Here is a 70,092-nt window from a genome sequence, read left to right as displayed (position 1 = left end):
GTCAAAGGACTGTTTAATATACAGTTAAAATATGCATAAACATGCAATTAAGTCTGAAAACATTACATTCTTGCCCTTAAGTATATATTTTTTATAGGTTTATTTTCAAAAATATGTACTCTTCTTTTTTAAGCATGCTAAAGTGTACTTTTTCACAAGGACAGATAAAATAAAAGACAATATCTATACTTTTGCTTAAACTAACATTTTTTAGTTGCACTAAATCAAGTCAGTTGATGGAGAAAAAAACACAAGCCTAAAACAGCAAAGGTGCGTCACCGTATAGCTGGAAAGCTGTCCTCAATCCGTGTGGAGCCTGAATATTGCAGTCACAAAAATACTACAGCGCTTAATCCGTGTGCAGTCCTGACCTGGGGTTGAGAGAATGTTCCTTTGCAATCACACTTTTGGCTGCTCTTTTAGGAACTCATGTTGAGCTACAAGTTAACCATGATAGTCTGTTAGTCACTAATTAACTTCACCTGTGTTTCATTTAGCTCCCTTTGTTTGCCTGTTTCTATATAGCACTCAGTTTATTCAGTTCTTTGTCTTGCATTGCACAATGTGTTCTCCAGTGTAGATTATCTCCATTGTTTTGTGTTTATTAAAAGAAGTACTGCTATAGATTCCTCTTCTCTTCATTTGTGACTCATTAATTCTTAGTGTACAATTCCACTTGACACCACTTCTTATAGCAGATATTCATCTCACATAAAGTGAATAGCTGACAGTTCTTCTTTTTCAAGAAACCATTTCTACAGACTCTGATGTACCAAGCCTGACAAGCCTATATTACACATGCAATTGGACTGTTATTTAATTGTCTTTGAAGGCAGAAGTAAACATTTCTGAGGGAATGATTCTTCTATGGCATCGATGTTAAAATCCCCTTTTGGTAGATTGAATGCAGGTAAGGTGGGACACTTTTTGTTAAACGTGTCATTTAGATACAGTACCTAGATGTTTATTTCTTTTTATTACTTTTGTTAACTTTAAGGTCCAACTTTAATATTTCATTTTGAATACAGTTGATATGTGTTATTTGCATGGTAAATACCAATAAAAATTTTGAGATCATGCACTCCAGACAAATTTGTTTTTAGGTAATGTGACCCATCCCTAATTTATCAAAAATGATCCTGGATCTTAAAATCACATGATTTATTAACACATCACACAAACATATTCCACAGCATATTTATCAGACCCAAAAGCACATAGATAGGCTATGGTGAGTAATACTCATCAGTTCACTCAATGCATGTGTAAAGTTCAAAACAACTAGAACATGTTATGTTGACATGAAATTTTATGAAATTTGAATATCAGATATCTTAATGAACTCTACAACATATTACAAATGGAACTACGACACATGCAACAACAAATAGGCTAACAAAAATTCAATACGAGGAAAATTTAAAACGGTAACCATATTGTAAAACTTTTTTCTGTCTGTTTTCTCTGAACACTGTAAATGAACTTAAATTGTGTCCATATTTTAAAGCGTTAAATTCTGCATCTACATTTTAATAATAATAATAATAATAATTTGTTACACTTATATAGCGCTTTTCTGGGTACTCAAAGCGCTCTACATGGAAAGGGGAATATCCTCAACCACCACCAATGTGCAGCATCCACCTGGATGATGCGGCGGGCAGCCATATTGGGCCAGAACGCCCACCACACACCAGCTTAATGGTGGAGAGGAGACAGTGATGAAGCCAATCAGTATATGGGGATGATTAGGAGGCCATGATGGACAGAGGCCAAGGGCAAATTTGGCCAGGATGCCGGGGTTACACCTCTACTCTTTTTCGAAGAACATCCTGGGATTTTTAAAGAGAGTCAGGACCTCAGTTCAAAGTCTCATTGGAAGGATGGTGCTCTTTGACAGTATAGTGTCCCGATCACTACACTGGGGCGTTAGGTCCCACATAGACCAAGGGTGAGCACCCCCTGCTGGCCTCACTAACACCTCTTCCAGCAGCAACCTGGTTTTCTCAGGAGGTCTCCCATCCAGGTACTAACCAGGCTTGCTAACCTCTTACAATAACAAAGATTTAGGTTGATGACGCATAAGCGGAATTATGGAACTTGTCGTCATGCCGAAGGATCTAATAATGTTTATGGATGAGTGAATACATTGATGTTTTTAACATGACTGTGGTATGAAGCAGGTCGCGATTGCTAATGAGAGACAGATTGCTAGCGCCACATGCGAGTCCCGCGGATATAAAGGAATAAGGAAATTTCATTCTATCGATCTACCCGAAAGTGCTGAATTAATACTCACACATAGCCCTTTTCCACCAGCATGAACCGGGTGCCAGTTCAGAGCCAGAGCTATTGCCAGTCCGGAGTTGGTTCGACTGACGAGCTCTCTAAGATCCGGTTTGCCTTTCCACAAGGCCAGAGAGCCAGATCTTACGTCACTGTATACATCTCATGTTGCCCAGCAATGCTAGCGTGGCAGCGGCAAACACAAACACACCAGGCTTGTTCGAGATGGTTCGGCTTCTCGCAGACCGATCGGCTCATGACCTCAAAGCACTGCGAAAGCGATCCAAAAGCACAAGGAGTCGTATGCTCTCCAAACACTCCCGCAGCTCCGATCGGTCCGTGCTGCTCCGATGCATCTCGAACAAGCCTTCCATCAACAATGGAGGTCGTTGCGATACTATTGATGCTCATGGCTTTGCGAACCTACATCGGCATCCAAACACGGCGAATCCAACGTGTTCGTGCAGCTCGCCGTAACTTGCATAGACGGAGATTACAATCAAGCTGCTATTAGCTCGATTAGCTGCTATTTGAAAAATGGCGGTCACAAGTTTCTGTTCGTCTTGTTGGTCACGGTAACCCCGCCCCGAGCCCCGAGTGCAAGCGGTTCTTACTTCTAGACCAGCAATGTTTTGGTGCTACTCAAGAACCACTTTTCCTGGTTCAGGGCTGGTGCTTTGGGTGTGGAAAAACAAAGAACCGATTTGAAAGGCTCTAGCTCCGAACCAGCACCAGCACTGCCTTGGTGGAAGAGGGTTAACAAGTCAGTTTATTTGGCGAATTAAACTTGTGAGGTAACGCAGCGCTGTTTCACTTGGTCTACACTATCACACTAAACTGCATTTGAGTGTGTTGAAAGTTGTAATGTTATTCTATATGTTTGTTTGTCTGTATGAGACTAGCAGTAAGCTAGATGAACATTAGAATAACATACTGATCATATTCTAGCATTTCATCATGTTAAGCTGTATAACATTGATTAGTTTTATGCACATTTGCTCACCTGCCTAATAAAGTGCTCTTTGATACCAATCTTTCATTTGAAAGTCACGTGTCTAGTATCTGTAAAACCGCATTTTCCATCTTAAAAATATATCTAAATTATGTCATATGCTTTCATTGACAAATGCGGAACAATTAGTTCATGCGTTCATGACGTCAAGGCTAGATTATTGTAATGCTCTACTGGGTGGTTGCCCTGCACGCTTAGTAAACAAACTACAGCTGGTTCAAAACGCAGCAGCTCGAGTTCTTACTAGAACCAGGAAGTATGACCATATTAGCCCAGTTCTGTCAACACTGCACTGGCTCCCTATTAAACATCGCATCAATTTTAAAATATTGCTGATCACGTACAAAGCACTAAATGGTTTAGCTCTGCAGTACTTGAGCGAGCTCTTAACGCATTATAGTCCTTCATGTCTATTGCGATCTCAAAATTCCGGCCAGTTAATAATACCTAGAATATCAAAATCGACTGCTGGCGGTAGATCCTTCTCCTATTTAGCACCAAAACTTTGGAACAGTCTTCCTAACATTGTCCGGGAAGCAGACACACTCTGTCAGTTCAAAGCTAGACTAAAAACACATCTTTTTGAGCTAGCATTCACATAATACATTATAGACTTTTAAAATTTAATGTTAGGCTGCATAGATTAGGTCAGCCGGAACCGGGAACACTTCCCATAAATCCTGATTTTCCTCGTTACATCATAAGAAGAATGGCATCTATGCTAATTTTAGTGTCTTTGTTTATCCTGAGGTTTTCCCACAGCCGGCTGGATCCAGGCCGTATCCTGATCTGACGAAGGACCTTCGCCTGGACCCGATGACAACGCTGTGCTGAAGTGCCAACTAGTCTCTCCCTATGGAGGATCCCTTTCCCACTCTACAGATAAAGCGTCATCGGGAAAATTCAATTCGCAACCTACCCCGAAGAGACAAATAAAATAAATTCTGTATTAAAATTTATAAGGAAAGACCAGTACTTTGTTTAGGCTTGGTTTGTAGTGAATTCCAAACCTGCGCACATATAATCAAACGCACATAACTATAGAACCAATTCTTAATGCGCATGTGAACGCCATCAGCGTTTCTCACCGGTTCGCGTTTAAAGTCTGTGTAGAAAGAATGGTTTCGTCTTGGCGGCCCCTAATTTAATAACAAATTATCATTGCGATGGAAGCGAATCAATCAAACTAACTTTAGCTGTAAAATAACTTTATTAAAGAACCGCTGTAAAGCCATAACAATCTCTACCTTAAATTATACGTTTATCTCTGTAAAGCTGCTTTGAAACAATCTACATTGTTAAAAGCGCTATATAAATGAAGATGACTTGACTTAAGTTGAAGTTTGTCACGGACGTGGAGCTCTCGGCACCTCGAAAACACCACGACAATATTGATCCTCGTTTTAGTTCTCCTTTTGTCCCAAAGTCTGCTTGCCATGGTCCATAATGTTTGAACGAAACAACTCCAGGAGCGTGCAGCTAGACGTAACGTGTCTGTGGCAAAGGTTACTATGGCAGTACGAGCGGAAGTGAACATGGACGAGCCATTATTTAAAATTGGAATTTCTCTGAAATTAAAAATTTTTGGGAACTTTTGGGATACTGGAAGTACACAACTGCAGGAAATGCATCACACTTTGCAAGTGAGTTTTAGTTATTTTATTACAAAAATCTTACATATTGTCACTTTAAACACTTTACAAGAAAACCAACACATTTTAAAATAATTTTTGCACTTTGATTCCTTGTTAACTGTAGTAACAAACTGTCAGAATAATATACCCATTTGTTGACATTTAGCGAGAAACCTTATAATTTAGAAAATAAAATCTTATGTCAGAGGTTATGTCTACCTTCAACAATAAGGGTGTCTTCCCTTGAGATGTAGCCACACCCTCCAGTGTCATATTGCAGCAACCAAAACCATTTGATCATTTAAAGAAATAGTGTATCTTTAAAGGCCATTGTCATGCTCCTAAAGTGTTAACCCATTGAGCACAGTAAATCAAACTAAACGGCCCACTTTACCTGCATTCACCCTACATTTGTTTTTAAGAGTACATTTGTTTTTAAGAGTGCATTTACTATTGGAAGCTATGGCCAAAAAGCCTCTGAAAAGACCAAGAAAAAAAAACATGGGAATGTTCAGGTTATGAAATATACTTTAATGTAGGACACATACAAAGAATACACAAGGAAAACCATAATTATCCTATTTGAATCTGCCCTTCCACCATATCTGACTCCCTCATCTTTGACTCTCAGTGCCTTCCTCCACATTTTTTCTTGGGGAGCACTTCAGTCTTCTGCCACAGACTTGGAGTAGTAATACCAATCACACCCAAAGCAATTATCTGTCCAGCACACTCCTTATCTGAATCCATTCCCAGATCATCCTCCTTCTCATGAACCACCACCGCACGTCCCAGAATGGAATAAGGCCCAAAGAGCTTGGCGCCTGGAAGCGTCAGGAACTGCCTTATAACTCCTTGCTCGGAAGCGAAGTTGCCCAGGTCTCCAGGATGAGGGTGGTCAACGCCGTTTGGATTATAATGAGGACCAACAGTGATGCTGCCTTGACTGAGGTCTCCATACTGATGGATGTGCACGGCACGCTCTTGAGGATCGATGGCAGGCAAACCACGGAGGTTGATTTTCACTTCTAAATCTCCATTGGGGAAGAGCTGCTTGAAGAGGATTTGCCCAAAGATCTTTGGCTGGTTACGTGGCAAATTGGGGCTGGGAGTTACTTCACAAGTGGCATAGATTGTGTTGTCGAACTCCACGACTTCCGGCTGTGGAGCTTGGGCAGGCAAACAAACTGGATTTTTGGAGAACTCTCCTCCTTGTATATGCAGCACCAGCAATAGAGGGAATATTAGGATGATTTTCTCCATGTTGATCTTTAAAGCCTACAATGAAGAGTGGATTCAGTGAAATCATGCTGTTTGGTTTAAGAATGTAATAATTTTGATAAAAAGTCAAAGCTTTGAGAATAAAAAAAAAAAAAAGGGCGATTATTGGTATTGGATGTGTACCTGTAGTATCTTGAAAGTACAATAATGATTAAAAAAAAAAAAACCTGTAGGTCCACTTGCAGAGAATAACACTGATGAATTATAAAAAGCCACTTAAGTGTACACACCGTACACTTTCATAAGTGTCACACCTGCCAGCCAAAGTGCCTATGATAGCCACCAGGTGGATGTAATCACACTAAAATGAGTCCAGGCAAAGGTTTATGGAAATGGAAAAGGTATAGGGAGAAGTGCCCTCTGGTGGCTATCATAGCGCTTCTGCTGGCAGGAGTGACATTAAATACATGTACACTTTAAACAATTCAAGTAATTATGAAATGGATTACAAATAAATATGTACTTCAGTCAAACAAAGGACTGTTTAATATACAGTTAAAATATGCATAAACATGCAATTAAGTCTGAAAACATTACATTCTTGCCCTTAAGTATATATTTTTTATAGGTTTATTTTCAAAAATATGTACTCTTCTTTTTAAAGCATGCTAAAGTGTACTTTTTCACAAGGACAGGTAAAATAAAAGACAATATCTATACATTTGCTTAAACTAACGTTTTTTAGTTGCACTAAATCAAGTCAGTTGATGGAGAAAAAAACACAAGCCTAAAACAGCAAAGGTGCGTCACCGTATAGCTGGAAAGCTGTCCTCAATCCGTGTGGAGCCTGAATATTGCAGTCACAAAAATACTACAACGCTTAATCCGTGTGCAGTCCTGACCTGGGGTTGAGAGAATGTTCCTTTGCAATCACACTTTTGGCTGCTCTTTTAGGAACTCATGTTGAGCTACAAGTTAACCATGATAGTCTGTTAGTCACTAATTAATTTCACCTGTGTTTCATTTAGCTCCCTTTGTTTGCCTGTTTCTTTATAGCACTCAGTTTATTCAGTTCTTTGTCTTGCATTGCACAATGTGTTCTCCAGTGTAGATTATCTCCATTGTTTTGTGTTTATTAAAAGAAGTACTGCTATAGATTCCTCTTCTCTTCATTTGTGACTCATTAATTCTTAGTGTTCAATTCCACTTGACACCACTTCTTATAGCAGATATTCATCTCACATAAAGTGAATAGATGACAGTTCTTCTTTTTCAAGAAACCATTTCTACAGACTCTGATGTACCAAGCCTGACAAGCCTATATTACACATGCAATTGGACTGTTATTTAATTGTCTTTGAAGGCAGAAGTAAACATTTCTGAGGGAATGATTCTTCTATGGCATCGATGTTAAAATCCCCTTTTGGTAGATTGAATGCAAGTAAGGTGGGACACTTTTTGTTAAACGTGTCATTTAGATACAGTACCTAGATGTTTATTTCTTTTTATTACTTTTGTTAACTTTAAGGTCCGACTTTAATATTTCATTTTGAATACAGTTGATATGTGTTATTTGCATGGTATATACCAATAAAAATTTTGAGATCATGCACTCCAGACAAACTTCTTTTCAGGTAATGTGAGCCATCCCTAATTTATCAAAAATGATCCTGGATCTTAAAATCACATGATTTATTAACACATCACACAAACATATTCCACAGCATATTTAACAGACCCAAAAGCACATAGATAGGCTATGATGAGTAATACTCATCAGTTCACTCAATGCATGTGTAAAGTTCAAAACAACTAGAACATGTTATGTTGACATGAAACTTCATGAAATTTGAATATCAGATATTTTAATGAACTCTACAACATATTACAAATGGAACTACGACACATGCAACAACAAATAGGCTAACAAAAATTCAATAAGAGGACAATTTAAAACGGTAACCATATTGTAAAACTTTTTTTCTGTATTTTTCTCTGAACACTGTAAATGAACTTAAATTGTGTCCATATTTTAAAGCGTTATATTCTGCATCTACATTTTAATAATAATAATTCGTTATATTTATATAGCGCTTTTCTGGGTACTCAAAGCGCTTTACATGGAAAGGGGAATATCCTCAACCACCACCAATGTCAAGTCGAAGTGTGTCACGGACGCGGAGCTCTCGGCATCTCGAAAACACCACGCCGATACTGATCCTCGTTTTAGTTCTCCGTTTGTCCCAAAGTCTGCTTGCCATGGTCCATAATGTTTGAACGAAACAACTCCAGGAGCGTGCAGCTAGACGTAACGCAGTCTGTGGCAAAGGTTACTATGGCAGTACGAGCGGAAACCAGGGATAAAGCGGATATTACGTCATTGACAGGCGACAAGTGAACATGGACGAGCCATTTTTTAAAATTGGAATTTCTCTGAAATTAAAAATCTTTGGGAACTTTTAGGATACTGGAAGTACACAACTGCAGGAAATGCATCACATTTTGCAAGTGAGTTTTGGTTATTTTATTACAAAAATCTTACATATTGTCGCTTTAAACACTTTACAAGAAAACCAACACATTTTAAAAATAATTTTAGCATTTTGATTTCTGTTAACTGTAGTAACAAACTGTTAGAATAATATACCCATTTGTTGACATTTAGCGAGAAACCTTATAATTCGGAAAATAAAATCTTATGTCAGAGGTTATGTCTACCTTCAACAATAAGGGTGTCCTCCCTTGAGATGTAGCCACACCCTCCAGTGTCATATTGCAGCAACCAAAACCATTTGATCATTTAAAGAAATAGTGTATCTTTATTTAAAGGCCATTGTCATGCTCCTAAAGTGTTAACCCATTGAGCACAGTAAATCAAACTAAACGGCCCACTTTACCTGCATTCACCCTACATTTGTTTTTAAGAGTGCATTTACTATTGGAAGCTATGGCCAAAAAGCCTCTGAAAAGACCAAGAAAAAAAACATGGGAATGTTCAGGTTATGAAATATACTTTAATGTAGGACACATACAAAGAATACACAGGGAAAATCATGATTATCCTATTTGAATCTGCCCTTCCACCATATCGGACTCCCTCATCTTTGACTCTCAGTGCCTTCCTCCACATTTTTTCTTGGGGAGCACTTCAGTCTTCTGCCACAGACTTGGAGTAGTAATACCAATCACACCCAAAGCAATTATCTGTCCAGCACACTCCTTATCTGAATCCATTCCCAGATCATCCTCCTTCTCATGAACCACCACCGCACGTCCCAGAATGGAATAAGGCCCAAAGAGCTTGGCGCCTGGAAGCGTCAGGAACTGCCTTATAACTCCTTTCTCGGAAGCGAAGTTGCCCAGGTCTCCAGGATGAGGGTGGTCAACGCCGTTTGGATTATAATGAGGACCAACAGTGATGCTGCCTTGACTGAGGTCTCCATACTGATGGATGTGCACGGCACGCTCTTGAGGATCGATGGCAGGCAAACCACGGAGGTTGATTTTCACTTCTAAATCTCCATTGGGGAAGAGCTGCTTGAAGAGGATTTGCCCAAAGATCTTTGGCTGGTTACGTGGCAAATTGGGGCTGGGAGTTACTTCACAAGTGGCATAGATTGTGTTGTCGAACTCCACGACTTCCGGCTGTGGAGCTTGGGCAGGCAAACAAACTGGATTTTTGGAGAACTCTCCTCCTTGTATATGCAGCACCAGCAATATCAGAGGGAATATTAGGATGATTTTCTCCATGTTGATCTTTAAAGCCTACAATGAAGAGTGGATTCAGTGAAATCATGCCGTTTGGTTTAAGAATGTAATAATTTTGATAAAAAGTCAAAGCTTTGAGAATTAAAAAAAAAAAAAAAAAAGGCAGATTATTGGTATTGGATGTGTACCTGTAGTATCTTGAAAGTACAATAATGATAAAAAAAAAAAAAAAACCTGTAGGTCCACTTGCAGAGAATAACACTGATGAATTATAAAAAGCCACTTAAGTGTACACACCGTACACTTTCATAAGTGTCACACCTGCCAGCCAAAGTGCCTATGATAGCCACCAGGTGGATGTAATCACACTAAAATGAGTCCAGGCAAAGGTTTATGGAAATGGAAAAGGTCTAGGGAGAAGTGCCCTCTGGTGGCTATCATAGCGCTTCTGCTGGCAGGAGTGACATTAAATACATGTACACTTTAAACAATACAAGTAATTATGAAATGGATTACAAATGAAATGGATTACAAATAAAGATGTACTTCAGTCAAAGGACTGTTTAATATACAGTTAAAATATGCATAAACATGCAATTAAGTCTGAAAACATTACATTCTTGCCCTTAAGTATATATTTTTTATAGGTTTATTTTCAAAAATATGTACTCTTCTTTTTTAAGCATGCTAAAGTGTACTTTTTCACAAGGACAGATAAAATAAAAGACAATATCTATACTTTTGCTTAAACTAACATTTTTTAGTTGCACTAAATCAAGTCAGTTGATGGAGAAAAAAACACAAGCCTAAAACAGCAAAGGTGCGTCACCGTATAGCTGGAAAGCTGTCCTCAATCCGTGTGGAGCCTGAATATTGCAGTCACAAAAATACTACAGCGCTTAATCCGTGTGCAGTCCTGACCTGGGGTTGAGAGAATGTTCCTTTGCAATCACACTTTTGGCTGCTCTTTTAGGAACTCATGTTGAGCTACAAGTTAACCATGATAGTCTGTTAGTCACTAATTAACTTCACCTGTGTTTCATTTAGCTCCCTTTGTTTGCCTGTTTCTATATAGCACTCAGTTTATTCAGTTCTTTGTCTTGCATTGCACAATGTGTTCTCCAGTGTAGATTATCTCCATTGTTTTGTGTTTATTAAAAGAAGTACTGCTATAGATTCCTCTTCTCTTCATTTGTGACTCATTAATTCTTAGTGTACAATTCCACTTGACACCACTTCTTATAGCAGATATTCATCTCACATAAAGTGAATAGCTGACAGTTCTTCTTTTTCAAGAAACCATTTCTACAGACTCTGATGTACCAAGCCTGACAAGCCTATATTACACATGCAATTGGACTGTTATTTAATTGTCTTTGAAGGCAGAAGTAAACATTTCTGAGGGAATGATTCTTCTATGGCATCGATGTTAAAATCCCCTTTTGGTAGATTGAATGCAGGTAAGGTGGGACACTTTTTGTTAAACGTGTCATTTAGATACAGTACCTAGATGTTTATTTCTTTTTATTACTTTTGTTAACTTTAAGGTCCAACTTTAATATTTCATTTTGAATACAGTTGATATGTGTTATTTGCATGGTAAATACCAATAAAAATTTTGAGATCATGCACTCCAGACAAATTTGTTTTTAGGTAATGTGACCCATCCCTAATTTATCAAAAATGATCCTGGATCTTAAAATCACATGATTTATTAACACATCACACAAACATATTCCACAGCATATTTATCAGACCCAAAAGCACATAGATAGGCTATGGTGAGTAATACTCATCAGTTCACTCAATGCATGTGTAAAGTTCAAAACAACTAGAACATGTTATGTTGACATGAAATTTTATGAAATTTGAATATCAGATATCTTAATGAACTCTACAACATATTACAAATGGAACTACGACACATGCAACAACAAATAGGCTAACAAAAATTCAATACGAGGAAAATTTAAAACGGTAACCATATTGTAAAACTTTTTTCTGTCTGTTTTCTCTGAACACTGTAAATGAACTTAAATTGTGTCCATATTTTAAAGCGTTAAATTCTGCATCTACATTTTAATAATAATAATAATAATAATTTGTTACACTTATATAGCGCTTTTCTGGGTACTCAAAGCGCTCTACATGGAAAGGGGAATATCCTCAACCACCACCAATGTGCAGCATCCACCTGGATGATGCGGCGGGCAGCCATATTGGGCCAGAACGCCCACCACACACCAGCTTAATGGTGGAGAGGAGACAGTGATGAAGCCAATCAGTATATGGGGATGATTAGGAGGCCATGATGGACAGAGGCCAAGGGCAAATTTGGCCAGGATGCCGGGGTTACACCTCTACTCTTTTTCGAAGAACATCCTGGGATTTTTAAAGAGAGTCAGGACCTCAGTTCAAAGTCTCATTGGAAGGATGGTGCTCTTTGACAGTATAGTGTCCCGATCACTACACTGGGGCGTTAGGTCCCACATAGACCAAGGGTGAGCACCCCCTGCTGGCCTCACTAACACCTCTTCCAGCAGCAACCTGGTTTTCTCAGGAGGTCTCCCATCCAGGTACTAACCAGGCTTGCTAACCTCTTACAATAACAAAGATTTAGGTTGATGACGCATAAGCGGAATTATGGAACTTGTCGTCATGCCGAAGGATCTAATAATGTTTATGGATGAGTGAATACATTGATGTTTTTAACATGACTGTGGTATGAAGCAGGTCGCGATTGCTAATGAGAGACAGATTGCTAGCGCCACATGCGAGTCCCGCGGATATAAAGGAATAAGGAAATTTCATTCTATCGATCTACCCGAAAGTGCTGAATTAATACTCACACATAGCCCTTTTCCACCAGCATGAACCGGGTGCCAGTTCAGAGCCAGAGCTATTGCCAGTCCGGAGTTGGTTCGACTGACGAGCTCTCTAAGATCCGGTTTGCCTTTCCACAAGGCCAGAGAGCCAGATCTTACGTCACTGTATACATCTCATGTTGCCCAGCAATGCTAGCGTGGCAGCGGCAAACACAAACACACCAGGCTTGTTCGAGATGGTTCGGCTTCTCGCAGACCGATCGGCTCATGACCTCAAAGCACTGCGAAAGCGATCCAAAAGCACAAGGAGTCGTATGCTCTCCAAACACTCCCGCAGCTCCGATCGGTCCGTGCTGCTCCGATGCATCTCGAACAAGCCTTCCATCAACAATGGAGGTCGTTGCGATACTATTGATGCTCATGGCTTTGCGAACCTACATCGGCATCCAAACACGGCGAATCCAACGTGTTCGTGCAGCTCGCCGTAACTTGCATAGACGGAGATTACAATCAAGCTGCTATTAGCTCGATTAGCTGCTATTTGAAAAATGGCGGTCACAAGTTTCTGTTCGTCTTGTTGGTCACGGTAACCCCGCCCCGAGCCCCGAGTGCAAGCGGTTCTTACTTCTAGACCAGCAATGTTTTGGTGCTACTCAAGAACCACTTTTCCTGGTTCAGGGCTGGTGCTTTGGGTGTGGAAAAACAAAGAACCGATTTGAAACTAGGCTCTAGCTCCGAACCAGCACCAGCACTGCCTTGGTGGAAGAGGGTTAACAAGTCAGTTTATTTGGCGAATTAAACTTGTGAGGTAACGCAGCGCTGTTTCACTTGGTCTACACTATCACACTAAACTGCATTTGAGTGTGTTGAAAGTTGTAATGTTATTCTATATGTTTGTTTGTCTGTATGAGACTAGCAGTAAGCTAGATGAACATTAGAATAACATACTGATCATATTCTAGCATTTCATCATGTTAAGCTGTATAACATTGATTAGTTTTATGCACATTTGCTCACCTGTCTAATAAAGTGCTCTTTGATACCAATCTTTCATTTGAAAGTCACGTGTCTAGTATCTGTAAAACCGCATTTTCCATCTTAAAAATATATCTAAATTATGTCATATGCTTTCATTGACAAATGCGGAACAATTAGTTCATGCGTTCATGACGTCAAGGCTAGATTATTGTAATGCTCTACTGGGTGGTTGCCCTGCACGCTTAGTAAACAAACTACAGCTGGTTCAAAACGCAGCAGCTCGAGTTCTTACTAGAACCAGGAAGTATGACCATATTAGCCCAGTTCTGTCAACACTGCACTGGCTCCCTATTAAACATCGCATCAATTTTAAAATATTGCTGATCACGTACAAAGCACTAAATGGTTTAGCTCTGCAGTACTTGAGCGAGCTCTTAACGCATTATAGTCCTTCATGTCTATTGCGATCTCAAAATTCCGGCCAGTTAATAATACCTAGAATATCAAAATCGACTGCTGGCGGTAGATCCTTCTCCTATTTAGCACCAAAACTTTGGAACAGTCTTCCTAACATTGTCCGGGAAGCAGACACACTCTGTCAGTTCAAAGCTAGACTAAAAACACATCTTTTTGAGCTAGCATTCACATAATACATTATAGACTTTTAAAATTTAATGTTAGGCTGCATAGATTAGGTCAGCCGGAACCGGGAACACTTCCCATAAATCCTGATTTTCCTCGTTACATCATAAGAAGAATGGCATCTATGCTAATTTTAGTGTCTTTGTTTATCCTGAGGTTTTCCCACAGCCGGCTGGATCCAGGCCGTATCCTGATCTGACGAAGGACCTTCGCCTGGACCCGATGACAACGCTGTGCTGAAGTGCCAACTAGTCTCTCCCTATGGAGGATCCCTTTCCCACTCTACAGATAAAGCGTCATCGGGAAAATTCAATTCGCAACCTACCCCGAAGAGACAAATAAAATAAATTCTGTATTAAAATTTATAAGGAAAGACCAGTACTTTGTTTAGGCTTGGTTTGTAGTGAATTCCAAACCTGCGCACATATAATCAAACGCACATAACTATAGAACCAATTCTTAATGCGCATGTGAACGCCATCAGCGTTTCTCACAGGTTCGCGTTTAAAGTCTGTGTAGAAAGAATGGTTTCGTCTTGGCGGCCCCTAATTTAATAACAAATTATCATTGCGATGGAAGCGAATCAATCAAACTAACTTTAGCTGTAAAATAACTTTATTAAAGAACCGCTGTAAAGCCATAACAATCTCTACCTTAAATTATACGTTTATCTCTGTAAAGCTGCTTTGAAACAATCTACATTGTTAAAAGCGCTATATAGAAGATGACTTGACTTAAGTTGAAGTTTGTCACGGACGTGGAGCTCTCGGCACCTCGAAAACACCACGACAATATTGATCCTCGTTTTAGTTCTCCTTTTGTCCCAAAGTCTGCTTGCCATGGTCCATAATGTTTGAACGAAACAACTCCAGGAGCGTGCAGCTAGACGTAACGTGTCTGTGGCAAAGGTTACTATGGCAGTACGAGCGGAAGTGAACATGGACGAGCCATTATTTAAAATTGGAATTTCTCTGAAATTAAAAATTTTTGGGAACTTTTGGGATACTGGAAGTACACAACTGCAGGAAATGCATCACACTTTGCAAGTGAGTTTTAGTTATTTTATTACAAAAATCTTACATATTGTCACTTTAAACACTTTACAAGAAAACCAACACATTTTAAAATAATTTTTGCACTTTGATTCCTTGTTAACTGTAGTAACAAACTGTCAGAATAATATACCCATTTGTTGACATTTAGCGAGAAACCTTATAATTTAGAAAATAAAATCTTATGTCAGAGGTTATGTCTACCTTCAACAATAAGGGTGTCTTCCCTTGAGATGTAGCCACACCCTCCAGTGTCATATTGCAGCAACCAAAACCATTTGATCATTTAAAGAAATAGTGTATCTTTAAAGGCCATTGTCATGCTCCTAAAGTGTTAACCCATTGAGCACAGTAAATCAAACTAAACGGCCCACTTTACCTGCATTCACCCTACATTTGTTTTTAAGAGTACATTTGTTTTTAAGAGTGCATTTACTATTGGAAGCTATGGCCAAAAAGCCTCTGAAAAGACCAAGAAAAAAAAACATGGGAATGTTCAGGTTATGAAATATACTTTAATGTAGGACACATACAAAGAATACACAAGGAAAACCATAATTATCCTATTTGAATCTGCCCTTCCATCATATCTGACTCCCTCATCTTTGACTCTCAGTGCCTTCCTCCACATTTTTTCTTGGGGAGCACTTCAGTCTTCTGCCACAGACTTGGAGTAGTAATACCAATCACACCCAAAGCAATTATCTGTCCAGCACACTCCTTATCTGAATCCATTCCCAGATCATCCTCCTTCTCATGAACCACCACCGCACGTCCCAGAATGGAATAAGGCCCAAAGAGCTTGGCGCCTGGAAGCGTCAGGAACTGCCTTATAACTCCTTGCTCGGAAGCGAAGTTGCCCAGGTCTCCAGGATGAGGGTGGTCAACGCCGTTTGGATTATAATGAGGACCAACAGTGATGCTGTCTTGACTGAGGTCTCCATACTGATGGATGTGCACGGCACGCTCTTGAGGATCGATGGCAGGCAAACCACGGAGGTTGATTTTCACTTCTAAATCTCCATTGGGGAAGAGCTGCTTGAAGAGGATTTGCCCAAAGATCTTTGGCTGGTTACGTGGCAAATTGGGGCTGGGAGTTACTTCACAAGTGGCATAGATTGTGTTGTCGAACTCCACGACTTCCGGCTGTGGAGCTTGGGCAGGCAAACAAACTGGATTTTTGGAGAACTCTCCTCCTTGTATATGCAGCACCAGCAATAGAGGGAATATTAGGATGATTTTCTCCATGTTGATCTTTAAAGCCTACAATGAAGAGTGGATTCAGTGAAATCATGCTGTTTGGTTTAAGAATGTAATAATTTTGATAAAAAGTCAAAGCTTTGAGAATAAAAAAAAAAAAAGGGCGATTATTGGTATTGGATGTGTACCTGTAGTATCTTGAAAGTACAATGATGATAAAAAAAAAAAAAACCTGTAGGTCCACTTGCAGATAATAACACTGATGAATTATAAAAAGCCACTTAAGTGTACACACCGTACACTTTCATAAGTGTCACACCTGCCAGCCAAAGTGCCTATGATAGCCACCAGGTGGATGTAATCACACTAAAATGAGTCCAGGCAAAGGTTTATGGAAATGGAAAAGGTATAGGGAGAAGTGCCCTCTGGTGGCTATCATAGCGCTTCTGCTGGCAGGAGTGACATTAAATACATGTACACTTTAAACAATTCAAGTAATTATGAAATGGATTACAAATAAATATGTACTTCAGTCAAACAAAGGACTGTTTAATATACAGTTAAAATATGCATAAACATGCAATTAAGTCTGAAAACATTACATTCTTGCCCTTAAGTATATATTTTTTATAGGTTTATTTTCAAAAATATGTACTCTTCTTTTTAAAGCATGCTAAAGTGTACTTTTTCACAAGGACAGGTAAAATAAAAGACAATATCTATACATTTGCTTAAACTAACGTTTTTTAGTTGCACTAAATCAAGTCAGTTGATGGAGAAAAAAACACAAGCCTAAAACAGCAAAGGTGCGTCACCGTATAGCTGGAAAGCTGTCCTCAATCCGTGTGGAGCCTGAATATTGCAGTCACAAAAATACTACAGCGCTTAATCCGTGTGCAGTCCTGACCTGGGGTTGAGAGAATGTTCCTTTGCAATCACACTTTTGGCTGCTCTTTTAGGAACTCATGTTGAGCTACAAGTTAACCATGATAGTCTGTTAGTCACTAATTAACTTCACCTGTGTTTCATTTAGCTCCCTTTGTTTGCCTGTTTCTATATAGCACTCAGTTTATTCAGTTCTTTGTCTTGCATTGCACAATGTGTTCTCCAGTGTAGATTATCTCCATTGTTTTGTGTTTATTAAAAGAAGTACTGCTATAGATTCCTCTTCTCTTCATTTGTGACTCATTAATTCTTAGTGTTCAATTCCACTTGTCACCACTTCTTATAGCAGATATTCATCTCACATAAAGTGAATAGATGACAGTTCTTCTTTTTCAAGAAACCATTTCTATAGACTCTGATGTACCAAGCCTGACAAGCCTATATTACACATGCAATTGGACTGTTATTTAATTGTCTTTGAAGGCAGAAGTAAACATTTCTGAGGGAATGATTCTTCTATGGCATCGATGTTAAAATCCCCTTTTGGTAGATTGAATGCAAGTAAGGTGGGACACTTTTTGTTAAACGTGTCATTTAGATACAGTACCTAGATGTTTATTTCTTTTTATTACTTTTGTTAACTTTAAGGTCCGACTTTAATATTTCATTTTGAATACAGTTGATATGTGTTATTTGCATGGTATATACCAATAAAAATTTTGAGATCATGCACTCCAGACAAATTTCTTTTCAGGTAATGTGAGCCATCCCTAATTTATCAAAAATGATCCTGGATCTTAAAATCACATGATTTATTAACACATCACACAAACATATTCCACAGCATATTTAACAGACCCAAAAGCACATAGATAGGCTATGGTGAGTAATACTCATCAGTTCACTCAATGCATGTGTAAAGTTCAAAACAACTAGAACATGTTATGTTGACATGAAACTTCATGAAATTTGAATATCAGATATTTTAATGAACTCTACAACATATTACAAATGGAACTACGACACATGCAACAACAAATAGGCTAACAAAAATTCAATAAGAGGACAATTTAAAACGGTAACCATATTGTAAAACTTTTTTTCTGTATTTTTCTCTGAACACTGTAAATGAACTTAAATTGTGTCCATATTTTAAAGCGTTATATTCTGCATCTACATTTTAATAATAATAATTCGTTATATTTATATAGCGCTTTTCTGGGTACTCAAAGCGCTTTACATGGAAAGGGGAATATCCTCAACCACCACCAATGTCAAGTCGAAGTGTGTCACGGACGCGGAGCTCTCGGCATCTCGAAAACACCACGCCGATACTGATCCTCGTTTTAGTTCTCCGTTTGTCCCAAAGTCTGCTTGCCATGGTCCATAATGTTTGAACGAAACAACTCCAGGAGCGTGCAGCTAGACGTAACGCAGTCTGTGGCAAAGGTTACTATGGCAGTACGAGCGGAAACCAGGGATAAAGCGGATATTACGTCATTGACAGGCGACAAGTGAACATGGACGAGCCATTTTTTAAAATTGGAATTTCTCTGAAATTAAAAATCTTTGGGAACTTTTAGGATACTGGAAGTACACAACTGCAGGAAATGCATCACATTTTGCAAGTGAGTTTTGGTTATTTTATTACAAAAATCTTACATATTGTCGCTTTAAACACTTTACAAGAAAACCAACACATTTTAAAAATAATTTTAGCATTTTGATTTCTGTTAACTGTAGTAACAAACTGTTAGAATAATATACCCATTTGTTGACATTTAGCGAGAAACCTTATAATTCGGAAAATAAAATCTTATGTCAGAGGTTATGTCTACCTTCAACAATAAGGGTGTCCTCCCTTGAGATGTAGCCACACCCTCCAGTGTCATATTGCAGCAACCAAAACCATTTGATCATTTAAAGAAATAGTGTATCTTTATTTAAAGGCCATTGTCATGCTCCTAAAGTGTTAACCCATTGAGCACAGTAAATCAAACTAAACGGCCCACTTTACCTGCATTCACCCTACATTTGTTTTTAAGAGTGCATTTACTATTGGAAGCTATGGCCAAAAAGCCTCTGAAAAGACCAAGAAAAAAAACATGGGAATGTTCAGGTTATGAAATATACTTTAATGTAGGACACATACAAAGAATACACAGGGAAAATCATGATTATCCTATTTGAATCTGCCCTTCCACCATATCGGACTCCCTCATCTTTGACTCTCAGTGCCTTCCTCCACATTTTTTCTTGGGGAGCACTTCAGTCTTCTGCCACAGACTTGGAGTAGTAATACCAATCACACCCAAAGCAATTATCTGTCCAGCACACTCCTTATCTGAATCCATTCCCAGATCATCCTCCTTCTCATGAACCACCACCGCACGTCCCAGAATGGAATAAGGCCCAAAGAGCTTGGCGCCTGGAAGCGTCAGGAACTGCCTTATAACTCCTTTCTCGGAAGCGAAGTTGCCCAGGTCTCCAGGATGAGGGTGGTCAACGCCGTTTGGATTATAATGAGGACCAACAGTGATGCTGCCTTGACTGAGGTCTCCATACTGATGGATGTGCACGGCACGCTCTTGAGGATCGATGGCAGGCAAACCACGGAGGTTGGTTTTCACTTCTAAATCTCCATTGGGGAAGAGCTGCTTGAAGAGGATTTGCCCAAAGATCTTTGGCTGGTTACGTGGCAAATTGGGGCTGGGAGTTACTTCACAAGTGGCATAGATTGTGTTGTCGAACTCCACGACTTCCGGCTGTGGAGCTTGGGCAGGCAAACAAACTGGATTTTTGGAGAACTCTCCTCCTTGTATATGCAGCACCAGCAATATCAGAGGGAATATTAGGATGATTTTCTCCATGTTGATCTTTAAAGCCTACAATGAAGAGTGGATTCAGTGAAATCATGCCGTTTGGTTTAAGAATGTAATATTTTTGATAAAAGGTCAAAGCTTTGAAAAAAAAAAAAAAAAAAAAGGCAGATTATTGGTATTGGATGTGTACCTGTAGTATCTTGAAAGTAAAATAATGATTAAAAAAAAAAACCTGTAGGTCCACTTGCAGATAATAACACTGATGAATTATAAAAAGCCACTTAAGTGTACACACCGTACACTTTCATAAGTGTCACACCTGCCAGCCAAAGTGCCTATGATAGCCACCAGGTGGATGTAATCACACTAAAATGAGTCCAGGCAAAGGTTTATGGAAATGGTAAAGGTCTAGGGAGAAGTGCCCTCTGGTGGCTATCATAGCGCTTCTGCTGGCAGGAGTGACATTAAATACATGTACACTTTAAACAATTCAAGTAATTATGAAATGGATTACAAATAAAGATGTACTTCAGTCAAACAAAGGACTGTTTAATATACATTTAAAATATGCATAAACATGCAATTAAGTCTGAAAACATTACATTCTTGCACTCAAGTATATATTTTTTTATAGGTTTATTTTCAATAATATGTACTCTTCTTTTTAAAGCACAGGTAAAATAAAAGACAATATCTATACTTTTGCTTAAACTAACGTTTTTTTAGTTGCACTAAATCAAGTCAGTTGATGGAGAAAAAAACACAAGCCTAAAACTGCAAAGGTGCGTCACCGTATAGCTGGAAAGCTGTCCTCAATCCGTGTGGAGCCTGAATATTGCAGTCACAAAAATACTACAGCGCTTAATCCGTGTGCAGTCCTGACCTGGGGTTGAGAGAATGTTCCTTTGCAATCACACTTTTGGCTGCTCTTTTAGGAACTCATGTTGAGCTACAAGTTAACCATGATAGTCTGTTAGTCACTAATTAACTTCACCTGTGTTTCATTTAGCTCCCTTTGTTTGCCTGTTTCTATATAGGACTCAGTTTATTCAGTTCTTTGTCTTGCATTGCACAATGTGTTTTCCAGTGTAGATTATCTCCATTGTTTTGTGTTTATTAAAAGAAGTACTGCTATAGATTCCTCTTCTCTTCATTTGTGACTCATTCATTCTTAGTGTACAATTCCACTTGACACCACTTCTTATAGCAGATATTCATCTCACATAAAGTGAATAGCTGACAGTTCTTCTTTTTCAAGAAACCATTTCTACAGACTCTGATGTACCAAGCCTGACAAGCCTATATTACACATGCAATTGGACTGTTATTTAATTGTCTTTGAAGGCAGAAGTAAACATTTCTGAGGGAATGATTCTTCTATGGCATCGATGTTAAAATCCCCTTTTAGTAGATTGAATGCAAGTAAGGTGGGACACTTTTTGTTAAACGTGTCATTTAGATACAGTACCTAGATGTTTATTTCTTTTTATTACTTTTGTTAACTTTAAGGTCCGACTTTAATATTTCATTTTGAATACAGTTGATATGTGTTATTTGCATGGTATATACCAATAAACATTTTGAGATCATGCACTCCAGACAAATTTCTTTTCAGGTAATGTGACCCATCCCTAATTTATCAAAAATGATCCTGGATCTTAAAAACACATGATTTATTAACACATCACACAAACATATTCCACAGCATATTTAACAGACCCAAAAGCACATAGATAGGCTATGGTGAGTAATACTCATCAGTTCACTCAATGCATGTGTAAAGTTCAAAACAACTAGAACATGTTATGTTGACATGAAAGTTTATGAAATTTGAATATCAGATATCTTAATGAACTCTACAACATATTACAAATGGAACTACGACACATGCAACAACAAATAGGCTAACAAAAATTCTATACGAGGAAAATGTAAAACGGTAACCATATTGTAAAACTTTTTTTCTGTCTGTTTTCTCTGAACACTGTAAATGAACTTAAATTGTGTCCATATTTTAAAGCGTTAAATTCAGCATCTACATTTTAATAATAATAATAATTTGTTACACTTATATAGCGCTTTTCTGGGTACTCAAAGCGCTCTACATGGAAAGGGGAATATCCTCAACCACCACCAATGTGCAGCATCCACCGGGATGATGCGGCGGGCAGCCATATTGGGCCAGAACGCCCACCACACACCAGCTTAATGGTGGAGAGGAGACAGTGATGAAGCCAATCAGTATATGGGGATGATTAGGAGGCCATGATGGACAGAGGCCAAGGGCAAATTTGGCCAGGATGCCGGGGTTACACCTCTACTCTTTTTCGAAGAACATCCTGGGATTTTTAAAGAGAGTCAGGACCTCGGTTTAACGTCTCATTGGAAGGATGGTGCTCTTTGACATTATAGTGTCCCGATCACTACACTGGGGCGTTAGGTCCCACATAGACCAAGGGTGAGCACCCCCTGCTGGCCTCACTAACACCTCTTCCAGCAGCAACCTGGTTTTCTCAAGAGGTCTCCCATCCAGGTACTAACCAGGCTTGCTAACCTCTTACAATAACAAAGATTTAGGTTGATGACGCATAAGCGGAATTATGGAACTTGTCGTCATGCCGAAGGATCTAATAATGTTTATGGATGAGTGAATACATTGATGTTTTTAACATGACTGTGGTATGAAGCATGTCGCGATTGCTAATGAGAGACAGATTGCTAGCGCCACATGCGAGTCCCGCGGATATAAAGGAATAAGGAAATTTCATTCTGTCGATCTACCCGAAAGTGCTGAATTAATACTCACACATAGCCCTTTTCCACCAGCATGAACCGGGTGCCAGTTCAGAGCCAGAGCTATTGCCAGTCCGGAGTTGGTTCGACTGACGAGCTCTCTAAGATCCGGTTTGCCTTTCCACAAGGCCAGAGAGCCAGATCTTACGTCACTGTATACATCTCATGTTGCCCAGCAATGCTAGCGTGGCAGCGGCAAACACAAACACACCAGGCTTGTTCGAGATGGTTCGGCTTCTCGCAGACCGATCGGCTCATGACATCAAAGCACTGCGAAAGCGATCCAAAAGCACAAGGAGTCGTATGCTCTCCAAACACTCCCGCAGCTCCGATCGGTCCGTGCTGCTCCGATGCATCTCGAACAAGCCTTCCATCAACAATGGAGGTCGTTGCGATACTATTGATGCTCATGGCTTTGCGAACCTACATCGGCATCCAAACACGGCGAATCCAACGTGTTCGTGCAGCTCGCCGTAACTTGCATAGATGGAGATTACAATCAAGCTGCTATTAGCTCGATTAGCTGCTATTTGAAAAATGGCGGTCACAAGTTTCTGTTCATCTTGTTGGTCACGGTAACCCCGCCCCGAGCCCCCAGTGCAAGCGGTTCTTACTTCTAGACCAGCAATGTTTTGGTGCTACTCAAGAACCACTTTTCCTGGTTCAGAGCTGGTGCTTTGGGTGTGGAAAAACAAAGAACCGATTTGAAAGGCTCTAGCTCCGAACCAGCACCAGCACTGCCTTGGTGGAAGAGGGTTAACAAGTCAGTTTATTTGGCGAATTAAACTTGTGAGGTAATGCAGCGCTGTTTCACTTGTTCTACACTATCACACTAAACTGCATTTGAGTGTGTTGAAAGTTATAATGTTATTCTATATGTTTGTTTGTCTGTATGAGACTAGCAGTAAGCTAGATGAACGTTAGAATAACATACTGATCATATTCTAGCATTTCATCATGTTAAGCTGTATAACATTGATTAGTTTTATGCACATTTGCTCACCTGTCTAATAAAGTGCTCTTTGATACCAATCTTTCATTTGAAAGTCACGTGTCTAGTATCTGTAAAACCGCATTTTCCATCTTAAAAATATATCTAAATTACGTCATATGCTCTCATTGACAAATGCGGAACAATTAGTTCATGCGTTCATGACGTCAAGGCTAGATTATTGTAATGCTCTACTGGGTGGTTGCCCTGCACGCTTAATAAACAAACTACAGCTGGTTCAAAATGCAGCAGCTCGAGTTCTTACTAGAACCAGGAAGTATGACCATATTAGCCCAGTTCTGTCAACACTGCAGTGGCTCCCTATTAAACATCGCATCAATTTTAAAATATTGCTGATCACGTACAAAGCACTAAATGGTTTAGCTCTGCAGTACTTGAGCGAGCTCTTAACGCATTATAGTCCTTCACGTCTATTGCGATCTCAAAATTCCGGCCAGTTAATAATACCTAGAATATCAAAATCGACTGCTGGCGGTAGATCCTTTTCCTATTTAGCACCAAAACTTTGGAACAGTCTTCCTAACATTGTCCGGGAAGCAGACTCACTCTGTCAGTTCAAAGCTAGACTAAAAACACATCTTTTTGAGCTAGCATTCACATAATACATTATAGACTTTTAAAATTCAATGTTAGGCTGCATACATTAGGTCAGCCGGAACCGGGAACACTTCCCATAAATCCTGATTTTCCTCGTTACATCATAAGAAGAATGGCATCTATGCTAATTTTAGTGTCTTTGTTTATCCTGAGGTTTTCCCACAGCCGGCTGGATCCAGGCCGTATCCTGATCTGACGAAGGACCTTCGCCTGGACCCGATGACAACGCTGTGCTGAAGTGCCAACTAGTCTCTCCCTATGGAGGATCCCTTTCCCACTCTACAGATAAAGCGTCGTCGGGAAAATTCAATTCGCGACCTACCCCGAAGTGACAAATAAAATAAATTCTGTATCAAAATTTATAAGGAAAGACCAGTACTTTGTTTAGGCTTGGTTTGTAGTGAATTCCAAACCTGCGCACATGTAATCAAACGCACATAACTATAGAACCAATTCTTAATGCGCATGTGAACGCCATCAGCGTTTCTCACAGGTTTGCGTTTAAAGTCTGTGTAGAGAGAATGGTGTCGTCTTGGCGGCCCCTAATTTAATAACAAATTATCATTCCGATGGAAGCGAATCAAACTAACTTTAGCTGTAAAATAACTTTATTAAAGAACCGCTGTAAAGCCAAAACAATCTCTGTTACCATAAATTATACGTTTATCTCTGTAAAGCTGCTTTGAAACAATCTACATTGTTAAAAGCGCTATATAAATGATGACTTGACTTAAAGTACATGCAAGACGTCTCTGTCAAGTCGAAGTTTGTCACGGACGTGGAGCTCTCGGCATCTCGAAAACACCATGCCGATATTGATCCTCGTTTTAGTTCTCCTTTTGTCCCAAAGTCTGCTTGCCATGGTCCATAATGTTTGAACGAAACAACTCCAGGAGCGTGCAGCTAGACGTAACGCAGTCTGTGGCAAAGGTTACTATGGCAGTACGAGCGGAAACCAGGGATAACGTGGTTATTACGTCATTGACAGGCGACAAGTGAACATGGACGAGCCATTATTTAAAATTGGAATTAAAAATCTTTGGGAACTTTTGGGATACTGGAAGTACACAACTGCAGGAAATGCATCACACTTTGCAAGTGAGTTTTGGTTATTTTATTACAAAAATCTTACATATTGTCGCTTTAAACACTTTACAAAAAAACCAACACATTTTAAAATAATTTTAGCATTTTGATTCCCTGTTAACTGTAGGAACAAACTGTCAGAATAATATACCCATTTGTTGACATTTAGCGAGAAACCTTATAATTCGGAAAATAAAATCTTATGTCAGAGGTTATGTCTACCTTCAACAATAAGGGTGTCCTCCCTTGAGATGTAGCCACACCCTCCAGTGTCATATTGCAGCAACCAAAACCATTTGATCATTTAAGAAATAGTGTATCTTTAATTAAAGGCCATTGTCATGCTCCTAAAGTGTTAACCCATTGAGCACAGTAAATCAAACTAAACGGCCCACTTTACCTGCATTCACCCTACATTTGTTTTTAAGAGTGCATTTACTATTGGAAGCTATGGCCAAAAAGCCTCTGAAAAGACAAAGAAAAAAAACATGGGAATGTTCAGGTTATGAAATATACTTTAATGTAGGACACATACAAAGAATACACAAGGAAAACCATGATTATCCTATTTGAATCTGCCCTTCCACCATATCGGACTCCCTCATCTTTGACTCTCAGTGCCTTCCTCCACATTTTTTCTTGGGGAGCACTTCAGTCTTCTGCCACAGACTTGGAGTAGTAATACCAATCACACCCAAAGCAATTATCTGTCCAGCACACTCCTTATCTGAATCAATTCCCAGATCATCCTCCTTCTCATGAACCACCACCGCACGTCCCAGAATGGAATAAGGCCCAAAGAGCTTGGCGCCTGGAAGCGTCAGGAACTGCCTTATAACTCCTTGCTCGGAAGCGAAGTTGCCCAGGTCTCCAGGATGAGGGTGGTCAACGCCGTTTGGATTATAATGAGGACCAACAGTGATGCTGCCTTGACTGAGGTCTCCATACTGATGGATGTGCACGGCACGCTCTTGAGGATCGATGGCAGGCAAACCACGGAGGTTGATTTTCACTTCTAAATCTCCATTGGGGAAGAGCTGCTTGAAGAGGATTTGCCCAAAGATCTTTGGCTGGTTACGTGGCAAATTGGGGCTGGGAGTTACTTCACAAGTGGCATAGATTGTGTTGTCGAACTCCACGACTTCCGGCTGTGGAGCTTGGGCAGGCAAACAAACTGGATTTTTGGAGAACTCTCCTCCTTGTATATGCAGCACCAGCAATATCAGAGGGAATATTAGGATGATTTTCTCCATGTTGATCTTTAAAGCCTACAATGAAGAGTGGATTCAGTGAAATCATGCTGTTTGGTTTAAGAATGGAATATTTTTGATAAAAGGTCAAAGCTTTGAGAAAAAAAAAAAAAAAAAGGCAGATTATTGGTATTGGATGTGTACCTGTAGTATCTTGAAAGTAAAATAATGATTAAAAAAAAAAAACCTGTAGGTCCACTTGCAGATAATAACACTGATGAATTATAAAAAGCCACTTAAGTGTACACACCGTACACTTTCATAAGTGTCACACCTGCCAGCCAAAGTGCCTATGATAGCCACCAGGTGGATGTAATCACACTAAAATGAGTCCAGGCAAAGGTTTATGGAAATGGTAAAGGTCTAGGGAGAAGTGCCCTCTGGTGGCTATCATAGCGCTTCTGCTGGCAGGAGTGACATTAAATACATGTACACTTTAAACAATTCAAGTAATTATGAAATGGATTACAAATAAAGATGTACTTCAGTCAAACAAAGGACTGTTTAATATACATTTAAAATATGCATAAACATGCAATTAAGTCTGAAAACATTACATTCTTGCACTCAAGTATATATTTTTTTATAGGTTTATTTTCAATAATATGTACTCTTCTTTTTAAAGCACAGGTAAAATAAAAGACAATATCTATACTTTTGCTTAAACTAACATTTTTTAGTTGCACTAAATCAAGTCAGTTGATGGAGAAAAAAACACAAGCCTAAAACTGCAAAGGTGCGTCACCGTATAGCTGGAAAGCTGTCCTCAATCCGTGTGGAGCCTGAATATTGCAGTCACTAAAATACTACAGCGCTTAATCCGTGTGCAGTCCTGACCTGGGGTTGAGAGAATGTTCCTTTGCAATCACACTTTTGGCTGCTCTTTTAGGAACTCATGTTGAGCTACAAGTTAACCATGATAGTCTGTTAGTCACTAATTAACTTCACCTGTGTTTCATTTAGCTCCCTTTGTTTGCCTGCTTCTATATAGGACTCAGTTTATTCAGTTCTTTGTCTTGCATTGCACAATGTGTTCTCCAGTGTAGATTATCTCCATTGTTTTGTGTTTATTAAAAGAAGTACTGCTATAGATTCCTCTTCTCTTCTTTTGTGACTCATTAATTCTTAGTGTACAATTCCACTTGTCACCACTTCTTATAGCAGATATTCATCTCACATAAAGTGAATAGATGACAGTTCTTCTTTTTCAAGAAACCATTTCTACAGACTCTGATGTACCAAGCCTGACAAGCCTATATTACACATGCAATTGGACTGTTATTTAATTGTCTTTGAAGGCAGAAGTAAACATTTCTGAGGGAATGATTCTTCTATGGCATCGATGTTAAAATCCCCTTTTGGTAGATTGAATGCAGGTAAGATGGGACACTTTTTGTTAAACGTGTCATTTAGATACAGTACCTAGATGTTTATTTCTTTTTATTACTTTTGTTAACTTTAAGGTCCGACTTTAATATTTCATTTTGAATACAGTTGATATGTGTTATTTGCATGGTAAATACCAATAAACATTGTGAGATCATGCACTCCAGACAAATTTCTTTTTAGGTAATGTGACCCATCCCTAATTTATCAAAAATGATCCTGGATCTTAAAATCACATGATTTATTAACACATCACACAAACATATTCCACAGCATATTTATCAGACCCAAAAGCACATAGATAGGCTATGGTGAGTAATACTCATCAGTTCACTCAATGCATGTGTAAAGTTCAAAACAACTAGAACATGTTATGTTGACATGAAATTTTATGAAATTTGAATATCAGATATCTTAATGAACTCTACAACATATTACAAATGGAACTACGACACATGCAACAACAAATAGGCTAACAAAAATTCAATACGAGGAAAATTTAAAACGGTAACCATATTGTAAAACTTTTTTCTGTCTGTTTTCTCTGAACACTGTAAATGAACTTAAATTGTGTCCATATTTTAAAGCGTTAAATTCTGCATCTACATTTTAATAATAATAATAATTTGTTACACTTATATAGCGCTTTTCTGGGTACTCAAAGCGCTCTACATGGAAAGGGGAATATCCTCAACCACCACCAATGTGCAGCATCCACCTGGATGATGCGACGGGCAGCCATATTGGGCCAGAACGCCCACCACACACCAGCTTAATGGTGGAGAGGAGACAGTGATGAAGCCAATCAGTATATGGGGATGATTAGGAGGCCATGATGGACAGAGGCCAAGGGCAAATTTGGCCAGGATGCCGGGGTTACACCTCTACTCTTTTTCGAAGAACATCCTGGGATTTTTAAAGAGAGTCAGGACCTCGGTTTAACGTCTCATTGGAAGGATGGTGCTCTTTGACAGTATAGTGTCCCGATCACTACACTGGGGCGTTAGGTCCCACATAGACCAAGGGTGAGCACCCCCTGCTGGCCTCACTAACACCTCTTCCAGCAGCAACCTGGTTTTCTCAGGAGGTCTCCCATCCAGGTACTAACCAGGCTTGCTAACCTCTTACAATAACAAAGATTTAGGTTGATGACGCATAAGCGGAATTATGGAACTTGTCGTCATGCCGAAGGATCTAATAATGTTTATGGATGAGTGAATACATTGATGTTTTTAACATGACTGTGGTATGAAGCATGTCGCGATTGCTAATGAGAGACAGATTGCTAGCGCCACATGCGAGTCCCGCGGATATAAAGGAATAAGGAAATTTCATTCTGTCGATTTACCCGAAAGTGCTGAATTAATACTCACACATAGCCCTTTTCCACCAGCATGAACCGGGTGCCAGTTCAGAGCCAGAGCTATTGCCAGTCCGGAGTTGGTTCGACTGACGAGCTCTCTAAGATCCGGTTTGCCTTTCCACAAGGCCAGAGAGCCAGATCTTACGTCACTGTATACATCTCATGTTGCCCAGCAATGCTAGCGTGGCAGCGGCAAACACAAACACACCAGGCTTGTTCGAGATGGTTCGGCTTCTTGCAGACCGATCGGCTCATGACATCAAAGCACTGCGAAAGCGATCCAAAAGCACAAGGAGTCGTATGCTCTCCAAACACTCCCGCAGCTCCGATCGGTCCGTGCTGCTCCGATGCATCTCGAACAAGCCTTCCATCAACAATGGAGGTCGTTGCGATACTATTGATGCTCATGGCTTTGCGAACCTACATCGGCATCCAAACACGGCGAATCCAACGTGTTCGTGCAGCTCGCCGTAACTTGCATAGACGGAGATTACAATCAAGCTGCTATTAGCTCGATTAGCTGCTATTTGAAAAATGGCGGTCACAAGTTTCTGTTCGTCTTGTTGGTCACGGTAACCCCGCCCCCAGCCCCCAGTGCAAGCGGTTCTTACTTCTAGACCAGCAATGTTTTGGTGCTACTCAAGAACCACTTTTCCTGGTTCAGGGCTGGTGCTTTGGGTGTGGAAAAACAAAGAACCGATTTGAAACTAGGCTCTAGCTCCGAACCAGCACCAGCACTGCCTTGGTGGAAGAGGGTTAACAAGTCAGTTTATTTGGCGAATTAAACTTGTGAGGTAACGCAGCGCTGTTTCACTTGTTCTACACTATCACACTAAACTGCATTTGAGTGTGTTGAAAGTTGTAATGTTATTCTATATGTTTGTTTGTCTGTATGAGACTAGCAGTAAGCTAGATGAACGTTAGAATAACCTACTGATCATATTCTAGCATTTCATCATGTTAAGCTGTATAACATTGATTAGTTTTATGCACATTTGCTCACCTGTCTAATAAAGTGCTCTTTGATACCAATCTTTCATTTGAAAGTCACGTGTCTAGTATCTGTAAAACCGCATTTTCCATCTTAAAAATATATCTAAATTACGTCATATGCTCTCATTGACAAATGCGGAACAATTAGTTCATGCGTTCATGACGTCAAGACTAGATTATTGTAATGCTCTACTGGGTGGTTGCCCTGCATGCTTAATAAACAAACTACAGCTGGTTCAAAATGCAGCAGCTCGAGTTCTTACTAGAACCAGGAAGTATGACCATATTAGCCCAGTTCTGTCAACACTGCACTGGCTCCCTATTAAACATCGCATCAATTTTAAAATATTGCTGATCACGTACAAAGCACTAAATGGTTTAGCTCTGCAGTACTTGAGCGAGCTCTTAACATATTATAGTCCTTCACGTCTATTGCGATCTCAAAATTCCGGCCAGTTAATAATACCTAGAATATCAAAATCGACTGCTGGCGGTAGATCCTTTTCCTATTTAGCACCAAAACTTTGGAACAGTCTTCCTAACATTGTCCGGGAAGCAGACTCACTCTGTCAGTTCAAAGCTAGACTAAAAACACATCTTTTTGAGCTAGCATTCACATAATACATTATAGACTTTTAAAATTCAATGTTAGGCTGCATAGATTAGGTCAGCCGGAACCGGGAACACTTCCCATAAATCCTGATTTTCCTCGTTACATCATAAGAAGAATGGCATCTATGCTAATTTTAGTGTCTTTGTTTATCCTGAGGTTTTCCCACAGCCGGCTGGATCCAGGCCGTATCCTGATCTGACGAAGGACCTTCGCCTGGACCCGATGACAACGCTGTGCTGAAGTGCCAACTAGTCTCTCCCTATGGAGGATCCCTTTCCCACTCTACAGATAAAGCGTCGTCGGGAAAATTTAATTCGCGACCTACCCCGAAGTGACAAATAAAATCAATTCTGTATCAAAATTTATAAGGAAAGACCAGTACTTTGTTTAGGCTTGGTTTGTAGTGAATTCCAAACCTGCGCACATGTAATCAAACGCACATAACTATAGAACCAATTCTTAATGCGCATGTGAACGCCATCAGCGTTTCTCACAGGTTCGCGTTTAAAGTCTGTGTAGAGAGAATGGTTTCGTCTTGGCGGCCCCTAATTTAATAACAAATTATCTTTCCGATGGAAGCGAATCAAACTAACTTTAGCTGTAAAATAACTTTAATAAAGAACCGCTGTAAAGCCAAAACAATCTCTGTTACCTTAAATTATACGTTTATCTCTGTAAAGCTGCTTTGAAACAATCTACATTGTTAAAAGCGCTATATAAATGATGACTTGACTTAAAGTACATGCAAGACGTCTCTGTCAAGTCGAAGTTTGTCACGGACGTGGAGCTCTCGGCATCTCGAAAACACCATGCCGATATTGATCCTCGTTTTAGTTCTCCTTTTGTCCCAAAGTCTGCTTGCCATGGTCCATAATGTTTGAACGAAACAACTCCATGAGCGTGCAGCTAGACGTAACGTGTCTGTGGCAAAGGTTACTATGGCAGTACGAGCGGAAACCAGGGATAACGTGGTTATTACGTCATTGACAGGCGACAAGTGAACATGGACGAGCCATTATTTAAAATTGGAATTAAAAATCTTTGGGAACTTTTGGGATACTGGAAGTACACAACTGCAGGAAATGCATCACACTTTGCAAGTGAGTTTTGGTTATTTTATTACAAAAATCTTACATATTGTCGCTTTAAACACTTTACAAGAAAACCAACACATTTTAAAATAATTTTAGCATTTTGATTCCCTGTTAACTGTAGGAACAAACTGTCAGAATAATATACCCATTTGATGACATTTAGCGAGAAACCTTATAATTCGGAAAATAAAATCTTATGTCAGAGGTTATGTCTACCTTCAACAATAAGGGTGTCCTCCCTTGAGATGTAGCCACACCCTCCAGTGTCATATTGCATCAACCAAAACCATTTGATCATTTAAAGAAATAGTGTATCTTTAATTAAAGGCCATTGTCATGCTCCTAAAGTGTTAACCCATTGAGCACAGTAAATCAAACTAAACGGCCCACTTTACCTGCATTCACCCTACATTTGTTTTTAAGAGTGCATTTACTATTGGAAGCTATGGCCAAAAAGCCTCTGAAAAGACAAAGAAAAAAAAACATGGGAATGTTCAGGTTATGAAATATACTTTAATGTAGGACACATACAAAGAATACACAAGGAAAACCATGATTATCCTATTTGAATCTGCCCTTCCACCATATCGGACTCCCTCATCTTTGACTCTCAGTGCCTTCCTCCACATTTTTTCTTGGGGAGCACTTCAGTCTTCTGCCACAGACTTGGAGTAGTAATACCAATCACACCCAAAGCAATTATCTGTCCAGCACACTCCTTATCTGAATCCATTGCCAGATCATCCTCCTTCTCATGAACCACCACCGCACGTCCCAGAATGGAATAAGGCCCAAAGAGCTTGGCGCCTGGAAGCGTCAGGAACTGCCTTATAACTCCTTGCTCGGAAGCGAAGTTGCCCAGGTCTCCAGGATGAGGGTGGTCAACGCCGTTTGGATTATAATGAGGACCAACAGTGATGCTGCCTTGACTGAGGTCTCCATACTGATGGATGTGCACGGCACGCTCTTGAGGATCGATGGCAGGCAAACCACGGAGGTTGATTTTCACTTCTAAATCTCCATTGGGGAAGAGCTGCTTGAAGAGGATTTGCCCAAAGATCTTTGGCTGGTTACGTGGCAAATTGGGGCTGGGAGTTACTTCACAAGTGGCATAGATTGTGTTGTCGAACTCCACGACTTCCGGCTGTGGAGCTTGGGCAGGCAAACAAACTGGATTTTTGGAGAACTCTCCTCCTTGTATATGCAGCACCAGCAATATCAGAGGGAATATTAGGATGATTTTCTCCATGTTGATCTTTAAAGCCTACAATGAAGAGTGGATTCAGTGAAATCATGCCGTTTGGTTTAAGAATGTAATATTTTTGATAAAAGGTCAAAGCTTTGAGAATGGAAGTTGCATTAGATAAAATAGCACAACCAGATTAGTTTGCAACGGAAAACCAGATAAGAAACCCAGACAGCAACATAGTGTCGGCCCAGATCCGGCCCACATCTGGGCCGTGTGTAATCCATGTGTACCAGATGTGGGCCGACACTATGTTGCTGTCTGGAAAACCCTATAATCTTTGAATTGCTATGTACCATTGTAAAAAAAAATAAAAAATAAGGCAATTATTGGTATTGGATGTGTACCTGTAGTATCTTGAAAGAACAATAATGATTAAAAATAAAAAAAAATAAAAACCTGTAGGTCCACTTGCAGATAATAACACTGATGAATTATAAAAAGCCACTTAAGTGTACACACCGTACACTTTCATAAGTGTCACACCTGCCAGCCAAAGTGCCTATGATAGCCACCAGGTGGATGTAATCACACTAAAATGAGTCCAGGCAAAGGTTTATGGAAATGGAAAAGGTTTAGGGAGAAGTGCCCTCTGGTGGCTATCATAGCGCTTCTGCTGGCAGGAGTGACATTAAATACATGTACACTTTAAACAATTCAAGTAATTATGAAATGGATTACAAATAAAGATGTACTTCAGTCAAACAAAGGACTGTTTAATATACACTTAAAATATGCATAAACATGCAATTAAGTCTGAAAACATTACATTCTTGCACTCAAGTATATATTTTTTATAGGTTTATTTTCAATAATACGTACTCTTCTTTTTTCAAGCATGCTAAAGTGTACTTTTTCACAAAGACAGGTAAAATAAAGACAATATCTATACATTTGCTTAAACTAACGTTTTTTAGTTGCACTAAATCAAGTCAGTTGATGGAGAAAAAAACACAAGCCTAAAACAGCAAAGGTGCGTCACCGTATAGCTGGAAAGCTGTCCTCAATCCGTGTGGAGCCTGAATATTGCAGTCACAAAAATACTACAGCGCTTAATCCGTGTGCAGTCCTGACCTGGGGTTGAGAGAATGTTCCTTTGCAATCACACTTTTGGCTGCTCTTTTAGGAACTCATGTTGAGCTACAAGTTAACCATGATAGTCTGTTAGTCACTAATTAACTTCACCTGTGTTTCATTTAGCTCCCTTTGTTTGCCTGCTTCTATATAGCACTCAGTTTATTCAGTTCTTTGTCTTGCATTGCACAATGTGTTCTCCAGTGTAGATTATCTCCATTGTTTTGTGTTTATTAAAAGAAGTACTGCTATAGATTCCTCTTCTCTTCATTTGTGACTCATTAATTCTTAGTGTACAATTCCACTTGACACCACTTCTTATAGCAGATATTCATCTCACATAAAGTGAATAGCTGACAGTTCTTCTTTTTCAAGAAACCATTTCTACAGACTCTGATGTACCAAGCCTGACAAGCCTATATTACACATGCAATTGGACTGTTATTTAATTGTCTTTGAAGGCAGAAGTAAACATTTCTGAGGGAATGATTCTTCTATGGCATCGATGTTAAAATCCCCTTTTGGTAGATTGAATGCAAGTAAGGTGGGACACTTTTTGTTAAACGTGTCATTTAGATACAGTACCTAGATGTTTATTTCTTTTTATTACTTTTGTTAACTTTAAGGTCCGACTTTAATATTTCATTTTGAATACAGTTGATACTGTATGTGTTATTTGCATGGTGTATATACCAATAAAAATTTTGAGATCATGCACTCCAGACAAATTTCTTTTCAGGTAATGTGACCCATCCCTAATTTATCAAAAATGATCCTGGATCTTAAAATCACATGATTTATTAACACATCACACAAACATATTCCACAGCATATTTAACAGACCCAAAAGCACATAGATAGGCTATGGTGAGTAATACTCATCAGTTCACTCAATGCATGTGTAAAGTTCAAAACAACTAGAACATGTTATGTTGACATGAAATTTTATGAAATTTGAATATCAGATATCTTAATGAACTCTACAACATATTACAAATGGAACTATGACACATGCAACAACAAATAGGCTAACAAAAATTCAATACGAGGAAAATTTAAAACGGTAACCATATTGTAAAACTTTTTTCTGTCTGTTTTCTCTGAACACTGTAAATGAACTTAAATTGTGTCCATATTTTAAAGCGTTAAATTCTGCATCTACATTTTAATCATAATAATAATTTGTTACACTTATATAGCGCTTTTCTGGTTACTCAAAGCGCTTTACATGGAAAGGGGAATATCCTCAACCACCACCAATGTGCAGCATCCACCGGGATGATGCGACGGGCAGCCATATTGGGCCAGAACGCCCACCACACACCAGCTTAATGGTGGAGAGGAGACAGTGATGAAGCCAATCAGTATATGGGAATGATTAGGAGGCCATGATGGACAGAGGCCAAGGGGCAAATTTGGGGTTACACCTCTACTCTTTTTCGAAGGACATCCTGGGATTTTTAAAGAGAGTCAGGACCTCGGTTTAAAGTCTCATTGGAAGGATGGTGCTCTTTGACAGTATAGTGTCCCGATCACTACACTGGGGCGTTAGGTCCCACATAGACCAAGGGTGAGCACCCCCTGCTGGCCTCACTAACACCTCTTCCAGCAGCAACCTGGTTTTCTCAGGAGGTCTCCCATCCAGGTACTAACCAGGCTTGCTAACCTCTTACAATAACAAAGATTTAGGTTGATGACGCATAAGCGGAATTATGGAACTTGTCGTCATGCCGAAGGATCTAATAATGTTTATGGATGAGTGAATACATTGATGTTTTTAACATGACTGTGGTATGAAGCAGGTCGCGATTGCTAATGAGAGACAGATTGCTAGCGCCACATGCGAGTCCCGCGGATATAAAGGAATAAGGAAATTTCATTCTATCGATCTACCCGAAAGTGCTGAATTAATACTCACACATAGCCCTTTTCCACCAGCATGAACCGGGTGCCAGTTCAGAGCCAGAGCTATTGCCAGTCCGGAGTTGGTTCGACTGACGAGCTCTCTAATGCCTCGTTTCCACTGAGCGGTACGGTACGGTACGGTACGGTACGGAACGGTACGCATTTATTTGCGTTTCCACTATCAAAAGTTGTGAATGGTACCAAAATGCCGAACCGTACCGTACCACTTTTTAGGTACCCTTCCATTGGGGTACCTAGCACAGTGGAACGGTACTAAAAGGTGGAGCTAGACTCACTGCAGGACGTTGATTGGTTGACAGAGAATCGTCACTTGCGCGTGCTACAAGAGGAATGACAACATAAGAAGCGCCATTTTTTAATATACAGTTTAATATAATACTACTGTTACTGTATCACGAAATGTCATTTTAAGAGTTTTTCAGGCGAGAATGTAGTTGTTTAAAGCTCAAATCTGTGGTTTATTTATAAAGATGATTTTTTTTTCCCGGTTGTGAGATCCATGCGTTCCCCAGCAAACACAGAACGTTCCCCTAACGTTCCCGTTTGGTTCCCATTTGGTTATTTTTTTGGGAACCAAACAAGAACGTTCTGGGAACGTTCCCTGTAGGTTATTTTTAGGATCTTTGTTTATAACATTAAGGGAACGTTCCCAGAACGTTCCCTGTAGGTTATTTTTAGGTTTAAATTTATAACCTAAAGAGAACGTTCTGGGAACATTCCCTGTAGGTTATTTTTTGGATATATTTTTATAACTTTAAGGGAACGTTCCCAGAACGTTCCCTGTAGGTTATTTTTAGGTTTAAATTTATAACCTAAAGAGAACGTTCTGGGAACATTCCCTGTAGGTTATTTTTAGGATCTATTTTTATAACTTTAAGGGAACGTTCCCAGAACGTTCCCTGTAGGTTATTTTTAGGTTTAAATTTATAACCTAAAGAGAACGTTCTGGGAACGTTCCCTGCAGGTTGTTATTTAATAACCTAAAGAGAACCTTCCCAGAACGTTCCCTGCAGGTTATTTTTAGGTTTAATTTTTATAACCTAAAGAGAACCTTCCCAGAACGTTTCCTTGCAGGTTTTAGGTTTTATTTGTATAACCTAAAGAGAACGTTCTGGGAACGTTCTCTGCAGGTTATTATTTTAATATCACTTAGCCTACTATTAACAGGCAGATTACCAACTGACAACGTCGTCAGTACGGTCCCCTAAGGTTATAAGATAACCAACAACGTTCAGATCTATTCGCAATAACTTTTTATTAATGATATTTTAAATTATGTTATATTTTAATTCTATATGTTTATTTAAATGCTGCATGACTTTGAAGTGTTTTAATGCGCATGCGCGTGATCAAACACTGGAGCACGTGCGCTGCTCGAGAGCAGATGGAAACGTCATCGACAACTGACAAACAACAAAACTCCCGTCTCTCGCTGTTGGTTTCACTGCTTTCAGGTAAGTTTAGACAACAAAATCTCACAAATAATACACACAAACGCCCCTGACACATTTCTTACGTGTAATTGACACGCTTCTGTTAAATATTTATTTTAAAGAAATGATTTTATGTCTTTGAAAAAGTCCGTTAGCATCTACGCTAGCTAACCGGTTTCAAAAGACAACGTTAGGCCTAAGTTACGTTAAGTTGAGGTCTTATTTATGAAAGTTTGGGTTTTTAAACACATATTTAGTGTAGATAACAGTTTTTGATAGTTTTGCTGGTAATTTGTCAATGGGAAGTAAGCTAATTTATTTAGGCTAACCAAAAAGAATGCACTGTATTGTTAACTTAATCAGTGACGTTACTTACCAATATTGCTAAAATGTGATTTCAGAATAGCGAGAGAAAAAATAAAACTCTACAACAAGGGGTGAGTTATTGTTTAATGATGATAATTCCATATGCATTTATTTCACAATATATTATCTTAAGATTTGTATATATTTATCTTTTCTGCATTTCACCTCTGTTCTAGCTTGGTTCCTTGTAATAAACCTATCACATGTAATATTTTTGGCTCTGTGACAAACAGCATGTTATGTTCCTAGATCATCATGCTGTGATGGCCTGCTGCACTCCCTGTCCAAGAAAATCTCTATGAACCATATGACTAGTAAGCAAAACCACCTCAAACATGCAGTGCACTGCTGTCCAAAGGTTTGGGGTCTGTAAGATTTATGCTTTTGAAATAAGTCTCACATTTTAAAATCATTAACCCCAAGTTTTTTCAGTGAGATTGTCCTTGAGAAGCCTGTAAGCTAAATAATCAGCTAAATAATAGGCGACTAATACAATATTATAATGGTCATAGTTATAATAATTCATTTAACTATTATGATAACATGATATCCTGATGATTACTATATTTTATTTTATTTCTTTAGGTCTGTTTTGAATTATGTTGGCCAATGAGACTGACAACATACTGTCCAACTCAAAGGTATTTATGTATTTTTTTATTTTTTTTTATTGATCAATACTGAAATTCTTTGTACTTTTAAATGCGGTTCAGGGGGTCGACAACTTTAGGCAGTTATTTTTCACAGATTTATTTATTTAATGTTTATTTGACAGGGACAAATGCATAGAACATTGCTTTATAAAAAATACAAAGTAGATGCCATGCATACAGGTTTATAGCCATGACTAATTTGCAACCCCTAGATATCTTGGGCAGCTGTGGCTCATACTCTTAGCCTTTAAAAATGTTTGAATTGATATCCCCAATGCAATATCAGGGGGTAAATATATCATTAGAGTTCTTAAAGTTATGGCTTTGCTCTTGTTACCAGATGAGATAAAATCCCTATTGTTTGGCCCTGTATTCTTCAGGACAAGACCTTGATGCCATCCACAGTCAGTAGATGAAGAAGGTGAGTTTAGCCGAATTCAGTTCTCTTTCACTTTTTTTTTTAGCTTAAACAGACACGTGCACGCAAAATGAAGTCAAAATGGCGAGTTTCCTCTTGTCTTGTGTTTTAAACAGAAAGAAAACGGATGCGTGTCATTTATATTAGTTCTGCGCATTCGTCTTAAAGGGACAGCAGCCTAACGTACCCGCAGCTGTTTGTGTCGCCAATGGTGATCAAACATCAAAAGAGAGAATGACTTGTAGCTTTAGCAAAGATACATTAATTTTATAGTTATTTTATTTTTACACTGAAGACTTATTTTACATTTTGATAAATCAATTTCTGTACCTGATAAGTTAGATTTAACTGAAAAACATAATGCACTGCTTATTTCAACTGTGTTTTTCTTCTATTGTATTTATCTATGCTTGTTATCTATTGTAATTTTCTATGCAGGTTCACTCCTCTACAAAATCCCCCCAATAGAGGTTATGCGGAGCGCCCAGCGGTTGAACCGGAAAGAGGTCTAAGCATTTCCGCTTTTCACTTCCGTACACATCTGCAGCGGTAGGTGATCTCTGAGTTTACTGTTAATTTTTGCTTATTACACTAAAATTCTTACTTCTGTTTTAATTAAAATGTCACGAAGGCTAAAATATCAGAAAAGGGAACATCCGAACAGCAGTTTTTGTTGTGTGCCGGTCTGCTCTATGTCGGGGAAAATGAGTAGTACAAATAGGTTCTGTACTCATAAAGTGACGTCAACATCAGCAGTAGCATTCGCCGTCAGGCAAGTGTTATTTAAATAAACTCCTGATGTACTTACAAACTTTCCAATGCCTCGTTTAATGAGTACAGAACCTATTTGTACTACTGTAGTAGTTTGGTACCATTCTGGGCATTATTAGTGGGGTAATTTACCAGATACAAACCTGGAGCCGTTAGCGCATGCACTAAACCATACGGCTGATATCTCTAAATAAACTCTAAATTTTTCAATATTGTGCAGCACTAATATTGAGCATATCTTAAAGTGAACCTGGAATGATAATTTGTGATACCAGATGAGATGTATGTATGATAGATTTTGAACTGTACTATTTTTTTATTTCAGGTTTTCTGGGATCCCAGCGGAAGGCATCAAGGCATCAGATGTTGGCCTGGACAGATGCACCTGTAAACTACACCGACCTTTGCTTTTGCATGGATGGCTGATTATTACCATGTTCTGTGAGGGTTTCATTATAGCAAAACTGAGCACCTGTGACAGTGGAATTTGTAGGTGTAAAGTCACAGAGATTAAAAAAAAAAAATTGATAGCAGTTTCAAACTTTTTTTCACTTTCTTTCTCATAAACAACACAGCAGTTACAGGTTTTCAAATTCTTCATTGGAGGTGAGACTTATACATAAAAGGTAGAGCGAATTCGCAGGTCAGAGTTCACTAGACTTAAATATTATTTTCTCTGTTTTTTATTTGACTTCAGAGAGAGAGGCTTAATATGGGTATCCTTACCCCTATATAAAACATTCCTTTTTTGATTTGTAGTCTGAAATAATAAATAGTGCAATATAAATAAATGCAATGTATTGTTTTGAAATATATAAATTTTTCTATACACATTGATGCTGAAATATCTGAATAAATACATGATACCAGCAGCGCTCGTGCTCATATCTCCTACAGCTTGTGATCCCAATTGTGATCCACAATCCCACCTCACTCTTTTCATTTGCTCCAGATGAATATTAATGCCATTACAGGGCTTGAATTTTGGCATGGGATTGTGTGTCCATGTAACGCGTTGTCTTTTTATTTTCTTGTTAAATTTGCAGATGGTGTTGGGAGTTTAAATGTTTTGAGCGGAGTGAAGATTGGCACATTCATGTATATTGTATATAAATGAATACTTTTTCAACTTTATAGCCAAAGTTATAGGCTACAGTTTGCAAAAAGATCGTTTTAATTAAAATGTTTGTGCAGTTTTATTTGAAATATTTTCATGTTTGAAATATTAAATGTAAATTACTGTTCCTGAATACATTTTGCTAACGCTGTTTTTAATGACTTATTTTAGGTTGATAATTAAACAATGAATAAACAAAAACATGGATTGTGTGCTGATTTATTTATTTAATACAAACTGATTGATTTACTTATTAGTGATAGTTTCTGTAAATTCAATTTATTGTAATAATATATTCATAGGATTCTTAAGTGTTTGAACAATAAACAATGTAGAATATGTTGTTTGTAGACCTACAATTTGTGTACAGGCATATCAGGATGTGTAGACGTTAGGAGAACGTTCCGGGAACGTTCTGGGAACCTTTCGGCAACGTTCCGGGAACGTTCCCCTAACCTTCCGGGAACGTTACGAGAACCTTGCGGGAACCTTTCGGGAACGTTCTGGGAACCTTTCGGGAACGTTCCGGGAACGTTCCCCTAACCTATAGGGAACGTTCTATTAACGTAAAGAAAACTTTCCTGGCTAACCAATAGGAACGTTCTGGGAACCAAAAACTAACGTTCCCAGAACGTTCCCAGAACGTTAAATTGTTAGCTGGGTCAGCGGGCGCTCGGCGCTCATGTTTCCCGGCTGGATGAGCCTTGCCTCGGCGTTCGTCGCAGACTCCGACGGTAGTGGTTAAACATAAGCTATAATTCGTTTTGTGTAGACCTAACGGGCGATCTTTGGTCTCGTGAATATATAATGAGTTCCCTGTCAATCGTTTTGGCTGAGGGCTAAGTTTAGTTTTATATTAACGTTATTTGTGTTTAACTACTTGTAATGTTAGAGCGCTGCATTTGGATATTTGACTTAATTGTTTGCTTTATTTCTTATTGTATAGCTTCTTGTACTTTACTTAAACTTTTATATAGGCTATTATTGATAAAACTGAAATTTTACAAAAAGAAATATGGTTTCTTGTCATTTTTTATTACAAGATTATCACTGATGTTTATTGCAACATTTGTACAAATGCATATATTGCCTGGAATATGTTTATTTTATTTATTTTTTTAAACGAAAAGAGGTAACGTTAGGGTTGTGTTTTAAATTTCGTTTCGTTATAAATAGAATAACGTATAACGTGCAGTGAATAATCAATATGCGTTGCGCATGAACCACATTTGTGTCCCTATAATGTTTAATTTATTTAAATGAAAACGAAAAGAGGCAGAGTGGTGTTTTATAACATATTTCGTTTTATTGTTGCTTAAAATGTACAGACAGAGTAACCGAGATAACCGGTGTATCAGCGACGCTTTTAAGAACGCGCTGTACCATTTGCATGTAGGAGTCGCACATGGCAAGTACAAACTTTGCGTACTTGATATTGAGAAAAGCCTAATGTCGGCGCTTGTCTTCTTGTGACAAACATGTCGAGGAGCAAGAATAAGATCTGCTGCATGTCATCCATTGTAGTTTACTATGTTCTTCTTCGCGCGAAAATGACGTCGATCGAAACACCACGCCTATCAAGTAAGGGTACTGTTGGCAGTGGAAACGCTAGCCAGATCATGGTTAACAGACCCGAACCGTACCGTACTGTCCCGTACCGTACCGTACTGCTCAGTGGAAACGAGGCATAAGATCCGGTTTGCCTTTCCACAAGGCCAGAGAGCCAGATCTTACGTCACTGTATACATCTCATGTTGCCCAGCAATGCTAGCGTGGCAGCGGCAAACACAAACACACCAGGCTTGTTCGAGATGGTTCGGCTTCTCGCAGACCGATCGGCTCATGACCTCAAAGCACTGCGAAAGCGATCCAAAAGCACAAGGAGTCGTATGCTCTCCAAACACTCCCGCAGCTCCGATCGGTCCGTGCTGCTCCGATGCATCTCGAACAAGCCTTCCATCAACAATGGAGGTCGTTGCGATACTATTGATGCTCATGGCTTTGCGAACCTACATCGGCATCCAAACACGGCGAATCCAACGTGTTCGTGCAGCTCGCCGTAACTTGCATAGACAGAGATTACAATCAAGCTGCTATTAGCTCGATTAGCTGCTATTTGAAAAATGGCGGTCAAAAGTTTCTGTTCATCTTGTTGGTCACGGTAACCCCGCCCCGAGCCCCCAGTGCAAGCGGTTCTTACTTCTAGACCAGCAATGTTTTGGTGCTACTCAAGAACCACTTTTCCTGGTTCAGGGCTGGTGCTTTGGGTGTGGAAAAACAAAGAACCGATTTGAAACTAGGCTCTAGCTCCGAACCAGCACCAGCACTGCCTTGGTGGAAGTGGGTTAACAAGTCAGTTTATTTGGCGAATTAAACTTGTGAGGTAACGCAGCGCTGTTTCACTTGGTCTACACTATCACACTAAACTGCATTTGAGTGTGTTGAAAGTTATAATGTTATTCTATATGTTTGTTTGTCTGTATGAGACTAGCAGTAAGCTAGATGAACGTTAGAATAACCTACTGATCATATTCTAACATTTCATCATGTTAAGCTGTATAACATTGATTAGTTTTATGCACATTTGCTCACCTGCCTAATAAAGTGCTCTTTGATACCAATCTTTCATTTGAAAGTCACGTGTCTAGTATCTGTAAAACCGCATTTTCCATCTTAAAAATATATCTAAATTACGTCATATGCTCTCATTGACAAATGCGGAACAATTAGTTCATGCGTTCATGACGTCAGGGCTAGATTATTGTAATGCTCTACTGGGTGGTTGCCCTGCACGCTTAATAAACAAACTACAGCTGGTTCAAAACGCAGCAGCTCGAGTTCTTACCAGAACCAGGAAGTATGACCATATTAGCCCAGTTCTGTCAACACTGCACTGGCTCCCGATTAAACATCGCATCAATTTTAAAATATTGCTGATTACTTACAAAGCACTGAATGGTTTAGCTCTGCAGTACTTGAGCGAGCTCTTAACGCATTATAGTCCTTCACGTCTATTGCGATCTCAAAATTCCGGCCAGTTAATAATACCTAGAATATCAAAATCGACTGCTGGCGGTAGATCCTTCTCCTATTTAGCACCAAAACTCTGGAACAGTCTTCCTAACATTGTCCGGGAAGCAGACACACTCTGTCAGTTCAAAGCTAGACTAAAAACACATCTTTTTGAGCTAGCATTCACATAATACATTATAGACTTTTAAAATTCAATGTTAGGCTGCATAGATTAGGTCAGCCGGAACCGGGAACACTTCCCATAAATCCTGATTTTCCTCGTTACATCATAAGAAGAATGGCATCTATGCTAATTTTAGTGTCTTTGTTTATCCTGAGGTTTTCCCACAGCCGGCTGGATCCAGGCCGTATCCTGATCTGACGAAGGACCTTCGCCTGGACCCGATGACAACGCTGTGCTGAAGTGCCAACTAGTCTCTCCCTATGGAGGATCCCTTTCCCACTCTACAGATAAAGCGTCGTCGGGAAAATTCAATTCGCAACCTACCCCGAAGAGACAAATAAAATAAATTCTGTATCAAAATTTATAAGGAAAGACCAGTACTTTGTTCAGGCTTGGTTTGTAGTGAATTTCAAACCTGCGCACATATAATCAAACGCACATAACTATAGAACCAATTCTTAATGCGCATGTGAACGCCATCAGCGTTTCTCACAGGTTCGCGTTTAAAGTCTGTGTAGAGAGAATGGTTTCGTCTTGGCGGCCCCTAATTTAATAACAAATTATCGTTGCGATGGAAGCGAATCAATCAAACTAACTTTAGCTGTAAAATAACTTTATTAAAGAACCGCTGTAAAGCCATAACAATCTCTACCTTAAATTATACGTTTATCTCTGTAAAGCTGCTTTGAAACAATCTACATTGTTAAAAGCGCTATATAAATGAAGATGACTTGACTTAAGTTGAAGTTTGTCACGGACGTGGAGCTCTCGGCATCTCAAAAACACCACAATATTGATCCTCGTTTTAGTTCTCCTTTTGTCCCAAAGTCTGCTTGCCATGGTCCATAATGTTTGAACGAAACAACTCCAGGAGCGTGCAGCTAGACGTAACGCAGTCTGTGGCAAAGGTTACTATGGCAGTACGAGCGGAAGTGAACATGGACGAGCCATTATTTAAAATTGGAATTTCTCTGAAATTAAACATTTTTGGGAACTTTTAGGATACTGGAAGTACACAACTGCATCACACTTTGCAAGTGAGTTTTGGTTATTTTATTACAAAAATCTTACATATTGTCACTTTAAACACTTTACAAGAAAACCAACACATTTTAAAATAATTTTTGCACTTTGATTCCTTGTTAACTGTAGTAAACTGTCAGAATAATATACCCATTTGTTGACATTTAGCGAGAAACCTTATAATTTAGAAAATAAAATCTTATGTCAGAGGTTATGTCTACCGTCAACAATAAGGGTGTCTTCCCTTGAGATGTAGCCACACCCTCCAGTGTCATATTGCATCAACCAAAACCATTTGATCATTTAAAGAAATAGTGTATCTTTAAAGGCCATTGTCATGCTCCTAAAGTGTTAACCCATTGAGCACAGTAAATCAAACTAAACGGCCCACTTTACCTGCATTCACCCTACATTTGTATTTAAGAGTGCATTTACTATTGGAAGCTATGGCCAAAAAGCCTCTGAAAAGACCAAGAAAAAAAAAACATGGGAATGTTCAGGTTATGAAATATACTTTAATGTAGGACACATACAAAGAATACACAAGGAAAACCATGATTATCCTATTTGAATCTGCCCTTCCACCATATCTGACTCCCTCATCTTTGACTCTCAGTGCCTTCCTCCACATTTTTTCTTGGGGAGCACTTCAGTCTTCTGCCACAGACTTGGAGTAGTAATACCAATCACACCCAAAGCAATTATCGGTCCAGCACACTCCTTATCTGAATCCATTCCCAGATCATCCTCCTTCTCATGAACCACCACCGCACGTCCCAGAATGGAATAAGGCCCAAAGAGCTTGGCGCCTGGAAGCGTCAGGAACTGCCTTATAACTCCTTGCTCGGAAGCGAAGTTGCCCAGGTCTCCAGGATGAGGGTGGTCAACGCCGTTTGGATTATAATGAGGACCAACAGTGATGCTGCCTTGACTGAGGTCTCCATACTGATGGATGTGCACGGCACGCTCTTGAGGATCGATGGCAGGCAAACCACGGAGGTTGATTTTCACTTCTAAATCTCCATTGGGGAAGAGCTGCTTGAAGAGGATTTGCCCAAAGATCTTTGGCTGGTTACGTGGCAAATTGGGGCTGGGAGTTACTTCACAAGTGGCATAGATTGTATTGTCGAACTCCACGACTTCCGGCTGTGGAGCTTGGGCAGGCAAACAAACTGGATTTTTGGAGAACTCTCCTCCTTGTATATGCAGCACCAGCAATATCAGAGGGAATATTAGGATGATTTTCTCCATGTTGATCTTTAAAGCCTACAATGAAGAGTGGATTCAGTGAAATCATGCCGTTTGGTTTAAGAATGTAATATTTTTGATAAAAGGTCAAAGCTTTGAGAATGGAAGTTGCATTAGATAAAATAGCACAACCAGATTAGTTTGCAACAGAAAAGTAAACCATATAAGAAACCCAGACAGCAACATAGTGTCGGCCCAAATCCGGCCCACATCTGGGCCGTGTGTAATCCATGTGTACCAGATGTGGGCCGACCCTATGTTGCTGTCTGGAAAACCCTATAATCTTTGAATTACCATGTACCATTGTAAAAAAAATAAAAAAATAAGGCAATTATTGGTATTGGATGTGTACCTGTAGTATCTTGAAAGAACAATAATGATTAAATTAAAAAAAAAAAAAAAACCTGTAGGTCCACTTGCAGATAATAACACTGATGAATTATAAAAAGCCACTTAAGTGTACACACCGTACACTTTCATAAGTGTCACACCTGCCAGCCAAAGTGCCTATGATAGCCACCAGGTGGATGTAATCACACTAAAATGAGTCCAGGCAAAGGTTTATGGAAATGGTAAAGGTCTAGGGAGAAGTGCCCTCTGGTGGCTATCATAGCGCTTCTGCTGGCAGGAGTGACATTAAATACATGTACACTTTAAACAATACAAGTAATTATGAAATGGATTACAAATAAAGATGTACTTCAGTCAAACAAAGGACTGTTTAATATACACTTAAAATATGCATAAACATGCAATTAAGTCTGAAAACATTACATTCTTGCCCTTAAGTATATATTTTTTATAGGTTTATTTTAAAAAATATGTACTCTTCTTTTTAAAGCATGCTAAAGTGTACTTTTTCACAAGGACAGTTAAAATAAAAGACAATATCTATACATTTGCTTAAACTAACATTTTTTAGTTGCACTAAATCAAGTCAGTTGATGGAGAAAAAAACACAAGCCTAAAACAGCAAAGGTGCGTCACCGTATAGCTGGAAAGCTGTCCTCAATCCGTGTGGAGCCTGAATATTGCAGTCACTAAAATACTACAGCGCTTAATCCGTGTGCAGTCCTGACCTGGGGTTGAGAGAATGTTCCTTTGCAATCACACTTTTGGCTGCTCTTTTAGGAACTCATGTTGAGCTACAAGTTAACCATGATAGTCTGTTAGTCACTAATTAACTTCACCTGTGTTTCATTTAGCTCCCTTTGTTTGCCTGCTTCTATATAGCACTCAGTTTATTCAGTTCTTTGTCTTGCATTGCACAATGTGTTCTCCAGTGTAGATTATCTCCATTGTTTTGTGTTTATTAAAAGAAGTACTGCTATAGATTCCTCTTCTCTTCTTTTGTGACTCATTAATTCTTAGTGTACAATTCCACTTGTCACCACTTCTTATAGCAGATATTCATCTCACATAAAGTGAATAGCTGACAGTTCTTCTTTTTCAAGAAACCATTTCTACAGACTCTGATGTACCAAGCCTGACAAGCCTATATTACACATGCAATTGGACTGTTATTTAATTGTCTTTGAAGGCAGAAGTAAACATTTCTGAGGGAATGATTCTTCTATGGCATCGATGTTAAAATCCCCTTTTGGTAGATTGAATGCAAGTAAGGTGGGACACTTTTTGTTAAACGTGTCATTTAGATACAGTACCTAGATGTTTATTTCTTTTTATTACTTTTGTTAACTTTAAGATCCGACTTTAATATTTCATTTTGAATACAGTTGATATGTGTTATTTGCATGGTATATACCAATAAACATTTTGAGATCATGCAAATTTGTGCATTTGTTCATGCACAAATTTCTTTTCAGGTAATGTGACCCATCCCTAATTTATCAAAAATGATCCTGGATCTTAAAATCACATGATTTATTAACACATCACACAAACATATTCCACAGCATATTTAACAGACCCAAAAGCACATAGATAGGCTATGGTGAGTAATACTCATCAGTTCACTCAATGCATGTGTAAAGTTCAAAACAACTAGAACATGTTATGTTGACATGAAATTTTATGAAATTTGAATATCAGATATCTAAATGAACTCTACAACATATTACAAATGGAACTACGACACATGCAACAACAAATAGGCTAACAAAAATTCAATACGAGGAAAATTTAAAACGGTAACCATATTGTAAAACTTTTTTCTGTCTGTTTTCTCTGAACACTGTAAATGAACTTAAATTGTGTCCATATTTTAAAGCGTTAAATTCTGCATCTACATTTTAATAATAATAATAATAATTTGTTACACTTATATAGCGCTTTTCTGGGTACTCAAAGCGCTCTACATGGAAAGGGGAATATCCTCAACCACCACCAATGTGCAGCATCCACCTGGATGATGCGACGGGCAGCCATATTGGGCCAGAACGCCCACCACACACCAGCTTAATGGTGGAGAGGAGACAGTGATGAAGCCAATCAGTATATGGGGAGGATTAGGAGGCCATGATGGACAGAGGCCAAGGGCAAATTTGGCCAGGATGCCGGGGTTACACCTCTACTCTTTTTCGAAGAACATCCTGGGATTTTTAAAGAGAGTCAGGACCTCGGTTTAAAGTCTCATTGGAAGGATGGTGCTCTTTGACAGTATAGTGTCCCGATCACTACACTGGGGCGTTAGGTCCCACATAGACCAAGGGTGAGCACCCCCTGCTGGCCTCACTAACACCTCTTCCAGCAGCAACCTGGTTTTCTCAGGAGGTCTCCCATCCAGGTACTAACCAGGCTTGCTAACCTCTTACAATAACAAAGATTTAGGTTGATGACGCATAAGCGGAATTATGGAACTTGTCGTCATGCCGAAGGATCTAATAATGTTTAAGGATGAGTGAATACATTGATGTTTTTAACATGACTGTGGTATGAAGCAGGTCGCGATTGCTAATGAGAGACAGATTGCTAGCGCCACATGCGAGTCCCGCGGATATAAAGGAATAAGGAAATTTCATTCTATCGATCTACCCGAAAGTGCTGAATTAATACTCACACATAGCCCTTTTCCACCAGCATGAACCGGGTGCCAGTTCAGAGCCAGAGCTATTGTCAGTCCGGAGTTGGTTCGACTGACGAGCTCTCTAAGATCCGGTTTGCCTTTCCACAAGGCCAGAGAGCCAGATCTTACGTCACTGTATACATCTCATGTTGCCCAGCATTGCTAGCGTGGCAGCGGCAAACACAAACACACCAGGCTTGTTCGAGATGGTTCGGCTTCTCGCAGGCCGATCGGCTCATGACCTCAAAGCACTGCGAAAGCGATCCAAAAGCACAAGGAGTCGTATGCTCTCCAAACACTCCCGCAGCTCCGATCGGTCCGTGCTGCTCCGATGCATCTCGAACAAGCCTTCCATCAACAATGGAGGTCGTTGCGATACTATTGATGCTCATGGCTTTGCGAACCTACATCGGCATCCAAACACGGCGAATCCAACGTGTTCGTGCAGCTCGCCGTAACTTGCATAGACGGAGATTACAATCAAGCTGCTATTAGCTCGATTAGCTGCTATTTGAAAAATGGCGGTCACAAGTTTCTGTTCGTCTTGTTGGTCACGGTAACCCCGCCCCCAGCCCCCAGTGCAAGCGGTTCTTACTTCTAGACCAGCAATGTTTTGGTGCTACTCAAGAACCACTTTTCCTGGTTCAGGGCTGGTGCTTTGGGTGTGGAAAAACAAAGAACCGATTTGAAACTAGGCTCTAGCTCCGAACCAGCACCAGCACTGCCTTGGTGGAAGAGGGTTAACAAGTCAGTTTATTTGGCGAATTAAACTTGTGAGGTAACGCAGCGCTGTTTCACTTGTTCTACACTATCACACTAAACTGCATTTGAGTGTGTTGAAAGTTATAATGTTATTCTATATGTTTGTTTGTCTGTATGAGACTAGCAGTAAGCTAGATGAACGTTAGAATAACCTACTGATCATATTCTAGCATTTCATCATGTTAAGCTGTATAACATTGATTAGTTTTATGCACATTTGCTCACCTGTCTAATAAAGTGCTCTTTGATACCAATCTTTCATTTGAAAGTCACGTGTCTAGTATCTGTAAAACCGCATTTTCCATCTTAAAAATATATCTAAATTACGTCATATGCTCTCATTGACAAATGCGGAACAATTAGTTCATGCGTTCATGACGTCAAGGCTAGATTATTGTAATGCTCTACTGGGTGGTTGCCCTGCACGCTTAATAAACAAACTACAGCTGGTTCAAAATGCAGCAGCTCGAGTTCTTACCAGAACCAGGAAGTATGACCATATTAGCCCAGTTCTGTCAACACTGCACTGGCTCCCTACTAAACATCGCATCAATTTTAAAATATTGCTGATCACGTACAAAGCACTAAATGGTTTAGCTCTGCAGTACTTGAGCGAGCTCTTAACGCATTATAGTCCTTCACGTCTATTGCGATCTCGAAATTCCGGCCAGTTAATAATACCTAGAATATCAAAATCGACTGCTGGCGGTAGATCCTTTTCCTATTTAGCACCAAAACTTTGGAACAGTCTTCCTAACATTGTCCGGGAAGCAGACTCACTCTGTCAGTTCAAAGCTAGACTAAAAACACATCTTTTTGAGCTAGCATTCACATAATACATTATAGACTTTTAAAATTCAATGTTAGGCTGCATAGATTAGGTCAGCCGGAACCGGGAACACTTCCCATAAATCCTGATTTTCCTCGTTACATCATAAGAAGAATGGCATCTATGCTAATTTTAGTGTCTTTGTTTATCCTGAGGTTTTCCCACAGCCGGCTGGATCCAGGCCGTATCCTGATCTGACGAAGGACCTTCGCCTGGACCCGATGACAACGCTGTGCTGAAGTGCCAACTAGTCTCTCCCTATGGAGGATCCCTTTCCCACTTTACAGATAAAGCGTCGTCGGGAAAATTCAATTCGCGACCTACCGCGAAGTGACAAATAAAATAAATTCTGTATCAAAATTTATAAGGAAAGACCAGTACTTTGTTTAGGCTTGGTTTGTAGTGAATTCCAAACCTGCGCACATATAATCAAACGCACATAACTATAGAACCAATTCTTAATGCGCATGTGAACGCCATCAGCGTTTCTCACAGGTTTGCGTTTAAAGTCTGTGTAGAGAGAATGGTGTCGTCTTGGCGGCCCCTAATTTAATAACAAATTATCTTTCCGATGGAAGCGAATCAAACTAACTTTAGCTGTAAAATAACTTTATTAAAGAACCGCTGTAAAGCCAAAACAATCTCTGTTACCTTAAATTATACGTTTATCTCTGTAAAGCTGCTTTGAAACAATCTACATTGTTAAAAGCGCTATATAAATGATGACTTGACTTAAAGTACATTCAAGACGTCTCTGTCAAGTCGAAGTTTGTCACGGACGTGGAGCTCTCGGCATCTCGAAAACACCATGCCGATATTGATCCTCGTTTTAGTTCTCCTTTTGTCCCAAAGTCTGCTTGCCATGGTCCATAATGTTTGAACAAAACAACTCCATGAGCGTGCAGCTAGACGTAACGTGTCTGTGGCAAAGGTTACTATGGCAGTACGAGCGGAAACCAGGGATAACGTGGTTATTACGTCATTGACAGGCGACAAGTGAACATGGACGAGCCATTATTTAAAATTGGAATTAAAAATCTTTGGGAACTTTTGGGATACTGGAAGTACACAACTGCAGGAAATGCATCACACTTTGCAAGTGAGTTTTGGTTATTTTATTACAAAAATCTTACATATTGTCGCTTTAAACACTTTACAAAAAAACCAACACATTTTAAAATAATTTTAGCATTTTGATTCCGTTAACTGTAGGAACAAACTGTCAGAATAATATACCCATTTGTTGACATTTAGCGAGAAACCTTATAATTCGGAAAATAAAATCTTATGTCAGAGGTTATGTCTACCTTCAACAATAAGGGTGTCCTCCCTTGAGATGTAGCCACACCCTCCAGTGTCATATTGCATCAACCAAAACCATTTGATCATTTAAGAAATAGTGTATCTTTAATTAAAGGCCATTGTCATGCTCCTAAAGTGTTAACCCATTGAGCACAGTAAATCAAACTAAACGGCCCACTTTACCTGCATTCACCCTACATTTGTTTTTAAGAGTGCATTTACTATTGGAAGCTATGGCCAAAAAGCCTCTGAAAAGACAAAGAAAAAAAACATGGGAATGTTCAGGTTATGAAATATACTTTAATGTAGGACACATACAAAGAATACACAAGGAAAACCATGATTATCCTATTTGAATCTGCCCTTCCACCATATCTGACTCCCTCATCTTTGACTCTCAGTGCCTTCCTCCACATTTTTTCTTGGGGAGCACTTCAGTCTTCTGCCACAGACTTGGAGTAGTAATACCAATCACACCCAAAGCAATTATCTGTCCAGCACACTCCTTATCTGAATCCATTCCCAGATCATCCTCCTTCTCATGAACCACCACCGCACGTCCCAGAATGGAATAAGGCCCAAAGAGCTTGGCGCCTGGAAGCGTCAGGAACTGCCTTATAACTCCTTGCTCGGAAGCGAAGTTGCCCAGGTCTCCAGGATGAGGGTGGTCAACGCCGTTTGGATTATAATGAGGACCAACAGTGATGCTGCCTTGACTGAGGTCTCCATACTGATGGATGTGCACGGCACGCTCTTGAGGATCGATGGCAGGCAAACCACGGAGGTTGATTTTCACTTCTAAATCTCCATTGGGGAAGAGCTGCTTGAAGAGGATTTGCCCAAAGATCTTTGGCTGGTTACGTGGCAAATTGGGGCTGGGAGTTACTTCACAAGTGGCATAGATTGTGTTGTCGAACTCCACGACTTCCGGCTGTGGAGCTTGGGCAGGCAAACAAACTGGATTTTTGGAGAACTCTCCTCCTTGTATATGCAGCACCAGCAATATCAGAGGGAATATTAGGATGATTTTCTCCATGTTGATCTTTAAAGCCTACAATGAAGAGTGGATTCAGTGAAATCATGCCGTTTGGTTTAAGAATGGAATATTTTTGATAAAGAGTCAAAGCTTTGAGAATGAAAAAAAAAGGGCGATTATTGGTATTGGATGTGTACCTGTAGTATCTTGAAAGTACAATAATGATAAAAAAAAAACCTGTAGGTCCACTTGCAGATAATAACACTGATGAATTATAAAAAGCCACTTAAGTGTACACACCGTACACTTTCATAAGTGTCACACCTGCCAGCCAAAGTGCCTATGATAGCCACCAGGTGGATGTAATCACACTAAAATGAGTCCAGGCAAAGGTTTATGGAAATGGAAAAGGTCTAGGGAGAAGTGCCCTCTGGTGGCTATCATAGCGCTTCTGCTGGCAGGACTGACATTAAATACATGTACACTTTAAACAATTCAAGTAATTATGAAATGGATTACAAATAAAGATGTACTTCAGTCAAACAAAGGACTGTTTAATATACAGTTAAAATATGCATAAACATGCAATTAAGTCTGAAAACATTAAATTCTTGCACTCAAGTATATATTTTTTATAGGTTTATTTTCAATAATATGTACTCTTCTTTTTAAAGCATGCTAAAGTGTACTTTTTCACAAGGACAGGTAAAATAAAAGACAATATCTATACTTTTGCTTAAACTAACGTTCTCTTACGAGAGGTTCTCTCGTATTGCGTAAGGAACTTACGCTACGGGAAAAGTCATCTTTTCTCGAGATACTGAAGCCAAAAAATTATCCTTAATTTTCCATAATTTGTCAACGCAGTGCAGCAGGCGGCACAGCAGAGCTAGAGCAGGCAATACTGCGTGCTCATTGGCTGCCGCGCGGCAACTGCTTAAGCCTACCAGTGAGCCCCGCGTGACGTCACGCCCAATCAGGGCGCGCGCGCCCTCGCGCGTCACAGCCCGCCAGAAGGGGCGGCGTCAGAGCGTATAAAAACAGGGCTCGGAGGCTTAATTCTCTGATTTCTGTCTCTTCAGCGAAGCTCTTCGCATCGCTGCACTCTGAGAGAAGCCGTCGCCGTCGAATCCAGCAACGAGCCAGCTTAGGACAGCCTGAGGAAGCCGGTCGATTCTCGCCGCCTTCAGCCTGCCGTGCCAGCTCAGCTATCCGGCGATATATCCTTTCTCGCTTGTTGTGTGTGTGTTTTTCTTACAGCACTCACTAAAAGAGCAAGGCGTTTGTTGCAAAATGCCTCGAGTTTCATGCGGTTCATGCCGCTCTCCGCTCAGCGACAGAGACCGCCACGTGGTCTGCGCTCTCTGCCTGGGACGTGACCATGCAGCCGCTGCCTTGTCTTCGGGCGGCTGCGAAATCTGCGAGGAACTGCCGATGTCGACCCTGCGGGCTCGACTCGCCTTGTTCAATGCAGAACCCGCTCCAACTGTCTCCGGGCCGCATAAGAAGAAACGCCGCTCGCAGAGACCACCGGAGCCGGAGATTCGAGCCAGGCCCTCGCCGGAGCACCTCCCGCGAGCCTCGCTCTCTCCCTCGCCTCCCCCGCTTCCCGACGCGCAGCCGCCGGCTACGGCCCGCGATGCCGTCGCCTCTGAGGATGAAGCGGAAGTGGACGCGCTTCTGGACAGCTGCTCTCTTCTGGCGTCAGACAGCGAAGAGTGGTCCGGTTCACTCCGCTCTGCCTCGTCTTCGAGAGAATCTGGCAGGACCCACACCGGTGTGGACGCGGAGCTTCTCCGCCTCCTCACGACGGCAGTCGAGCGCTTAGGCCTCGAGTGGTCCCCGCCTGCGGTGCCTCCACCGAACAGGCTCGATGGATGCTTCCTGCCCAACCGCCGCCAGTCTACAGCGTCCAGACCAGCGCCTTTTCTGCCCGAGCTCCACGAGGAACTCTCCAAAGCGTGGAACGCTCCAGTTTCGGCCAGGCTCCGCTCTTCAGCCTCAGCTGCTCTCTCCCGAGTGGACGGAGCCGCGGAGAAGGGATACAACGACATCCCTCCGGTCGAACAGGCGGTCGCAGCGCACCTTTGCCCCCCATCCGCGAGATGGCGCTCAAAGTCTGCCCTCCCGTCCAAGGCCTGCAGGACTACTTCGGCGTTCGTCCACCGCGCCTTCTCGGCTAACGGACAGGCCGCTTCAGCCCTGCACACAATGGCGGTCCTTCAGGTCCTTCAGGCCGACCTCCTCCGCCAGCTGGACGAGAGGGGCCCCGACAAGTCCACCTTGACCGACCTGCGCAGCGCGACAGATCTCTCTCTCCGCGCTACCAAGGTAGCTGCTAGGGGTGTGCATTGGCACTGCCCTCACGATTCGATTCGATTACGATTCACCAGGTAACGATTCGATTCAATTCGATTCTACGATGCATTGTGATGCATCAAAATTCTACTGCACACAACAAGGCAAAATTTTCATCAGTCATGAGGCAATACAAGCAGTCAGATATTGAACAACAGATTTTATTGGCTGCTATGTGTGTATTATCACTCTCCTGTATCTTTGACATAAATGTCATTAAATAAAATAAAATTGAATGGTACAGGGTATTGGATATGGCATTTTCAAACCTGAAAAAGAAAGCATAAATCACTGCTTTCATTGCTTTGAATGAGAAATGTTTCTCTTCTCTCTGCTTGAGAACCATTTGAAATAAAATTTAAACTTTATTGTCCAACTCAAGGCCAGAAAATAAACAGTGTAGGGTGTAACGGTTCACAAAATTCATGGTTCGGTTCAATACGATACACTTGTGTCACGGTTCGGTATGTTTTTGATACAGCAAAAAGAAAGAAATGCCAGAGAAATTTCCTTGATTTTTTTTTTTATTCTTTTTTTATTAGAACTATCATAAAGTATGACATTTTTTTCTTTGAGCAATGATGGACCTATAATTGACTCTTCTTAGGAGCATATAAAACAAAACAGCTCCTTGGAAAAAATTAAATGTAATATTTTGTGCTTATAAACAAATGTTTATTTTAGTTCAGATTAACATTTGAGGGCAGCAATGTTATTCATAATGTCTAAATAAATCAGACATAACGTTACTTGAAACAATTATAGCCTACTATTCCTGCCAAACTTCCAAAGTTGCAGTTAGTGTTACTACAGTAAATCCATGGTGAATATTGCAGATCTGTGGACACTGGATTGTTCATTCATGTCACAATGTTTCTTCCTGGTTTCCACGTCAGCGCTGTTTGATCCGTTAATAACGGAGAAATGTGAATGTTTCTCACTAGATCTCGCAGCGATGTTATTAGTGGCGAGTTCAAATGCTTTCTTTACTGGATCTCTTAGCGCTGTGTAGTATAAGATCGGCTCGCGCTGCGTTGGTCCAACCTGATAAACAGTCCGTCACGAGTAGCTCAGTTTCGTTCCGCTTACATTGCGTTTGCCATTTGATGTTGTGGTCGCGCCAGCGTCTACATTATGAGCGCGCTCGCGACGCGCTTACATTTGAAATAACCATTCGGTTTGAAAATGCGTGCCTTGTACCGAACGGTTTAATACGAATACGCGTACCGTTACACCCCTAAAACAGTGACATAATCGATTATGGCACTTTGCCGCATCGATGCTGAATCGTGCATGCCCCGCATTGCGATGCATCGCCGAATCGATTATTGTTGACACCACTAGTAGCTGCACAAGCTATCGGTCGCTCAATGGCCTCGCTCACCGTCACAGAGCGCCACCTGTGGCTGACGCTAGCCGATATGGGAGAAGCAGAGCGGTCCGTCTTCCTTAACGCCCCGCTCTCCCCCACCGGCCTCTTCGGACCAGCAGTGAGTGGCCTCGTGGACCGGTTTACGGAGGTGCAGAAGGCATCACAGGCTATGAGCCTCTTCCTGCCTCGCCGCTCGAGCTCCGCTGCGGGCCGCTCTAACACAGAGCCTCCCGCACGCAGCTCTGCCCAGCGCTCTTCCCGCCCTCCGACCACACAGCAGCACCAGCGCGGCCGCCCTAGGTCCCGCTCAACCAGCCAGCGCAGACCGCCGCCCCCGCGAGGGCCTCGGCCTCGAGTCTCGCTGAAGTCCGAGCCTGCGAAGTCCTCCTAGCACTCGCCGGGAGGAAAAGACGGCCGGGTCCCGCTGCGGCCGGACCGCCGTCAAAATCCATCTGTCTTCCTCTGCCAGTCCCCTTAAAAAAGGCTACTGCAGTAGTGTTTTCAGCAGCCAACGAGCCAGTCTGTCGACTCACTCGCCTGCACTCAAACGCCGTTTTTACGGCGACCCAGATAAATCACAATATGAGCATAATATCTGGCCATTCGGCTCACGCCGACAGTGTTATGAGTGTAGTAAATATGCCCACAACCCAGTGTTCATTTCTACACACAAGCACAAACCCCCCTGTGTACTTTACAGAGCACACTCGCATAAAGCGCGCTCTCGCCGCTCGAGTGATAAGTGTAGAAAATGTGCCCGCTCACGAGTGCTCACAACCACACACTGCTCGCTCTGTCTCACGCATTCAGGGTTCAGATATCGCCACCGCCACCGGCCGTGTTTTAATAAAGAGTCCTGTGCCCGCTCCCCCGCGTTCACACTCTTCTGTAAACACTCACGCGCACTCTCCCAGCGCAATTCGGCCGGTCACTGCTATCAGCGAGTCCCCGTCTCGCAGCACTGTCTCAGCGCGCAGCGCGCGCCCGCCACTGCAGACTCCTCGTCCCGCGCTATGCGACGGGCAGGACTCAGAGGCCATTCGACCCCTAGCTATGAGTGCGAATGCATGGAAAGCTATCCCGGGTGTGTCGACATGGGTGCTGGACACGGTAATACAGGGCTATTCGCTACAGTTCAGTCGTCGGCCTCCGCGCTTTCTAGCCCGGACCGAAACGAAAGTGAACGCAGAAGCAGCCCATCTGCTGCATGCAGAGATAGCAAAGCTGCTGCGAAAAAAGGCGATAGAGAGAGTTCCTCCTTCTCTGACCGAGGCAGGCTTTTACAGCCGTTATTTCCTCGTGCCCAAGAAGGACGGCGGGCTCAGACCCATATTAGATCTGAGACATTTGAACAGAACCCTCATGAAGCGGCCGTTCAAAATGCTTACGACCAGGCAGATCCTCGCGCTAATTCGCCCGAGGGACTGGTTTATATCTCTCGATCTGAAAGACGCGTATTTTCAAATCCAGATTATACCCCGTCACAGGCCATTCTTGAGATTCGCCTTCGACGGCCAGGTGTATCAATATACCGTCCTGCCGTTCGGCCTGTCCCTGGCACCTCGCACATTTACGAAGTGCATGGATTCAGCTCTCGCTCCCCTGAGAAAACGGGGCATGCGAATCCTGAACTATCTGGACGATTGGCTCATTCTAGCGCAGTCAAAAGAGGAACTTATCTCTCACAAGATAGCGCTACTCAGTCATCTGGAAAGCTTGGGTCTTTCGGTGAACTGGGACAAGAGCTCACTTATCCCCAGTCAGTCTATTTCCTTCCTAGGAATAGAACTGGACTCGGTGGCGATGACTGCCAGGCTGTCAGAACAGCGCGCGCGCTGTGTTCGACACCTCGCCGCATCCGTCCAAAAGGGCAGATACCTCCCTCTGAAACGTTTCCAAAGGCTGTTTGGCCATATGGCATCAGCCGCAGCGGTCCTACGGCTGGGTTTACTTCGAATGCGCCCGCTACAATGCTGGCTGAAATCGAAAGTACCCCGCGGAGCGTGGGTTTCGGGCAGTGCTCGAGTCAGCGTAACTCAGGTCTGTGTCTCAGCCCTGCAGCCCTGGCTAGCGCCCGAATGGTACCGTCAGGGAGTGACAATGGGAGCCATCTCACACCGCAAAGTGGTCTCGACAGATGCGTCCAACATGGGTTGGGGAGCGCTTTACGAGGGCAGACCGATCTGCGGCCCCTGGTCGGGCCCAGAGCGGAACCTCCACATAAACTGTCTGGAGATGTTAGCGGTCGAGAAAGCTTTGAAGCATTTTCTCCCATATCTGCGGGGACACCACGTGCTAGTTCGCTCAGACAACATGTCAGTGGTGTCCTACGTGAACCGCCAGGGCGGACTCAGATCCAGAGCCCTGCGCGCTCTAACAGAACGCCTTTTGGTTTGGGCTCGCTGCGCTCGCTGAGAGCCGCGCACGTGCCCGGGCACCTGAACGACGGCCCGGACAAACTGTCCAGGGACAATGTTCCCCCAGGGGAATGGGCGTTACACAGCCAGACGATACAGACGTTGTGGCTCCGCTTCGGCGAAGCGAAATTGGACCTTTTCGCCACAAGCGAGAACGCTCAGTGCAAAAGGTTCTTTTCGAAGAGCGAGGACGCGCTGGCCCAGGCTTGGCCCAGTGTCCCATTGTACGCTTTCCCCCCGATCTCAATGCTGCCTCAGGTATTAGCGAAGATCAGGGAAACGCGCTGCGCAGTGCTCCTCATAGCCCCGCACTGGGAGAACCAACCCTGGTTCCCGGAGCTGGTAAACATGTCAGACACAGCCCCGTGGCCGATTCCGGTGAGGAGAGACCTTCTCTCTCAAGCCCGGGGGTCAATTCTGCATCCCCATCCAGAGCACTGGTCTCTGCATGCGTGGGTAATCAACAAATATTCGTTGATTTGCCAGAAGGGGTAGTTAACACGATCTCGCAGTCCAGAGCCCCCTCGACGAGGCGGCTCTATGCGTCTAAATGGTCAGTGTTTAATAAATGGTGTGCAGGGAAGAGTTTGAACTCTCAGTCCTGTGGGGTTCCACAGGTTCTGAACTTCCTCCAAGAGCTCTTGGACGCGGGCAGGTCCCCCTCCACGCTCAAGGTATATGTTGCGGCGATTGCTGCGTTCGCCGACTCGGCGCGCGACCGCGCACTTGGAAGAAACGAACTCGTTACCCGTTTCCTGCGAGGCGCCAGGAGGCTGAACCCTCCGCGGCCACCTTCGGTTCCGATATGGGATCTGTCTTTGGTCCTGGAGGCCCTTAAAGCTTTTCCCTTCGAGCCGCTAGACTCTGTGGGTCTCAAATACCTCACTTTCAAAACCGTTTTTCTGCTGGCCCTCGCCTCAGTAAAACGCGTGGGTGACTTACATGCGCTATCAGTTAGCGCGTTGTGTCTCGAGTTTGGACCTAACGACTCGTTAGTCATTCTCAAACCCAGACATGGCTATGTCCCTAAAGTGTTGGGTACTCCTTTCAGAGCACAGGTTATCTCCCTCTCAGCCCTGCCGCCGGCAGCCAGCGAGGTTGATAATAACCTCCTTTGCCCTGTTAGGGCGTTAAGGCTTTATATTACGCGCTCTGCAGCCTTCAGGCTCTCAGAGCAGCTCTTTGTTTCGTTTGGTGGGCGCACCAAGGGTCTCGCCGCCTCGAAACAGACGTTATCCAGATGGATAGTGGACGCTATCGCGACAGCATACGCGTCCAAAGACCTGCAGTGCCCTCTGGGCATACGGGCTCATTCCACCAGAGGCGTTGCCTCATCGTGGGCATGGTCCAGTGGGATTTCCATTTATGACATTTGTACGGCAGCGGGCTGGGCCTCCCCGTCTACATTTGTTAGGTTTTATAACCTGGAAGTTCCCGCCTTGCAGGCTAAACTTCTTGCAGTCTAAATCATGTGCATGCCCTGCTCATTTGCAGGCTGGATATTAGATTTGACTCTTCTGGTCGAGCCGCACTTTCAGGGAAAGCTCTTATATATATATAGACCGGCTGCGCCGCTCTGTTTCTCCCTATGGGTGCTTATGTACATGTGTTGGCCCGCATTGCTGGCCACCTCTCTCCCCACTCTTCACTCCCCGGGTCCCCCCCCCCCGGAGTGTGTGTGGATGCATGGCGCGCACGGCGTTGACAAAGGGTTCCCGTAGCGTAAGTTCCTTACGCAATACGAGAGAACCTCTCGTAAGAGAACGATACTTGGTTACTCACGTAACCTCGGTTCTCTCTAGAGAGGGAACGAGTATTGCGTTCCCTGCCGTGCTTGCGCCTCGAGCTCATGTCGCTTCATTCGACAGAAACCAGAGAATTAAGCCTCCGAGCCCTGTTTTTATACGCTCTGACGCCGCCCCTTCTGGCGGGCTGTGACGCGCGAGGGCGCGCGCGCCCTGATTGGGCGTGACGTCACGCGGGGCTCACTGGTAGGCTTAAGCAGTTGCCGCGCGGCAGCCAATGAGCACGCAGTATTGCCTGCTCTAGCTCTGCTGTGCCGCCTGCTGCACTGCGTTGACAAATTATGGAAAATTAAGGATAATTTTTTGGCTTCAGTATCTCGAGAAAAGATGACTTTTCCCGTAGCGTAAGTTCCTTACGCAATACTCGTTCCCTCTCTAGAGAGAACCGAGGTTACGTGAGTAACCAAGTATCGTTTTTTAGTTGCACTAAATCAAGTCAGTTGATGGAGAAAAAAAACACAAGCCTAAAACAGCAAAGGTGCGTCACCGTATAGCTGGAAAGCTGTCCTCAATCCGTGTGGAGCCTGAATATTGCAGTCACAAAAATACTACAGCGCTTAATCCGTGTGCAGTCCTGACCTGGGGTTGAGAGAATGTTCCTTTGCAATCACACTTTTGGCTGCTCTTTTAGGAACTCATGTTGAGCTACAAGTTAACCATGATAGTCTGTTAGTCACTAATTAACTTCACCTGTGTTTCATTTAGCTCCCTTTGTTTGCCTGTTTCTATATAGCACTCAGTTTATTCAGTTCTTTGTCTTGCATTGCACAATGTGTTCTCCAGTGTAGATTATCTCCATTGTTTTGTGTTCATTAAAAGAAGTACTGCTATAGATTCCTCTTCTCTTCATTTGTGACTCATTAATTCTTAGTGTACAATTCCACTTGACACCACTTCTTATAGCAGATATTCATCTCACATAAAGTGAATAGCTGACAGTTCTTCTTTTTCAAGAAACCATTTCTACAGACTCTGATGTTACAATATTAATAGTGTGATGTGATTATAAATCATGTGTTTTTAAGATCCAGGATAATTTTTGATAAATTAGGGATGGCTCACATTACCTGAAAAGAAATTTGTCTGGAGTGCATGATCTCAAAATGTTTATTGGTATATACCATGCAAATAACACATATCAACTGTATTCAAAATGAAATATTAAAGTCGGACCTTAAAGTTAACAAAAGTAATAAAAAGAAATAAACATCTAGGTACTGTATCTAAATGACACGTTTAACAAAAAGTGTCCCACCTTACCTGCATTCAATCTACTAAAAGGGGATTTTAACATCGATGCCATAGAAGAATCATTCCCTCAGAAATGTTTACTTCTGCCTTCAAAGACAATTAAATAACAGTCCAATTGCATGTGTAATATAGGCTTGTCAGGCTTGGTACATCAGAGTCTGTAGAAATGGTTTCTTGAAAAAGAAGAACTGTCAGCTATTCACTTTATGTGAGATGAATATCTGCTATAAGAAGTGGTGTCAAGTGGAATTGTATACTAAGAATTAATGAGTCACAAAAGAAGAGAAGAGGAATCTATAGCAGTACTTCTTTTAATAAACACAAAACAATGGAGATAATCTACACTGGAGAACACATTGTGCAATGCAAGACAAAGAACTGAATAAACTGAGTGCTATATAGAAACAGGCAAACAAAGGGAGCTAAATGAAACACAGGTGAAGTTAATTAGTGACTAACAGACTATCATGGTTAACTTGTAGCTCAACATGAGTTCCTAAAAGAGCAGCCAAAAGTGTGATTGCAAAGGAACATTCTCTCAACCCCAGGTCAGGACTGCACACGGATTAAGCGCTGTAGTATTTTTGTGACTGCAATATTCAGGCTCCACACGGATTGAGGAAAGCTTTCCAGCTATACGGTGACGCACCTTTGCTGTTTTAGGCTTGTGTTTTTTTCTCCATCAACTGACTTGATTTAGTGCAACTAAAAAACGTTAGTTTAAGCAAAAGTATAGATATTGTCTTTTATTTTACCTGTGCTTTAAAAAGAAGAGTACATATTATTGAAAATAAACCTATAAAAAAAGATATACTTGAGTGCAAGAATGTAATGTTTTCAGACTTAATTGCATGTTTATGCATATTTTAACTGTATATTAAACAGTCCTTTGTTTGACTGAAGTACATCTTTATTTGTAATCCATTTCATAATTACTTGAATTGTTTAAAGTGTACATGTATTTAATGTCACTCCTGCCAGCAGAAGCGCTATGATAGCCACCAGAGGGCACTTCTCCCTAGACCTTTACCATTTCCATAAACCTTTGCCTGGACTCATTTTAGTGTGATTACATCCACCTGGTGGCTATCATAGGCACTTTGGCTGGCAGGTGTGACACTTATGAAAGTGTACGGTGTGTACACTTAAGTGGCTTTTTATAATTCATCAGTGTTATTATCTGCAAGTGGACCTACAGGTTTTTTTTTTTTTTAATCATTATTTTACTTTCAAGATACTACAGGTACACATCCAATACCAATAATCTGCCTTTTTTTTTTTTTTTTTTTCTCAAAGCTTTGACCTTTTATCAAAAATATTCCATTCTTAAACCAAACGGCATGATTTCACTGAATCCACTCTTCATTGTAGGCTTTAAAGATCAACATGGAGAAAATCATCCTAATATTCCCTCTGATATTGCTGGTGCTGCATATACAAGGAGGAGAGTTCTCCAAAAATCCAGTTTGTTTGCCTGCCCAAGCTCCACAGCCGGAAGTCGTGGAGTTCGACAACACAATCTATGCCACTTGTGAAGTAACTCCCAGCCCCAATTTGCCACGTAACCAGCCAAAGATCTTTGGGCAAATCCTCTTCAAGCAGCTCTTCCCCAATGGAGATTTAGAAGTGAAAATCAACCTCCGTGGTTTGCCTGCCATCGATCCTCAAGAGCGTGCCGTGCACATCCATCAGTATGGAGACCTCAGTCAAGGCAGCATCACTGTTGGTCCTCATTATAATCCAAACGGCGTTGACCACCCTCATCCTGGAGACCTGGGCAACTTCGCTTCCGAGCAAGGAGTTATAAGGCAGTTCCTGACGCTTCCAGGCGCCAAGCTCTTTGGGCCTTATTCCATTCTGGGACGTGCGGTGGTGGTTCATGAGAAGGAGGATGATCTGGGAATGGATTCAGATAAGGAGTGTGCTGGACCGATAATTGCTTTGGGTGTGATTGGTATTACTACTCCAAGTCTGTGGCAGAAGACTGAAGTGCTCCCCAAGAAAAAATGTGGAGGAAGGCACTGAGAGTCAAAGATGAGGGAGTCAGATATGGTGGAAGGGCAGATTCAAATAGGATAATCATGGTTTTCCCTGTGTATTCTTTGTATGTGTCCTACATTAAAGTATATTTCATAATCTGAACATTCCCATGTTTTTTTTTCTTGGTCTTTTCAGAGGCTTTTTGGCCATAGCTTCCAATAGTAAATGCACTCTTAAAAACAAATGTAGGGTGAATGCAGGTAAAGTGGGCCGTTTAGTTTGATTTACTGTGCTCAATGGGTTAACACTTTAGGAGCATGACAATGGCCTTTAATTAAAGATACACTATTTCTTTAAATGATCAAATGGTTTTGGTTGATGCAATATGACACTGGAGGGTGTGGCTACATCTCAAGGGAGGACACCCTTATTGTTGAAGGTAGACATAACCTCTGACATAAGATTTTATTTTCTAAATAAGGTTTCTCGCTAAATGTCAACAAATGGGTATATTATTCTGACAGTTTGTTACTACAGTTAACAGGGAATCAAAATGCAAAAAAAAAAAATTAAAATGTGTAGGTTTTCAAAGCGACAATATGTGAGATTTTTGTAATAAAATAACCAAAACTCACTTGCAAAGTGTGATGCATTTCCTGCAGTTGTGTACTTCCAGTATCCCAAAAGTTCCCAAAGATTTTTAATTTCAGAGAAATCCCAATTTGAAATAATGGCTCGTCCATGTTCACTTGTCGCCTGTCAATGACGTAATATCCGTGTTATCCCTGGTTTCCACTCGTACTGCCATGCAAATTACAAAATACAAAGGCTATTTAACACGATGTCCGATTAAAACTCTCGGGACTCGTATGGAAAAGCTGCAGTATGGCAAGCCGTTTTCTCCTTACGCTGATAAAATGATCAATGGAATCTTAATTTTTTTTTGGAAAAGCAAATCCCAATTTTTGAAGAGGTCAGTGATACTAAATTTTCAACAAAAGGGTGGCTTAAACTTAAGTTAACTTAAATTACTACATTTAGTTTAAGTTAATTTAAGTTCACTAAATAACACAATTAAAAAAAAAATTGGCTTAATTGATTCCTTAATTCAACCTCTATTTGGAATATTTTCCCTCAGCAAAGTTTGCTCTAATGTGTAATTATAATACACTGTAAAAAATGATTGATGCGAAAAGTTGTACAAATGAGGAAATACATGTTGGCTCAACATAATGGTTGTGTCAAAAAAGAAAAATATGTTTGGTCAATGATTGCATGATTTCCATGACTGTACTACAAAATGTTCATCAAGAGAAAATAAATAATTGTGTTCACAGAACTTTTAACGTTGCACAAAAAATATTATGTTGGCCGAGCAAGAGGGAACAGCGTCAATCGTCTGAGCATGCGCAAAGAAGCGCGACGAAACTTTTTTTCACAGACGCCATTTTCTTTGACTCACGATGCAAGGCATACGAGGAGGGAAAACACAGATATTTAGTGTTTTATCGCATTTATATATGCATTTTATAACATTATATTGTTTTATTACAATATGTAACTTATGTGCTGTAAATGGCTAAATCGTTCTCAGAAAGGCATTTTCGTTGACGCGCGATGCGGAGCAGACCAGGGTGAGGTTGCTTTTAAACAGAGAAACGACGAAAGTAAGTGTTTTATCTAATTTACAATATGTATTTTATAACATATTGATTTATAGAGAAATTTAAATGCTCTGTGTGCTTAAACGAGCTGAAACCTTTCTCAAAGGCGACATCTTTGACTCAATACGGAGCTGACGACGAGAAGGTTTGCTTGTAACGTTAACAGGGAAAACACCGAAAGTAAGTGTTTTTAACCTAATTTACAACATGTATTTCATGGCATTATATTGTTTTATAACGATATTTATGTGATGTGTGCGCCTAAACCTTTCTCACAGACTAACGTTAGGCCCTGCATCTTCTTTGACTCGTGACGCAGTGCAGACACGGAGTTTGCTTTTAACGGTGAAAACACAGAGTAAGTGTTTTAACTCATTTACAATATGTATTTTATAATGTTATTTTGCTTTATGACAATATTTGTGATGTGCAAATATCATAATGTATTTATCCTCAAACCATATTTTACTTTCGTTTGCCAGCACACCTAACGTTAACTTATTTTAACTGAAACCTAACGTTAACTGAAAAACAAATTTTCTTAGAATGTGTAAGTAATTCTTTAAGATTAAATGTTTATGAAAATTTATTTATCAGATTCAATTTTGGTTGATGTTTGGATATGCTTTCATGTTTAAATGTATTTGCTATTTGTGTTTGCTAGGAGCATTTCCATGCTGCACCAAGTGGTTAAGGCTAACCAGGCTTGGTCTTTAAAGGCTGTGCAGACTAGAACCTGGTGAGGGTCAGATTTTACAGATAACATTTGAGATAATCATGTGCATAAACATTTAAAAAAAGCTTTGTTGCTATTTGGTATAACTAGATTTTTTGTGTTTCATAACAGTCATTTTGAATTTGTCCAGTCAAATTACTTTACAAAAGTTACTTTTCCTTTAAATAAAATTAGTTTTCAAACCAATTGTTTTCATGATTTGACAGGTAGATGTTGTCTTGCTTTTTTAATTTTAGACTCAACTGATTGGGAAATCTCTGCCCATCACCTGCCTCCAACATCACAAAGCTACAAGAAGGGAACAAAGATTCTTCCGTCAGCTGACTATTTAGTGAGATTTCTTAAGGTGCGTGTCTAAATTTATTCCTAAAGGGTTAGTTCACCTACAAATGGAAATGATGTCATTACTTACCCTCATCTCGTTCCAAACATGTAAGACTTTCTTTTATCTTCACAACACAAATGAGGATATTTTTAATGAAATCTGAGAGCTTCCTGTCCCTCCATTGACAGTCTACGCAAATACCACGTTCAAGCCCCATAAAGGTGTAAAGGTACATCATTAAAGTACTCCATGCGACTCCAGTGGTTTAACATACATTTTATTAAACTACGCGAGTGCTGTGTTTGCAGCAACAAAACATTTACCACTTAATTTAGAAAATATAAATTTCCAACATGCGTTCATGAGAACATTACGAGTTGTGCATGTTGTTGATGCGAAAGCAGATGTTGTTAAGTGAGCGTGCATCGAAGATTAATAATTTGTACATAAAGTTAAGTTTTTTGTTGTTGTTTTTTGTGCAAACAAAGCACTCTTGTTGCTTCATAAAAAAAAATTGAGGTTAAACCACTTGAGTCACATGATTACTTATGATTTCCTTTATACCTTTCTGTGGCTTTGGAAGTGATAGTTGAATAGGCTGTCGATGAAGGGACAGAAATTTTAAAATATCATCATTAAGTGTTCCAAAGATGAGCAAAACTCTTACTGGTTTGGAACAACATAAGGGTGAATAATTAATGACAGAATTTATATTTTTGGATGAATTAAGTCTTTAATTTACTTGGAAATCAGTAAATTCAAGTCTTAATCTAACCAAAATAGTTTATTGTTTGAGTCAAAAAAGTCTAAGATGATTGAACTTTTTCCACCATAAACTTGCTGTATTTATAAAACACAAATATTAATTGTAAATGGTCTGGTTTTGTGTTGTCTACTCTAGGGAACCAGCACTACAGGATTTTTCGAGAAAGTTGGATCTGCACAGCCTTTCCTTCTCTGTGAAACAACTATGCACTGAACTTTACTGTTAGCAATTGGACACAACTGATCCACTCGTATCCTGCAACTGTTTTTCATCTGTTGAATGTTGTTGCTGTACTGTTGCAAAGTCGAAGGTATTGACTCAACTTCACTGACACAGGACTTACATTCACTGACATGTACAGGACTTGAAGTATTACAGAGATAACAGACCATTTGATGAGCAGCTTTCACATAATTCTGATGGCAGAAATGTCTATATTTTGCCTTCATTTATTTTAAAAGTTAACCTATGATGTAAAGGGACTTGTTTGTTAATAAAAACTAGTTTGTTAAAACAACTGTTTGCATTTTGCCTTTATTTTTAACTTTACAATGAACAGAATTCTACTATGATCCCAGACTAAGGTTACATTTTAACTTTCTGGATTGTTTTGATGTGCATTCATTGTTATCAATAGGTTAAATGCTTTGCTTTTATTTCTGAAAAGATTCCTTTTGTCAAAAAGCACATCTCATAAATACAAACTCAATTTGAGTCAAATTTAACACTCCTGAAATGTACATATGACTCCCTCCATTTTGGAGTTAAAATAACACTTTTGAAAGTGTGAAATATGCACATTACTAACGGAATACATTTTAACACTGTAAGTGTAAGTTACTGAGTTTCATTTTGTAAAGCAGATATTTGTTTTTCCAGTACAGCTATTGACTAAGAGTGATATGCCATGCTATTTTATTAGCATGACAGACAAGTTCATATGGATTTAAATAAATACATAAAATGTACTTTATCAGAGCATAGTGTGTTATTTATTTGAAATAACGAAAAATAGACTTTTTGGCCAAAATGAAATATTTAATTAATACAACATTTTATTTCAATTTGAGTCTGCTTGTTGGCCCAACAAGCTATGTTTAGTCAACAGAAAATATTTAATTGACACAACATTCTATTTCAAGCTCAGTCTACATGCAGGGGTAGTCAGCACAACACAAAGAAGTTGGTTTCTGCAACTTAAATTGGGCCAACTAAAAATTTTAGGTGCAACGGGTCACTAGAAATTTTTATGTTGGAGAGGCATATTTTTTTTTACAGTGTATTTATAAACTCCCTATCAAGCAATCTAACTTTCACCAACAATTTCTTTTGCATGGACTCACATTTACAAGCATAACTTTTCTCTTCATCGGTTACAGTACTTTTGGAACAATTGGAATATTTTATTTTCTTTAAGAATAAGTCTTTGTTCTAGACTATAATCAGGGGTTCAGTAATGGAATATTTCATGTTAGACAGCTTTTTAAAAATGAAGGTCTGCATTTTAGGAATGCAAAATTTCATTCAGAATATAATACCAGTAACTCCCAAAGAGTTTGCCACAGTTATGGATGCTAATCCATCTAGCATTCTTGTGCTTA

At 40.5% G+C, this 70,092-nt stretch overlaps 10 protein-coding genes and 2 long non-coding RNA genes across 14 annotated transcripts in view; 3 read left to right on the top strand and 9 right to left on the bottom strand.

Moving 5' to 3' along the window:
* Positions 1–491, bottom strand: part of LOC308695741 (extracellular superoxide dismutase [Cu-Zn]-like) — a 1,776-nt gene extending 1,285 nt beyond the window's left edge. The window contains exon 1 of the mRNA XM_081373927.1: positions 280–491. The gene's annotated coding sequence lies outside the window, so the exon portion shown is untranslated. The remainder of the gene's footprint in view (positions 1–279) is intronic.
* Positions 492–5,442: 4,951 nt separating this feature from the next.
* Positions 5,443–7,177, bottom strand: LOC308696040 (extracellular superoxide dismutase [Cu-Zn]-like). The gene is made up of 2 exons (XM_081374385.1): positions 6,964–7,177; positions 5,443–6,210 (listed from the first exon to the last, which is right to left on the bottom strand). The coding sequence occupies exon 2, from the start codon at positions 6,193–6,195 to the stop codon at positions 5,560–5,562; it is 636 nt and encodes a 211-aa protein (XP_081230511.1). The 5' UTR covers positions 6,196–6,210; positions 6,964–7,177; the 3' UTR covers positions 5,443–5,559.
* Positions 7,178–9,147: 1,970 nt separating this feature from the next.
* On the bottom strand, positions 9,148–10,902 carry LOC308695844 (extracellular superoxide dismutase [Cu-Zn]-like). Its single transcript, XM_081374090.1, has 2 exons — positions 10,691–10,902; positions 9,148–9,918 (listed from the first exon to the last, which is right to left on the bottom strand). Exon 2 carries the CDS (start codon positions 9,901–9,903, stop codon positions 9,265–9,267), a length of 639 nt encoding a protein of 212 aa, XP_081230216.1. The 5' UTR covers positions 9,904–9,918; positions 10,691–10,902; the 3' UTR covers positions 9,148–9,264.
* A 4,953-nt stretch (positions 10,903–15,855) lies between these two features.
* LOC308695372 (extracellular superoxide dismutase [Cu-Zn]-like) lies at positions 15,856–17,603 on the bottom strand. Its single transcript, XM_081373492.1, has 2 exons — positions 17,374–17,603; positions 15,856–16,621 (listed from the first exon to the last, which is right to left on the bottom strand). Exon 2 carries the CDS (start codon positions 16,604–16,606, stop codon positions 15,971–15,973), a length of 636 nt encoding a protein of 211 aa, XP_081229618.1. The 5' UTR covers positions 16,607–16,621; positions 17,374–17,603; the 3' UTR covers positions 15,856–15,970.
* Positions 17,604–19,551: 1,948 nt separating this feature from the next.
* Positions 19,552–21,272, bottom strand: LOC308695525 (extracellular superoxide dismutase [Cu-Zn]-like). The gene is made up of 2 exons (XM_081373700.1): positions 21,057–21,272; positions 19,552–20,328 (listed from the first exon to the last, which is right to left on the bottom strand). Exon 2 carries the CDS (start codon positions 20,311–20,313, stop codon positions 19,675–19,677), a length of 639 nt encoding a protein of 212 aa, XP_081229826.1. The 5' UTR covers positions 20,314–20,328; positions 21,057–21,272; the 3' UTR covers positions 19,552–19,674.
* Positions 21,273–26,250: 4,978 nt separating this feature from the next.
* On the bottom strand, positions 26,251–27,936 carry LOC308696464 (extracellular superoxide dismutase [Cu-Zn]-like). Its single transcript, XM_081375211.1, has 2 exons — positions 27,749–27,936; positions 26,251–27,021 (listed from the first exon to the last, which is right to left on the bottom strand). Exon 2 carries the CDS (start codon positions 27,004–27,006, stop codon positions 26,368–26,370), a length of 639 nt encoding a protein of 212 aa, XP_081231337.1. The 5' UTR covers positions 27,007–27,021; positions 27,749–27,936; the 3' UTR covers positions 26,251–26,367.
* A 5,011-nt stretch (positions 27,937–32,947) lies between these two features.
* Positions 32,948–34,896, bottom strand: LOC308696462 (extracellular superoxide dismutase [Cu-Zn]-like). Its single transcript, XM_081375209.1, has 2 exons — positions 34,681–34,896; positions 32,948–33,716 (listed from the first exon to the last, which is right to left on the bottom strand). Exon 2 carries the CDS (start codon positions 33,699–33,701, stop codon positions 33,063–33,065), a length of 639 nt encoding a protein of 212 aa, XP_081231335.1. The 5' UTR covers positions 33,702–33,716; positions 34,681–34,896; the 3' UTR covers positions 32,948–33,062.
* A 3,538-nt stretch (positions 34,897–38,434) lies between these two features.
* On the top strand, positions 38,435–41,645 carry LOC308695843. 2 transcript variants are annotated; one of them, XR_014030740.1, is made up of 6 exons: positions 38,435–38,568; positions 38,747–38,811; positions 39,083–39,138; positions 39,531–39,571; positions 40,007–40,117; positions 40,665–41,645. It is a non-coding gene; the product is annotated as an uncharacterized lncRNA (long non-coding RNA). The 2 variants fall into 2 exon arrangements; XR_014030741.1 differs by having other exon boundaries at positions 39,491–39,571.
* A 4,526-nt stretch (positions 41,646–46,171) lies between these two features.
* On the bottom strand, positions 46,172–48,122 carry LOC308695918 (extracellular superoxide dismutase [Cu-Zn]-like). Its single transcript, XM_081374187.1, has 2 exons — positions 47,911–48,122; positions 46,172–46,941 (listed from the first exon to the last, which is right to left on the bottom strand). Exon 2 carries the CDS (start codon positions 46,924–46,926, stop codon positions 46,288–46,290), a length of 639 nt encoding a protein of 212 aa, XP_081230313.1. The 5' UTR covers positions 46,927–46,941; positions 47,911–48,122; the 3' UTR covers positions 46,172–46,287.
* Positions 48,123–53,123: 5,001 nt separating this feature from the next.
* Positions 53,124–62,468, bottom strand: LOC308695917 (extracellular superoxide dismutase [Cu-Zn]-like). Its single transcript, XM_081374186.1, has 2 exons — positions 62,257–62,468; positions 53,124–53,892 (listed from the first exon to the last, which is right to left on the bottom strand). Exon 2 carries the CDS (start codon positions 53,875–53,877, stop codon positions 53,239–53,241), a length of 639 nt encoding a protein of 212 aa, XP_081230312.1. The 5' UTR covers positions 53,878–53,892; positions 62,257–62,468; the 3' UTR covers positions 53,124–53,238.
* A 991-nt stretch (positions 62,469–63,459) lies between these two features.
* LOC308695460 (extracellular superoxide dismutase [Cu-Zn]-like) lies at positions 63,460–65,160 on the top strand. The gene is made up of 2 exons (XM_081373611.1): positions 63,460–63,660; positions 64,392–65,160. Exon 2 carries the CDS (start codon positions 64,407–64,409, stop codon positions 65,043–65,045), a length of 639 nt encoding a protein of 212 aa, XP_081229737.1. The 5' UTR covers positions 63,460–63,660; positions 64,392–64,406; the 3' UTR covers positions 65,046–65,160.
* Positions 65,161–66,562: 1,402 nt separating this feature from the next.
* Positions 66,563–67,403, top strand: LOC308696532. Of its 2 annotated transcripts, XR_014030827.1 has the most exons (4): positions 66,563–66,667; positions 66,771–66,844; positions 66,943–66,995; positions 67,329–67,403. It is a non-coding gene; the product is annotated as an uncharacterized lncRNA (long non-coding RNA). The 2 variants fall into 2 exon arrangements; XR_014030828.1 differs by lacking the exon at positions 67,329–67,403 and having other exon boundaries at positions 66,943–67,048.
* Positions 67,404–70,092: the final 2,689 nt, after the last annotated feature.

The sequence above is a fragment of the Scardinius erythrophthalmus genome (genome assembly GCF_964197995.2).
Source record: "Scardinius erythrophthalmus genome assembly, chromosome: 9".
Lineage (NCBI taxonomy): Eukaryota > Metazoa > Chordata > Actinopteri > Cypriniformes > Leuciscidae > Scardinius > Scardinius erythrophthalmus.
Note: the sequence above shows the minus strand (reverse complement) of the source record. Positions and strands in the feature narration are given on the sequence as shown.

What these genes read in the sequence shown, in the direction of transcription:
- LOC308696040 (XM_081374385.1), bottom strand. Translation starts at nt 6,195, where the DNA reads ATGGAGAAAATCATCCTAATATTCCCTCTATTGCTGGTGCTGCATATA.
- LOC308695844 (XM_081374090.1), bottom strand. Translation starts at nt 9,903, where the DNA reads ATGGAGAAAATCATCCTAATATTCCCTCTGATATTGCTGGTGCTGCAT.
- LOC308695372 (XM_081373492.1), bottom strand. Translation starts at nt 16,606, where the DNA reads ATGGAGAAAATCATCCTAATATTCCCTCTATTGCTGGTGCTGCATATA.
- LOC308695525 (XM_081373700.1), bottom strand. Translation starts at nt 20,313, where the DNA reads ATGGAGAAAATCATCCTAATATTCCCTCTGATATTGCTGGTGCTGCAT.
- LOC308696464 (XM_081375211.1), bottom strand. Translation starts at nt 27,006, where the DNA reads ATGGAGAAAATCATCCTAATATTCCCTCTGATATTGCTGGTGCTGCAT.
- LOC308696462 (XM_081375209.1), bottom strand. Translation starts at nt 33,701, where the DNA reads ATGGAGAAAATCATCCTAATATTCCCTCTGATATTGCTGGTGCTGCAT.
- LOC308695918 (XM_081374187.1), bottom strand. Translation starts at nt 46,926, where the DNA reads ATGGAGAAAATCATCCTAATATTCCCTCTGATATTGCTGGTGCTGCAT.
- LOC308695917 (XM_081374186.1), bottom strand. Translation starts at nt 53,877, where the DNA reads ATGGAGAAAATCATCCTAATATTCCCTCTGATATTGCTGGTGCTGCAT.
- LOC308695460 (XM_081373611.1), top strand. Translation starts at nt 64,407, where the DNA reads ATGGAGAAAATCATCCTAATATTCCCTCTGATATTGCTGGTGCTGCAT.